The sequence below is a fragment of the Palaemon carinicauda genome, chromosome 9, assembly GCF_036898095.1.
Source record: "Palaemon carinicauda isolate YSFRI2023 chromosome 9, ASM3689809v2, whole genome shotgun sequence".
In the NCBI taxonomy this organism is placed as follows: domain Eukaryota; kingdom Metazoa; phylum Arthropoda; class Malacostraca; order Decapoda; family Palaemonidae; genus Palaemon; species Palaemon carinicauda.
Window position 1 is genome coordinate 135,714,434 of NC_090733.1, and position 66,154 is coordinate 135,780,587.

The 66,154-nt window shown below is 42.0% G+C and overlaps 2 protein-coding genes across 3 annotated transcripts in view; one reads left to right on the forward strand and one right to left on the reverse strand.

Annotated features, from left to right (window-relative positions):
* mRpS18C (mitochondrial ribosomal protein S18C) overlaps positions 1-26,235 on the forward strand; it is a 130,476-nt gene extending 104,241 nt beyond the window's left edge. For both annotated transcript variants that reach the window (XM_068380449.1, XM_068380448.1), the window contains exons 2-4: positions 15,954-16,102; positions 23,310-23,517; positions 26,044-26,235. In XM_068380449.1, coding sequence (XP_068236550.1) covers positions 15,954-16,102; positions 23,310-23,517; positions 26,044-26,135 — 449 coding nt within the window. In that variant the 3' untranslated portion in view covers positions 26,136-26,235. The remainder of the gene's footprint in view (positions 1-15,953; positions 16,103-23,309; positions 23,518-26,043) is intronic.
* A 3,579-nt stretch (positions 26,236-29,814) lies between these two features.
* On the reverse strand, positions 29,815-59,185 carry Pex1 (peroxin 1). The gene is made up of 6 exons (XM_068380446.1): positions 59,046-59,185; positions 45,731-48,448; positions 35,283-35,521; positions 34,729-34,793; positions 34,332-34,537; positions 29,815-34,180 (listed from the first exon to the last, which is right to left on the reverse strand). The coding sequence occupies exons 2-6, from the start codon at positions 48,306-48,308 to the stop codon at positions 33,525-33,527; spliced, it is 3,744 nt and encodes a 1,247-aa protein (XP_068236547.1). The 5' UTR covers positions 48,309-48,448; positions 59,046-59,185; the 3' UTR covers positions 29,815-33,524.
* Positions 59,186-66,154: the final 6,969 nt, after the last annotated feature.

A 66,154-nucleotide genomic window follows, 5' to 3' on the forward strand; every position in this document is an offset into this window, starting at 1 on the left:
TAGTATTGTGATAGCTGGCGTATCCCTCCATAGAATTCTGTCGGGCAACGGAGTTGACAGCTACATGATTATCGGGTAAGTATATTCAAAAATTTATTTTACTAATAAAAATAACATTTTTGACTTTTCTCGACTGAAATACATAGCTGGTTGCCAGACATAGAAACAATTTTTGCGTCACATTGAGTTGGTATAGAATTTGATCCCCATACATAGTATAATCAAAATCATGAATAATATTGTATCTAACCCATTTCAGAAATCTGCGATAGAGGGGTAAAAATGGGTAATTTTCACTTTTTTGACTTTTCTCGACTGAAATACATATCTGGTTGCCAGACATAGAAACAATTTTTGCGTCACATTGAGTTGGTATAGAATTTGAGCCCCATACATAGTATAATCAGAATCATTAATAATATTGTATCTAACCCATTTCAGAATTTTGCGATATTGGTGTAAAAATGGGTAAATTTCACATTTTTTTTACTTTTCTCGGCTGAAATACTTAGCTGGTTGCCAGACATAGAAACAATTTTTGCGTCACATTGAGTTGGTATAGAATTTGATCCCCATACATAGTATAATCAAAATCATGAATAATATTGTATCTAACCCATTTCAGAATTCTGTGATAGAGGGGTAAAAATGGGAAAATTTCACTTTTTCAATATTAAACTTAGCCGGTGATCATATAGCTGTCAGCTCTGCTGCCCGACAGAAAAACCTAAGGACAAAATACGCCAGCGATCGCTATACAGGTGGGGGTGTACATCAACAGCGCCATCTGTCGAGCAGGTACTCAAGTACTCCATGTCAACACAGAACCAATTTTCTCTCTGTCGTGCCACTGGCAAGACCTACTAAATACGCTGTTACTAACTGGATTAGTTTTCACATCTATTGGTGAAGTACACTATTCCAGTTTTGAGCTTTCGCTATGCAGGGGTTTTATCTTCATCTCAAAACTTGAACTCGTTTTGTTTCTATGTCTGGCAACCAGATATGTATTTCAGTCGAGAAAAGTAAAAAAAGTGAAAATTACCCATTTTTACCCCTCTATCGCAGAATTCTGAAATGGGTTAGATACAATATTATTAATGATTTTGATTATTCTATGTATGGGGATCAAATTGTATACCAACTCAATGTGACGCAAAAATTGTTTCTATGTCTGGCAACCAGATATGTATTTCAGTCGAGAAAAGTCAAAAAAGTGAAAATTACCCATTTTTACCCCTCTATCGCAGATTTCTGAAATGGGTTAGATACAATATTATTCATGATTTTGATTATACTATGTATGGGGATCAAATTCTATACCAACTCAATGTGATGCAAAAATTGTTTCTATGTCTGGCAACCAGATATGTATTTCAGTCGAGAAAAGTAAAAAAAGTGAAAATTACCCATTTTTACCCCTCTATCGTAGAATTTTGAAATGGGTTAGATACAATATTATTCATGATTTTGATTATACTATGTATGGGGCTCAAATTCTATACCAACTCAATGTGACGCAAAAATTGCTTCTATGTCTGGTAACCAGATATGTATTTCAGTCGAAAAAAGTAAAAAAAGTGAAAATTACCCATTTTTACCCCTCTATCGCAGAATTCTGAAATGGGTTAGATACAATATTATTCATGATTTTGATTATACTATGTATTTGGCTCAAATTCTATACCAACTCAATGTGACGCAAAAATTGTTTCTATGTCTGGCAACCAGATATGTATTTCAGTCGAGAATAGTCAAAAAAGTGAAAATTACCCGTTTTTACCCCTCTATCACAGAATTCTGAAATGGGTTAGATACAATATTATTCATGATTCTGATTATATTATGTATGGGGCTCAAATTCTATACCAACTGAATGTGACGCAAAAATTGTTTCTATGTCTGGCAACCAGATATGTATTTCAGTCGAGAAAAGTCAGAAAAGTGAAAATTACCCGTTTTTACCCCTCTATCACAGAATTTAGAAATGGGTTAGATACAATATTATTCATGATTTTGATTATACTATGTATGGGGATCAAATTGTATACCAACTCAATGTGACGCAAAAATTGTTTCTATGTCTGGCAACCAGATATGTATTTCAGTCGAGAAAAGTCAAAAAAGTGAAAATTACCCATTTTTACCCCTCTATCGCAGAATTCTGAAATGGGTTAGATACAATATTATTCATGATTCTGATTATACTATGTATGGGGATCAAATTGTATACCAACTCAATGTGACGCAAAAATTGTTTCTATGTCTGGCAACCAGATATGTATTTCAGTCGAGAAAAGTAAAAAAAGTGAAAATTACCCATTTTTACCCCTCTATCGCAGAATTCTGAAATGGGTTAGATACAATATTATTCATGATTTTGATTATACTATGTATGGGGATCAAATTGTATACCAACTCAATGTGACGCAAAAATTGTTTTTATGTCTGGCAACCAGATATGTATTTCAGTCGAGAAAAGTCAAAAATGTCAAAATTACCCATTTTTACCCCTCTATCGCAGAATTCTGAAATGGGTTAGATACAATATTATTCATGATTTTGATTATACTATATATAGGGCTCGAATTCTATACCAACTCAATGTGACGCAAAAATTGTTTCTATGTCTGGCAACCAGATATGTATTTCAGTCGAGAAAAGTCAAAAAAGTGAAAATTACCCATTTTTACCCCTCTATCGCAGAATTCTGAAATGGGTTAGGTACAATATTATTCATGATTTTGATTATACTATGTATGAGGATTAAATTCTATACCAACTCAAAGTGACGCAAAAATTGTTTCTATGTCTGGCAACCAGATATGTATTTCAGTCGAGAAAAGTCAAAAAAGTGAAATTTACCCATTTTTACCCCTCTATCGCAGAATTCTGAAATGGGTTAGATACAATATTATTCATGATTTTGATTATACTATGTATGGGGATCAAATTGTATACCAACTCAATGTGACGCAAAAATTGTTTCTATGTCTGGCAACCAGATATGTATTTCAGTCGAGAAAAGTAAAAAAAGTGAAAATTACCCATTTTTACCCCTCTATCTCAGAATTCTGAAATGGGTTAGATACAATATTATTCATGATTTTGATTATACTATGTATGGGGATCAAATTGTATACCAACTCAATGTGACGCAAAAATTGTTTCTATGTCTGGCAACCAGATGTGTATTTCAGTTGAGAAAAGTAAAAAATGTGAAAATTACCCATTTTTACCCCTCTATCGCAGAATTCTGAAATGGGTTAGATACAATATTATTCATGATTTTGATTATACTATGTATGGGGATCAAATTGTATACCAACTCAATGTGACGCAAAAATTTTTTCTATGTCTGGCAACCAGATATGTATTTCAGTCGAGAAAAGTCAAAAAAGTGAAAATTACCCATTTTTACCCCTCAATCTGCAGAATTCTGAAATGGGTTAGATACAATATTATTCATGATTCTGATTATAATATGTTAGGGGCTCAAATTCTATACCAACTCAATGTGTCGCAAAATTTTTTTCTATGTCTGGCAACCAGATATATATTCAAGTCAAGAAAAGTCAAAAAAGTGAAAATTACCCATTTATACCCCTCAATCTGCTCAAAACTACACATTGTTCTAGAAGTTTTATTTCACCTGTGACCAAGAAAATCAAACTATTGTTCTCTAGTCTTGGGTAGTGCCTTAACCTCTGTACCATGGTCTTCTACTGTCTTGGGTTAGAGTTCTCTTCATCTTGTTTTGTTAAAGTTTTTATAGTTTATATAGGAAATATTTATTTTAATGTTACTGTTCTTAAAATATTCTATTTATTCTTTTTTCCTATCCTCACTGGGTTGCTTTCCCTGTTGGAGCCCTTGGGCTTATAACTTATCCTGCTTTTCTAACTAGGGCTGTAGCTTAGCAAATAATAATAATAATAATAATAATAATAATGATGATAATAATTATTATTATTATTATTAAAAAAGGCAAAAACTTGAAAATTGACAAAATTTATCGCCCAACCACCAGGCCTGCTTCCGGATGCAACATGCTGCCAAAATTTCATTCTTATTGTTTTTAATTTGCTTTTATTCTTTTTTTATTCCACATAGTAAGCAAATCTAGGAATGAGATTTATATTTTTATTTTTCAATATCTGTGCAGTCATTTAAGCCCACAGTTCATTTATCAACATTTGTGACTGATACAGTGATAGGTGTATTAGTATTTTGATTCGATTTTAAGATGAGTAATCTTTGTGCAAACAATATTTCCCTTAACCATTAACAAGACTGAATGAAAAGGCATAGTGACAGTGTTGCAAGATGGGCGAGACTAAATATCCCTGTTTTGGTCTTTCAAAATTGGTTCATGGCTATCTCCTGAACTTGAGGTACATTCAACAATAGGAATACAGTGGGCCTATAGCATAATAGAAATCTAGATACAAATCAAATATTTGTGAAGAAAAGGTTACGAATTTACTAAAAGAAAAACTTCCTTTTTCAATATTAAACTTACCCGATAATCATGTAGCTGTCAACTCCGTTGCCCGACAGAATTCTATGGAGGGATACGCCAGCTATCACAATACTAGAAGGGGGTGTACTTACCAGCGCCACCTGTGGCCAGGTACTATAGTACTTCTTGTTGACACCTCCTCAATTTTTCCTCTGTCGTGCTTCCGGCAAGACGTTCTGGGATACGCTTATGATCTTCGAGTATTTTCACGGCTAATTGGTGAAGTATTCTCTCAGATTTCGGCTGTCGCTTTACTGGAAACCTTCTTATATTAGCTAGATAGCTTTTATATAGTCCTGATTAACGGTTAACGATCTTTTGCTTGATTTTGGAACCCCCCTTGGCTAACTCTTTGGATTCAAGATGTCTGACATTTCGCAAGCCCCCTCCCATAGACGATGTAGGTCTTGTAATAGGCGTATTCCGAAGGCCTCGGTAGATCCTCACACCGCTTGTTCTGACTGTAGGGACAGGCCCTGTCAGTTAGAAAATCGATGTGAGGAATGCGCCGGACTTTCGGAACTTGAATTTGTCCGTCTTTTGAAATATTCAACTAAGTTAGAGAGAGGTAGAGTTAGGAGGAGTTCTTCTCACTCTTCACTTTTTTCCTCACCTCATGATCCCCTACCTTTTCCTACCCCTGTAGTGGCTACCCCCGAACCTACTATTTGCCCTCAGCCTGATATGTCTGTTGTTTTGCGTGCTATTCAGGCCTTAGGCGATAAAGTAGAGTCAGTGGTAAGTGATCATAAGTCTCTTATGGCCGAAGTCAAGGAACTTAAGGTCAAGAGTGCAGTGGGTGGAATTAGTGCCAGTGCTGTGACGAGTGCTAGTGTCAGTGCAGTGCCAAGTGCTAGTGTCAGTGTCAGTGTGGTGCGTGAGGATACTTCTGTGCGAGCCAGTCGTCCTCCCAGTCCGGGACCTCTTGCAAGCTCCCAAGCCCAGGGGAGAAGCAATGTCGAAGGGCATAAGGGTTCGGCAGGCCTTGATCGGCGCACAGAAGTATCCTCGGTGGTTGCGGGCGTGTCTTCCAAAGACCGTCACTCCCACCTGCAGACGATTGAGCCCGTCTTTTTCTCGTCCGCTGATCAATTGTCAGGGAAGAAACGTTGGACTCAGGTCTCGAGACCACTTAAACGCAGAGTCCAGTCCGCGAGTGCTCAGCCGGGCTGCAGTCATTGGCTCAGCTCTGACTCGCCGCAGTCTTCAGTCGACTGCACTCCGCCCAAGAGGAGTAAGGTTCTGCCACAACAGAGCTCTACTGTTAAGGCTTTACCTCAGCCTACTGTAGTTTCTGCCGACCCCAAGTGGACTCTACTACAGTCCATGCAAGCACAGCTTTCGGACTTGATGCGTGAGTGTCGGGCTGAGAATGTTGCGCCTCCGCCTCCGCCTGCACTCTCTCCGCCTGCGCTCGCTCCGCCTGCGCTCGCTCCGCCTGATCGCAGTACCACCTGCCAGGCGTACGATGTTGAGCCACGTTCTGTGTTTGCTGTTCCCAGTGGTGTACAGCCTCCGCCTTCCTTAAGGCAACCTCTACAATGGGATCAGGAGGATTATACCTCTCTTCCTCCGCTTCCACTTGCTGCTCCACCAGTGTTGCAACACTCGGTTGAGGTACAACAACCTCTCCCATCCATGAGTCAGTCTCCTCAGCTCTCGCTGCAGCGAGCTCAACCCTCCACAAGGCAAGCACCAACACACCTTAGCCTTGCGCCTCAGGAGCCTCAGCTTGCGAGACATTTACCACGTTCTGCGCAGCCTCTACCTCATCACGCTCCGCTCACACCGCAGGAACAGGAACTTGCTACTCCGCTTCCGCCAACTGCTCAGCAAGCGCAATCCTTGGGTTCAGCCACTCATGCCAGGAGTCAGCCTCCTCCACCCATGCGCCTTCCTTCTGCTTCGTCTTTTGTTCAGCCTTTGCAGTCTGAGCCTCAGGTTTTCCCTCAACAGATTCTTGAAGAGGAAACCTCTAATATTGTTGTTCCTACTCGTTCTGACTCTGCTGTTCAGCATACTTGTCCGATCTCTTCGCTACACTCTGGTGATGAGGCGTCTGATGATGAGGCGGCACACCTGGATCCCTCGTCAGACGTGGATGAATCCAAGCCTTCTCCACAGTCTATTGACTTTCGTAAGGTCTTGGCTCTGCTTAGGGAGGTTTACCCAGACCACTTTGTCTCTGCTATTCCCCGCTCTCCACCATCTGAGTTTTCGCTGGGCATACAGCCAGCTAAGTCCACCTATACTAAGCTAGTCCTAGCAAGGTCCTCTAAGAGAGCGTTAAGGATCTTAGGGGAGTGGCTGCAGACTAAGCAACACCTTGGCAAAACTTCTTTCATGTTTCCTCCGACTAAGCTCACTTCGAAAGCGAGCGTTTGGTATGCCACAGGAGAGGCACCAGGCTTGGGAGTACCTGCCTCTGCCCAGGCTGACTTCTCAAGTCTGGTAGACTCGCCTCGGAGAACTGCAATGAGGCGCTCTAAGGTTTGCTGGACCTTCTCAGACCTTGATCACTTACTGAAGGGCGTATTTAGAGCATTTGAGATGTTCAACTTTCTAGACTGGTGCCTGGGAGCCCTCAGCAAGAAGACCTCCCCTGCGGACAAGGATTCTGCCATGCTATTAATGTCCTGCATGGATAAGGCCATTAGAGATGGATCTGGTGAGCTTGCGTCGATGTTTGTATCAGGGGTTCTGAAGAAAAGGGAACAGCTGTGTACCTTCCTTTCCTCCAGCATTACACCTTGTCAAAGGTCACAACTCCTTTTCGCTCCGCTCTCGAAGTTCCTCTTCCCCGAAGAGCTGGTTAAGGACTTGTCTGCTGCCCTGATACAAAAGGACACACATGATCTTGTAGCCTCATCGGCTCGTAAGTCTAAGGTTGCTACCTCAGTCCCCAGGACTTATCGCTCCCCAGTGGCTGATACCCCTGCTACGAGGTTCATACCGCCCTTTCGTGGTAGAGCCCCCAGCCGAGGAAGCTCCCGTCCAGACTCTTCCAGGAGCAAGTCTAGGAAAGGCTCCAAGGCCTCTAAAGGAAAAAACTGACTCTCCGCATCTCCAGACAGCAGTAGGAGCCAGACTCAAGAGCTTCTGGCAAGCCTGGGAAAAGAGAGGTGCAGACGCCCAGTCTGTCAGTTGGCTGAGGGAGGGTTACAGGATTCCATTCTGCCTCAAACCACCTCTGACCACATCTCCCATCAACCTCTCTCCCAACTACAAAGAAGAGGACAAGAGGCTAGCGTTGCACCAGGAGGTATCGCTACTTGTGCAGAAGAAGGCAGTGGTTATAGTCCGGGACCATCAATCCCCGGGCTTCTACAACCGTCTCTTTCTAGTGGCCAAGAAGACAGGAGGTTGGAGACCGGTGCTGGACGTCAGCGCGCTCAACGCGTATGTCACCAAGCAGACGTTCACGATGGAGACGACGAAGTCGGTCCTAGCAGCGGTCAGGCAGGAGGACTGGATGGTCTCGTTGGACTTGAAAGATGCCTACTTTCACGTTCCTATTCATCCAGACTCCCAACCTTTCCTGAGATTCGTTTTTGGAAAGGTTGTCTACCAATTCCAAGCCCTGTGTTTTGGCCTAAGCACAGCTCCTATGGTGTTCACTCATCTGATGAGGAATATAGCAAAATTCCTCCACTTATCGGACATCAGAGCCTCCCTCTACTTAGACGACTGGCTGTTGAGAGCCTCCACGAGTCGTCGCTGTCTGGAGAGTCTCAACTGGACTTTGGACTTAATCAGAGAACTGGGTCTGTTAGTCAACATAGAAAAGTCTCAGCTCATTCCCTCCCAATCCATTGTGTACCTGGGAATGGAGATTCGGAGTCAGGATTTTCGGGCTTTTCCATCGGCCCCCAGGATAAGCCAAGCCCTAGAGTGCATCATGAGCATGCTGAAGAGGAGCAGTTGCTCGGTGAGACAGTGGATGAGTCTCACAGGGACCCTTTCATCACTGGCCCTGTTCGTCGAGCTAGGGAGACTCCACCTCCGCCCTCTTCAATTCCATCTTGCAGCTCATTGGGACAAGGGTTCGACTCTCGAAGCAGTCTCTATCCCAATCACCCAAGAGATGAAGACCACTCTCTTGTGGTGGAAGAACAATCTCCTTCTCAGGGAGGGCCTATCGTTGGGTATTCAGACCCCCAATCTTCATCTCTTCTCAGATGCATCGGACTCGGGCTGGGGTGCGACCTTGAACGGACGGGAATGCTCGGGAACGTGGAACGAGGAACAGGGAATGCTCCACATCAACTGCAAGGAGCTACTAGCAGTTCATTTAGCCCTGCTGAACTTCAAGTCCCTCCTGCTAGGCAAAGTGGTGGAGGTGAACTCAGACAACACCACAGCCTTGGCTTACATCTCCAAGCAAGGAGGGACCCATTCGAGGAGCCTATACGAGATCGCAAGGGACCTCCTCATTTGGTCAAGAGGTCTAAACCTCACTTTGGTCACGAGGTTCATTCAGGGCAATATGAACGTCTCAGCAGATCGCCTAAGCAGAAGGAACCAGGTCATCCCCACGGAATGGACCCTCCACAAGAGTGTGTGCAACAGACTTTGGACCTTGTGGGGTCAACCTACCATAGATCTGTTTGCCACCTCCATAACCAAGAGACTTCCGCTGTACTGTTCCCCAGTTCCAGACCCTGCAGCAGTTCATGTGGATGCTTTTCTACTGAACTGGTCCCATCTCGACCTTTACGCATTCCCACCGTTCAAGATAATAAACAAAGTTCTGCAGAAATTCATCTCGCACGAAGGGACACGGCTGACGCTGGTTGCTCCCCTTTGGCCTGCAAGAGAATGGTTCACAGAGGTACTTCAATGGCTAGTCGACATCCCCAGGACTCTACCTCTAAGAGTGGACCTTCTACGTCAACCTCACGTAGACAGGTTGCACCCAAACCTCCACGCTCTTCGGCTGACTGCCTTCAGACTGTCGAAAGATTCGCTAGAGCTAGAGGCTTTTCGAAGGAGGCAGCCAGTGCGATTGCCAGAGCAAGAAGGGTTTCCACTCGTAGAGTCTACCAATCTAAGTGGGAAGTCTTCCGGAGCTGGTGTAGAGCCAATTCAATATCCTCTACCAATACCTCTGTGACCCAAATAGCTGACTTCCTTTTACATCTTAGGAATGAGAGATCCCTTTCAGCCCCTACGATTAAAGGGTATAGGAGTATGTTGGCTTCAGTTCTCCGCCACAGAGGTTTGGACCTTTCTTCCAACAAGGACCTTCAAGACATCCTTAAGTCTTTTGAGACGTCTAAAGAGCGTCGTCTATCCACTCCAGGCTGGAACCTAGACGTAGTCTTAAGGTTCCTTATGTCACCTAGGTTCGAACCTCTCCAGTCAGCTTCCTTCAAGGACCTTACCCTCAAGACTCTTTTTCTCGTCTGCCTTGCAACAGCTAAGAGAGTCAGTGAGGTTCATGCCTTCAGCAAGAACATTGGTTTCACGACCGAATCTGCAACATGTTCTTTTCAGCTCGGATTCCTAGCAAAGAACGAACTTCCTTCACGTCCTTGGCCTAGATCGTTTGAAATACCTAGCCTCTCCAACATGGTAGGTAACGAACTAGAGAGAGTTCTTTGCCCTGTCAGAGCTCTCAAGTATTATCTTAAGAGGTCTAAACCTATTCGAGGACAGTCAGAAGCCTTATGGTGTGCCATCAAGAAACCGTCGAGGCCCATGTCCAAGAACGGGGTTTCGTATTATATAAGGCTTCTGATTAGAGAAGCCCATTCTCACTTAAAGGAGGAAGACCTTGCATTGCTTAAGGTAAGGACCCACGAAGTAAGAGCCGTAGCTACTTCGATGGCCTTTAATAAAAACCGTTCTCTGCAGAGCATAATGGATGCAACCTATTGGAGGAGCAAGTCAGTGTTTGCATCATTTTATCTTAAAGATGTCCAGTCTCTTTACGAGAACTGCTACACCCTGGGACCATTCGTAGCAGCGAGTGCAGTAGTAGGTGAGGGCTCAGCCACTACATTCCCTTAATCCCATAACCTTTTTTAACCTTTCTCTTGAATGCTTTTATTGTTGTTTTTATGGTTGTTACGGTAGGCTAAGAAGCCTTCCGCATCCTTTTGATTTGGCGGGTGGTCGATTCATTCTTGAGAAGCGCCTGGGTTAGAGGTTGTGTAGAGGTCCTTTAGTAGGGGTTGCAACCCTATATACTTTAGCACCTTTGAGTTGATTCAGCCTCCAAGAGGAACGCTGCGCTCAGTAAGGAAGACGAACTTAAAAAAGAGGCAGAGTAACGGTTCAATTCGACTTCCTTACCAGGTACTTATTATTTCATTGTTATTTGAGATAACTGTTATATGAAATATGGGATACTTAGCTATCCTTTAATCTTGTACACTGGTTTTCACCCACCCCCCTGGGTGTGAATCAGCTACATGATTATCGGGTAAGTTTAATATTGAAAAATGTTATTTTTATTAGTAAAATAAATTTTTGAATATACTTACCCGATAATCATGATTTAATCGACCCTCCCTTCCTCCCCATAGAGAACCAGTGGACCGAGGAAAAATTGAGGAGGTGTCAACAAGAAGTACTATAGTACCTGGCCACAGGTGGCGCTGGTAAGTACACCCCCTTCTAGTATTGTGATAGCTGGCGTATCCCTCCATAGAATTCTGTCGGGCAACGGAGTTGACAGCTACATGATTATCGGGTAAGTATATTCAAAAATTTATTTTACTAATAAAAATAACATATTTCTTTGAAAACCAATTTTTTTTCGTTAGTGTGAAGGAAGAAAAATAATATATGATGATGAGCGAGGATGGATATTTTAGAAAATATATATAAAGTTATGAAAAACAGGCGTACATAATGTGTTGAATGCATGCCGATAACATAATTTTAATTATTTGTGGAGAAAATTCCAAATAAATAGTAAAATTATCCAACATGAAAACTGATTCTGTTGTTTTCAAGCTTATTTATTGTCTAATAGAAATTCTTTGGGTCGGATTAAAAGCTTCGTTAATCCTTTGTTTGCCGGGAGGGATAATAGTTAATCTGCAACAACATAACAGTTAAACTGTCATCTACTCCCACTACCATCTGTTCAGAATTCGTGCCCTCATTAACAGAAACCATCTTTTTGCTATTTGTTATAGATTTTGTGTCTTCCCAATTTAATTTTACATATATCCTGCTTTTCATAAATATGAAACCTTCGAATAAAATTTCCCAATTGATTTTAGTATTATTTTTCCCTTTTTACCCTCTTGGAATCAAAATTTCCCAAAAACGTTAATTTTCCTCCAACTGGCCACATTATGACTATCAGTGGTTAGGGCTTTATATACACCAGAGTATTAGTACCCTCATTAATAGAACCAACTTTTCTACTATTTGTTAGAGATTTTGTAGCTTCTCCCATTTAAGTATCATGTTTTACATAAATGCGAAACCGAGTAAACTTTCTCTGTTGATTTCGAAGTTTTCTTCTCATTTTCCTAAAACAGGGAAATTTTCCTCTATTCTGTTTTAATGTTAATATTTTATTTTAATTGTTCATTACTTAAGTCGTTTTTTTCCTTATTTCCCTACTAGGATCCTATCGAGACACTATACTAAAACATCGTCTGTTATTATTACCTGGCCTTACTAATCGAGAAAGTTATTTACTGCTAGCCGAACATAACGCTATCCTCGGGTAGCTATCTCCGGGTAGAAAGATTTCAGTGGACGTATAAGACGTAAGGCTCGCCTTCCTCTTCTTCGCCGAGGTCTACCTTCTCCTCACAAGGGTGTTAGGAGGCGCCTCTTCGGGTCTTCATCCTCGCAGTCCGCCGCAGAGGAACCTCGTCCTTCAGCGACCATTCCTGCTACTTCTTTGGACCTGGACCTCTCCACAGATCGTTCGCGATCTCCTTCTCCTGCCAGATCTGCTGACCTGCTGTCTTCCTTCCTGGCTGCAGATGCGCTGTGGGCGCCCACCCATCCCGTTATCCAACGGGCACCGGTCCCTTCAGGGCAAAAGGGGCTTTAACACATTGTGTGTAAGTCCCTTAAGCGCCAGGTATCCCCTGTGCACCGACGTTCTCCTGTGCGCCAGCGCCCTACTGCGTGCAAGCGCTCGCCAGTTGCAGACACGTCTTGCCATCGCGCGCCCACGCGCCCACTGCTAGAACTACGGTTCCAGATGAGCGCCCTCCTGCGCGCCCATCCGCTAGGGATATTTCCCCTGCGTACGCGCCCAACGGCTTCGCCCTTACGGGCCCTTCGGGATCCTGTGGCTACACACCGTCTGAGGTCTCTGAAACGCGCGCCAACGCGCCCCTTCACCTGCGCGCCCACGAGCTCCTTCTCCTGTGCGCCAACGCGCGCCCTCGCCATCGCGCACGTGCGCGCGAGCGATCGCCTGCACCTGATCCAAGTGATAACATATCGCGCGATTCACAGCGTGTTCCCACATGAGAGGCTGCAGGACAACACGCGTCGAGGTCGTCCTCATAGCGTGCGTGTGTGTGTCTCCCCCCCCCCTCCCCGTAAGCGCAAGACAGCGCGCTCAACGGAGGGAGGGAAATCTCCATACAGGTCCAGGAACGTTTCTTCCACAGCTTCTTCGTTTCAGGCAGACCCTGTTGTAGTTTCCACTCCTAGGGATCTTACGATCCCCTTACCTCTAGAGGGTGTCTCTGACAGTGCTGCTGTCAGTCGGCAGCCCTGGTTTGGGCCCTTGATCAGAGCTGTTGCACAGGCTTTCAAGCCCGCTTTCTCTGAACTAGGCCTCAAATCAGCGGCAATCTCGGCCCCCCTGAAGAGGAAGAGAGGAGTGGACGACATGGTAACTTCTAGGGCGAAACTGGCTCCTCGGAAGTCTTTGAGGAAGGCTCCCTCCCCCCCAGACTTTCTCCCCCTCCCCTGTGGACGAGGATTTCCCGTCCTCAGGGGATTCACGTGAGGTGAGGCGTTCTCCTATTGCACCAATGGGAGAAACCCCGCCTTGCGCTGAGAAGTCTTCCCGGGTGGAGGTGGAGAAGAGCCCCCACCATCTTTATTGGAATCCTGCATCCCTCCCAGGAGTGAGTCGAAAGACTCCAAGACAATTCCGAAATCATCTTCGAGGATCAGACCAGAGCCAGGTAAGCTCGCAGAGAACGTCCACGAGTCTCCCCAAGAGGAGCTTTTGGGGACTGGAGACCTTGCTGCTAGTCCATCTGGAGGAGAGCCGCAAGAGTCGGAACATGCCTTCTGGCAAATTCTGACTCTAATGAGGAACCTCAACGGATTCGCGGATCCAGAAATTCCTCCTCGAGAGGGCAAGGACACGGTTCTGGACCGAATCTTTGGTACCCAGAAGCCCCCTAAAGCCAGCGCGGCTTTGTCTTGGGCCCAGGGGGTTAAGAGTGCCAGAGATAAGGTCGAGAGCCAGCTTTCCGAGCTTGCCTCCTCCAGCCGTTCCAGTGCCAAAAACAAACTCCTCCCACCTCCTCTTAAGAGACTCTCCAACCGGCCAGTGTCGTTCTTGGCCTCGGAGATCCTCAGTCTCTCGTATGACATCGCCCATTCAAGGGGATGGGAGGAGGTAACGTTCAGCTTCGTCCCTGAGTTTATTGCTAAGACTCAGAATCCGGGAGTACCGGACCCTCGGTTCGACTCCTTCCGGATTTCGAGTCTTCGTTCCGTAACAGATGACCCAGACCATCTCCTACTGTGCCCAGTAAGGAGTCTGAGGCTATATCTGAAAAGAACAGCTGCAGTTCGTCCCCAAGTGCAGGCATTGTTTGTTAGCACTGGGAGGTCGAAGAGGAGGGTTACCAAGAACACCATCTGTCCTTGAATCCTGACCCTCCTCCATCATGTCGCCCTAGAGCTCATGATCTGAGGGGTGTAGCTACGTCCCTGGCCTTCAAAAAGAACTTCTCAGTGATGCAGGTTCTACAAGCAGGGGTATGGAAGCGTCAAACGACCTTCACAGCCCACTACCTGCAAGACGTGACCCACAGGAGGCTCGATACGTTCTCTATCGGCCCTGTGGTGGCTGCACAACAGCTGGTTTGAACCTCAGGCTCCTTAATGGACAAATAGCAGAGGGTTGAGGGCATTGTTACCCGGTTTTAGTCTGCATGAAAGAAAAGGTATGTCTGGCCCTTATTCTTTTCTTCATCCTCCCCTCTCTTGGGGATAGCAGCATCCTGGGTTCTCTGCACAGCTGACCTCAAACCACTGCAGGTAAACCATGTTCCCTTGTGTTCCTAGTATTAAGTTAATACTGTCACGTTCCCATACCCTGACGAGGTGGTATTGGGAGAGACCTAGCCTAAAGTTTCCATCTAAAGAACTTCAGGTCAACTTCCTAGGACGAGTCACACATAATCCTTCACACACAGCTTATGTAGGCCGCAGCTCTTGCATAGCAAGGTGCGAGCAAGGTGCAGGGACTCTTTATTGTTGAGTGCTGACACACTCAAATAATGAGTCCCCGGGCAAAAGCCAGTATGGCTGGGACTTTTCCACCCTTCCTAAGGGGTGAGTCACCCTTATTAAATAGCGTGGTTTGTATTTCAGTTACGGAACAAATGACAAATTCGGAGATAATTTGTATCTTTCCTAACTATACAAACCTTAGCTATTTAATCAAACTTGCCCGCCAGCCCTGTCCCCCGTGAAGTCCTACCACTAAGTAAAGGGAACTTAGCACACAGGTGTGTGTGGGGGGGAGGGTAGCAAGCTAACCCCCCCCCCCCCCCCCCCCGCTAACTAGCGGTGGGGTAGTAAACCCTTGTTAAAATTCTAATGGCTCGTCCTTTCAGCTACGCCGAAAGTAATCACCCATATTAAATAGCTAAGGTTTATATAGTTAGGAAAAATACAAATTATCTCCAAATTTGTCATATTTTCTAGAAATTTTGGAGAACCGAATTTTCAGGTGTCTTCTGTAAACATTTTAGGTCTTTGTGAGTTTTCTTTTGAAAGCTGTTGAGTCTCTTATAGCCCCATTCTCGCTGCTGTTGAAGTCTTTGAAGGCTACTTCTGTTATCTTCAATCATTTTCTTATCTTTTGAAAAGAATTAAGATTTTTTTGTAGCAGTTTTAAACAGGTTTTGTATGGTAATGTATTCTCAGTTGCCATGAGATTAGTCAGTCAAAAGTTTTCGATAAAGTTATGTAGAAGTACGAAGGTATCGTGCTCCATTCTGAAGTGTTGTTGGATAAAGGTTAAAATGTAATCTATTGTGATATTAGCGGCAATTTTGTATTGTCTGTCATCATAGGGTAATAAAACAAGTAAAGTAGTTTGTAAGTTTTGTCATGAGGCATATATTTTTCAGACTGCATATTTTGCCGTTCATAATTTCAACCATTGTTGTTGAAGGATGCCAGTTTTATTTTGTATTGAACCTATCCAAATTGTCTAAAAATTCCTTTCAAGATTACATTTTTTCCACAGGTGTGTTACAAGCTGCTTGCAGTACAAACAGTAATGTCAGTGCCTCTGAATCAAGTCAGGCCAGAGAAAACATCGAGAGTCATGAGGAAAGTACCTGGGATCCTCAAAAGCTTGAAGAACTTCTCCTGGCGCAGTCAGCAAAGGATATGGTAAGCTCTCAATTTCAACAGTATGCTAAACTTTTTACCATATTTTAAATTTATCTTCAAATGCCCTGAATCATGATTTTTTTTTAAAGCTTCTGTATTTGATGTGAGTTATTGGGATTTGTTCTTACATATATACAAACCATCATCATTTAAATAGGAGTAGGTCTGCATTCCCAGCTGGTAGTTAGCGGGAGGTAGGTGGGGAGTTACACGTCTGCTCGACTGTATCTCGTCACTTTTGCCTGTGGCCACAAATAGTACCGACATACTCATTGCTGCTCTTCTGATTGTTGGGTCTTCTCTCACCTTGCTTGTGATAAGTATTTGTTTTTTGTTTCTTCACGAATACAAGTCATTGTTTAACAGGGGTACAACTTTACCGAAGCTGGAATGGCCGTTACAATTTAACGAGGTAGTTATAACTACCAGCAGGGTGCTGGGAAGCTCCGCCCACCTGTCAGTTAGCGAGGCACCAACTTTTGCTTTAGCCGTGAACATTACTTGTGTACTCTTGCTGCCTCGCAAATTTGGCCATTTAATTTTTTGCCTCATCTTTCTAGAATAAATTCTTAAGTGTACAGGTATGCAACCGTGTCCTGGTAAACCTAGATAAATTAAAGGAAAAGTACAATGGTATGCAGTTGTTTCTGGGTAAATCTTCAAATGTTAGGCAGATTTATGTGCAAATCTGCCATTAATTTAATCATCCTTGTTCCTTTTGCAAGGGGCAAGACTATTTGCAGTCATCCCCTTACTATACATGGCTACAGTATATGAAAACACCATAAACATAAAAGAAATTGATGCTCCTTTGTCATCGCTGTTACTCTGTCAATGGGAGAAGAATTTTTTACCTCTACCAGGACTTCTGAGGCTTCTCCTGCGGTGTCTTCCCTACTCCTGTTTTACCTGTGGAGGCACTGAGGGGCATGGAACCTGCTAGTTTTCCAAGACCTTCGCCATGAAGAAAGCTAGCAGAAAAGGTGTGCCCACTCCTCTTCTGGTTCTTCCTCCTCCTCTGCCTTGTCTTTATTAGATTCTTCAGACACTGCAACTTTTAAGAAGAAGAAATTGAAGTCCAGGAAGACTGATCTACAGGAATCGCATGAGAGATATAGTTACGAGAACCAACCCAGACCAGAAAGGTGTCTCCATACCTGGTAGAGGAGTTTTAACCCATGCTTAACCAGTGCGCGGTCTCGTTGCGGATTGAGTACACACACTGTCTGCGTTTAGGGCTTTGAGCACTATTAAGAGTTCCAGGCAAGTTACATTATTATTATTACTAGCTAAGCTACATTCCTAGTTGGAAAAACAGGATGCTATAATCCCATGGGCTCCAACAGGGAAACAATATCCCTGTGAGGAAAGGAAATAAGAAAACTACTGGAGAAGTAATGAACAATAAATGTATTTTAAGAACAGTAATAGCATTAGAATATATCTTTCTATTTAAGCTATAAAAAGGAGAAGGAGAAAGAGAATTAATATAGAACAGTGTGCCTGAGCATACCCTAACGCAAGAGAGCTTTTACCCCAAGACAGTGGAAGACCATGGTACAGAGGCTATGGCACGACTCAATTTGGAGTGTCCTTCTCCTAGATGAGCGGCTTAACATAGCTAAAGAGTCTTTTCTAGCCTTACCAAGAGGAAAGTAACCAATGAACAATAATATTATTATTATTATTATTATTATTATTACTATCCAAGCTACAACCCTAATTGGAAAAGCAAGATGCTATAAGCCCAGGGGCTCCAATAGGGAAAAATAGCCCAGTGAGGAAAGGAAATAAGGAAATAAATAACTGAAGAGAACAAATTAACAATAAATCATTCTAAAAAAAGTAACAACGTCATAACAGATATGTCATATACAAACTACTAACAACGTCAAAAACAAATATGTCATATATAAACTATAAAAAGACTCATGTCCGCCTGGTCAACAAAAAAGCATTTGCTCCCACTTTGAACTTTTGAAGTTCTACTGATTCAACAACCCGATTAGGAAGATCATTCCACAACTTGGTAACAGCTGGAATAAAACTTCTAGAGTACTGTATAGTATTGAGCCTCGTGATGGAGAAGGCCTGGCTATTAGAATTAACTGCCTGCCTAGTATTACGAACAGGATAGAATTGTCCAGGGAGATCTGAATGTAAAGGATGGTCAGAGTTATGAAAAATCTTATGCAACATGCATAATGAACTAATTGAACGACGGTGCCAGAGATTAATATCTAGATCAGGAATAAGAAATTTAATAGACCGTAAGTTTCTGTCCAACAAATTAAGATGAGAATCAGCAGCTGAAGACCAGACAGGAGAACAATACTCAAAACAAGGTAGAATAAAAGAATTAAAACACTTCTTCAGAATAGATTGATCACCAAATATCTTAAAAGACTTTCTCAATAAGCCAATTTTTTGTGCAATTGAAGAAGACACAGACCTTATATGTTTCTCAAAAGTAAATTTGCTATCGAGAAACACACCTAAAATTTTGAAAGAGTCATACAAATTTAAAGAAACATTATCAATACTGAGATCCGGATGTTGAGGAGCCACTGTCCTTGACCTACTTACAATCATACTTTGAGTTTTGTTAGGATTCAACTTCATACCCCATAACTTGCACCATGCACTAATTTTAGCTAAATCTCTATTAAGGGATTCACCAACCCCAGATCTACATTCAGGGGATGGAATTGATGCAAAGAGAGTAGCATCATCTGCATATGCAACAAGCTTATTTTCTAGGCCAAACCACATGTCATGTGTATATAGAATGAAAAGTAATGGGCCAAGAACACTACCCTGTGGAACACCGGATATCACATTCCTACACTCACTATGGTGCCCATCAACAACTACTCTTTGAGATCTACTACTTAAAAAATCAATAATAATGCTAAGAAATGACCCACCCACTCCCAACTGTTTCAGTTTGAAAACAAGGGCCTCATGATTAACACGGTCAAAGGCAGAACTAAAATCAAGGCCAATCATACGAACTTCCCGACCACAATCAAGGGATTTCTGTACTGCATTGGAGATTGTAAGAAGGGCATCACATGCTCCAAGGCCTTTACGAAAACCAAATTGCAAACTAGGGAATAGATGATTACCTTCAGCAAACCTATTAAGACGTTTTGCCAGAAGACGTTCAAAAACTTTAGATAATATGGGAGTTATGGAAATTGGGCGGTAATCAGAGGGACTTGAGCTACCACAAACACATTTACATAGAGGAGTAACATTACCAATTCTCCAACAAGTGCTAAAAGCTCCTCTTCTTGCTAACTTGCGCAAAATAACAGATAACTTTGGAGCTAAGAAATCTGCTGTCTTTATAAAAAACAAAGGAAAAATACCATTTGGGTCTACACCTCCATAAGCATCAAGGTCCATCAACAGAGCTTTAATCTCACGAGATCGAAAAGCTAAACTAGTTAGTTTAGCCTCAGGAAAACAGGAATGAGGAAGTTCAAGTTTTTCATTACTCTGTTTACTGTCAAAAACATCAGCCAAAAGGGTTGCCTTTTCCTTTGGACAGTGAGTGACTGAGCCATCTGGTTTAAGTAAAGGAGGAACTGTTGCATCTACACCAAAGAGTGCAGATTTAAGGGTAGACCACCATTTATGTTCCTGAGTTGTACCAGAAAGTGTTTCTTTTATGATTAAATTGTACTCCTTTTCAGTTGAGGCATAAACTCTCTGAGCAAAAGCTCGAAGCTGAGTATAGTTGTTCCAGGTCAAATCTGATCTGTTACCCTTCCAAAGGTGATAGGCCTCCTGCTTCTCCAAATAAGCACGTCTACAATCATCATTGAACCACGGTTTGTCCTTCATTCGGTACCTTAGCACACGAGAAGGGATACGCCTATCAATTATGTTGACTAGATTCTCATTCAAAGAGACAACAGGATCTACACTATTATATAATTGTGACCAATTCAAGGACAAAAGATCATGCAAAATCCCATTCCAGTCTGCTTGGGATTTCATATAAATTTTACAGGAATATGATATATCAGGGACAGGCTGCTCAGTCTTCACTAATAATGAAATCAAGGCATGATCAGAAGTCCCGACTGGAGAACCAACCTTACTAGTTATAACGCCAGGGGAGTCAGTGTATACGAGGTCCAAGCAATTACCAGACCTGTGAGTAGCTTCATTTATGATTTGCTCACAGCCTGATTCAGAGGCAAAGTCTAAAGCTCTTAAGCCATGGCGATCGGTAGGAGAGATAGAACTTAACCACTCCCTATGGTGAGCATTAAAATCACCAACAAAGACAAAAGAAGCCTTTCTATCATCTTCTTGTATCTTAGCCATAATGGTAAGAAGACAATCGAAGATAGAATCATCCATGTCTGGATTCCGGTAGATCGAACACAAATAAAAGTTGTTATGCCTGCCACAAACTTTTATTACCTGAATCTCATGACATCCACATTGATAGCAGGACTTATGAGAAGCAGGGTACTCGGTCCTAATATACACCGCCATTCCCCTGGCCCTAGGAATGGCATCACGTTTCAGCATTATTGGCTTCTTAAAACCAGCTATAAGGAGCTCAGATGAGTGCCTCATATTAGAAACCAAAGTTTCTGAGCACAAAAGAATATCATACTGTCTGGACGCAACTGTAAGGTCTTGGATATTTGCATGAAGACCACGAATATTGCAATACAGAAGACGACATTGACGAAATCTAGGACGTACTGGTCCCGGATTTTGCTCAATGTCTCCAGACAGCATAAGAATTAATAGAAATAAAAAAGAGACATCATACTTAAAAACTAGATTAACAAGAATTATAACAAAAACAATATGTACAGAATAATTAAAAAAGTGATTGATGATACCCATAGACTATAGTAAAAAGTCGGAAAAACTGGTCAACATGGAGGAGCCGATACACCATGCAAGGCTAAATACCCTCCAGGATAGCCACTTCAACTGAAGGGAGGACAGTAAGGATGGTTTTGAGAAGAAAAAATCAGAAAAAGGAAAAGACAACCTCTTGATAAACCACCAGGCATCCATGACCCTTCTATTAAGCCTGCCCAACACACCATTTCAAAAAAACAAGAGGAAGAAAAAAAAAATAAGAAAAAATAGTGTGCCCGAGTGTACCCTCAAGCAAGAGAACTCTAACCCAAGACAGTGGAAGACCATGGTACAGAGGCTATGGCACTACCCAAGACTAGAGAACAATGGTTTAATTTTGGAGTGTCCTTCTCCTAGAAGAGCTGCTTACCATAGCTAAAGAGTCTCTTCTACCCTTACCAAGAGGAAAGTACACTGAACAAATTGCAGAACAGTAATTAACCCCTTGGGTGAAGAAGTGTTATGCAGTTGATAGTTTATTATTCAACAACTTTCCTTAGCGATGAAGATAATATATGGTTGCATCTCATCCTTCTTGTGAAGCATCCATGAAAAAAGATGTTTGGAACCCTTAAGTCTAATGATGGTTTTGGTTGAATGAGGAGCATTGTCCCACCATTTCACTGGTTGAAGGTAATGAAACTGAAAATCCTTCATCTTTAACTGACCCATCAAGCAAGCTTCTCTATAGAAGTAAAACAAAATTATTAGAGCTTATGAAGCTTCCTACTATCAGCCCCAAAAAGCTCATTAATAACTTGAGTGGTTTTATCATCTTCATTGTATTCCACCAGTCTAGTCTTTTTTGTATTTTCCCCTGAACTGAACATTAATTTCCTTTTACGTTTGCTACTAACTGAACATGCTAATATTCCTCACAACAGTTATTCAGGAGAGGAACTGTTAGCGACTAACATTCATCACAACAGTTATTCGAATCACAATCATGCCCCAGGGACTAGACAAAGAGAAGGAGGATCATGATTCCCTTGCAATAAATCCTTAGAACAATCTTCACATGCATTCAGAGAAATTCCTGAAAACATCCTCTTTTAATTTGTATCAAATAAGTCCCTAAATCACTGAAAAAAAACTATCTTGAGGCCAGGTAGAACAAAGGTTTGAAAAAGTAAATAGGACGAGAGAAATAAAAAGATAGAGGAACTACAGTATAGTAAACCCACACGCAAATAATTGCCATCAAACACCAGGTTAACTTGATACAGTACTTTACGTGGGAAGGAGGCCTATTACAAGGAAAGAAAATATTTCACTTAAGGAGTAGGTCTACTACAAGGAAAGAAAGCAGGGACAATTTTTATTCTTATGGTAGACAGCATCATTTAAGCAGCTTTTAGAGAGACTTGCTCTATATTTCAGAGTAGATTCATAGAAATAATTAGAATCTAGGTTTACATTTGTTTATAAAAGCAAGTCTGAGTTGTTGCGCTCTTACTGCCATGCATATTCGTAGAATAGTTTGTATACTGTATTACACTACAGTATACTGTAGTAATATTCCAATAATTCCATGTTTCATTTGCTAGTTCCTTATTGTATGATGTGTTGATAATAGAATCTTAACTGTTTATCTTATTGTTTGTATATACTCAGCTATCATAGATTTGATTTTAATAATGTAACACATCTAAAAAAAATTTGATAACTGCAAAAAATGTTTAAAATTGTTGGCAATTCATAGCTGACAATGCATGGAGCTTATTTTATGAATATTTGCAATAAGTTAATTGTTGATTCTGTAATTATATTTCAATGATGGTAATTTACTAACATTTTTGGTCACATGTAACAATCATAGTTTACAATTCATAACACTTAACCCATGTAGCCAAGCAAAGTTTGATGCAAATAAATTTTTGGGTAACTGTCCTACATTTTTACCAAATAAAAAAGAATAAATTAGTTTCCTAAATGCTTTGTATTGATTGGAAGAATTATGTATTATTATTATTATTATTATTATTATTATTATTATTATTATTATTATTACTAGCCAAGCTACAACCCTAGTTGGAAAAGCAAGATGCTATAAGCCCAAGGGCTCCAACAGGGAAAATTAGCCCAGTGAGGAAAGGAAATAAATAAATGATGAGTACCTCTGTATTGATGGAAAGAATTAGTATATATTAGCCTAAGTTTGTACTAGTAAAGTTTTTCAAATTTATAATTGTTGATAGGGCAATGCAGTAAAATAATAGGTGGGTGTTGGTGATTTCATATAAAAAATACCATTGTTGAAGTTATAATTAAATTGTTTTCCATTATACAACTAATTTTGATTTTCCAGCCTGTTGAAATGCCAAATCCATACGAAGAAGAGCGAGTTCAGTGCATATTATGTAAGCACAATATCCACTTAGACTACAAAAATCCCCGGTTGCTCTCCCAATTTATATCGCCATACACAGGAAGGGTCTATGGAAGACATATAACCCGATTATGTAGAAGACAACAAGAACTTTTGGAGAAAGAAATTGCTATTAGTAGAGAGGCAGGTGAGATATTCATTACTTGTTTTGTTGTACTCAAATACCCTTGAAGGATGCTGTACGTGAATCTGGATTACTTATCGTTTGAGTTGGATTGCGCTCGAGTACCCTTGAAGGATGCTGTACGTGAATCTGGATTACTTATCGTTTGAGTTGGATTGCGCTCGAGTACCCTTGAAGGATACTGTACGTGAATCTGGATTACTTATCGTTTGAGTTGGATTGCGCTCGAGTACCCTTGAAGGATACTGTACGTGATTCTGGATTACTTATCGTTTGAGTTGGATTGCGCTCGAGTACCCTTGAAGGATACTGTACGTGATTCTGGATTACTTATCGTTTGAGTTGGATTGCGCTCGAGTACCCTTGAAGGATACTGTACATGAATCTGGATTACTTATCGTTTGAGTTATATAAAAGAAAATAAAAGACTGGATGTAATGTAATTTGTGAAATTTTAAAGACAGAGTACAGTATTTAACTTGCATACACAGTACTGTATTTAACTTGCATACACAGTACTGTATTTAACTTGTATACACAGTACTGTATTTAACTTGTATACACAGTACTGTATGCCTGTTTGCTTTCTATTCTCATTAGGCCACAAATGGTGCAACCTATGCCTCTTAATACTATTTCAGATTTATTAGTATTGGTACCTTGTTTTTTCACATGTTCTGTTTAAGGTCTTCCTCTCTCAATTACTTGTTTCTCTTACTAAACTTTTGGGTTTAGTTATTAAAACATCATGCCAAATATGGTAGGGTTAGTGTTTTAGATTGATTTTGATATCCATATAGGGCCATTTTAAAAGCTCATATCTCTATTAGGTAAACTGTTGATTCAAACTTTAGTATGAAATCTGAGCAAAGAGTGGCTATTATCTTGCAGGGCAAAATTCTTTCCACATAAACATTTTTTTATATGACTTTAAGATGGTGTCCCTAGGTTGATAGTTCACAACTAATGATACTGTACTTATTTTATGCTTACTAGACAGTATATGATAGTGGCTATTGGCTACATAGAGTATGTATTTAATTCTTCAACTGGTAATGGCTCAGTCTTATTTATTTTCCAATAGAACAGGCATTTGCATAGCTGATAGATCATTATTTTGATTTTTTTAATTAATATAACATCATTATCATTTTGTGTTGTGATTTAGGACAGCCAATTCTCATTGACAGGTACAGAATTTAGCTATAACTATAGGGGCACTCAGTAGAGCGTAGAGCTCTACCGCGGCAGCTTATTTCTCGACCTTGACCTTGACCTTGACTTTTGACCGTAACATGTATTAATTGGTGTGGTTTTTCATACACTCAGACATGAACCAAGTTTGAAGTGTCTGTGACAACGATGTCCAAACTCATGGCTGATTACGTGTATTGAACATTTTGCTTGATCGTGACCTTGACCTTCCAAAATTTAATAATTTCCAGCTCCCTTCATTTTCATTGTACTACAGTACTACAGATCAGTGAAAGTGCAGTGTACAGAAAAGGTTAATTCAGCTTTTGTTTTTAAGGATATTTGATTGAATGAAAAGACTCGTTTAATTAAGAAACAAAGGAAAATATGTTAACAGCTAATAATGCAATGTTCTTTATGAACCAATTGGTATTAAATTTACAAAAGCTATTTCTTTTGGGATGTTATTAAGCAAAATATACTTGTGATAAGATTAAAACTTAATTGAGCTTCTACTGTTAGTACTGTATTCATGGATAGGTTTTGTTGTCACTAACATAAGTTTGTTCTATGACATTGTTGGAGGTATTTGCTATTCATATTATTATTATTACTAGTTAAGCTACAACCCTAGTTGGAAAAACAAGATGCTGTAAGCCCAAGGGCTCCATCAGGGAAAAATAGCCCAGCGAGGAAAGGAAATAAGGGGAAAAAACGATAAAGAAGTAACAAACAATTAGAATAAAATATTTTAAAAACATTAATAACATTAACGATATTGTTTGATCTCAACACTGGAAGTTTCATTGATCAGACATTCAAAAACTCCAGGGAAAAAAGTTATTGAGAAAGTTGTGGATCAGGGCCCAGGGTTTTACTGGATTTTTTTGTATTGAACAAAATAATGGTCCTGACCAAATTCTCTATGGCCTTCAGGAGTTCAAACTTAGAGTGAAGGTTTTTAATGTTGAACAGGTTTACATAAGTCTCTCTTCATAGTTTATATATGACAAATCTATTTTAATGTTATTAATCTTAAGATATATTCTTTATTCATTACTTCTCATATAGTTATTTATTTCCTTATTTCCTTTCATCACTGGGCTATTTTCACTGTTGTAGCCCTAGGGCTTGTAGCATTCGTCTTTTCCAATTAGGGTTGTAGCTTAACTAGTCATGATAATAATAATTATCCCTCCTGTGTCTTCTTTACCTCCTTCTAGCTGTCTATCTGTGCAACCTCCTAACCTTTACTTTATGTAGGTAGCCCATTCAGATTTGATATGTTCTTCATTTCTTAGATATCAATTTCATTTAGCTCATTTTTCTTTGCAGGTTACATGGCTATAATGATGAAGGATGTGAAATTCTTGAAAGACCCCAAGCTTTTTGAACCTAATAATCCAGATCGCCCTCACAATTTCTAGAACATAGACGTCATTTGTGTCGAGATGAAGTGGAGTCTAGGCATGTACATATTTATTATCTTGTTAGTGTTCACGATTGTTTAATGAAAATTTACGTAAAGTATTATTTTTTGTTTCCTTTCTTTAGTTATGAAGATACACCTTTTTATATATGGGGGTGATGCAATACTATAATGTTTACATTTTATGCCTTTGTTCCCTATTCATGTTTGTCTAAACCAGACATTTGTGAAATATGAGAAGTTTGCCATTTTAGTAATTATATTATTTTGTGAATTTCAGACATGAATATGACATTTTAATCTCCTTATAGGTGTTTGAACATTTTCCTCATTTTCCTCAACCATCCATGTAAAAGTAGGCCTATAGTTATGATTTTTTATGGAGATTTAAGTAATTTTCTCTCTATTTGATATGTAGAGTTAGCTCATACTTTCGTAAATTTAATCCTGAAGAAGAGGGAGCCTAATTTCCATTCTTGGTAATTCAGAAGCATGACCTCATGTTATTAATCATACAGGCCTAATCCTAGATTCTGATAGGCTTGGAGGGTGATGAATCAGGTTTCCTCAAGAAACAAAATTTCTCGTAAGGCAAGAGCAATCTATACGTAGACCATTGCTTGGAAATAATCCAGTTCTCTATACGACCCTGTTGAAAGGATAATCCCAGCAAGGAGAATGTAACCCTCCCAGGGGTCTCACAGACTTTTTTGTGCTAGATCAGGCAGGAAACAAAGCTATTTAGTAAGAAAAAGACCTGATGTCGTCAGCTACCCAGAGCCTGGGAGTTCAGCTACTGGTACAGGAAGATATTTACACTTGGATAACCGAGACTAATGCAACTACTGCGAGAAGGCTTTCTACTACTGTCTCTCTCTCTCTCCACTACCCATTTTTTTCTCATCACCCCATTGTCCTTCAGTTGTAAAAGGGCAGTGGAGACCTGTCATGCTCTAATGCAGGAGTTGGAGAAGGTTACAACAGAGAATTTATTAAGACTAGTTTCTAGTTGCCAATCCATTAGGAGGCTGGCAGCTGGGACTAGATGTGTCCAGACTAAAGTTCTTGTTAGTGACTTGGTTCTCCATTAATACACCAATGAGAGTCCTAGCAGTAATAAGAAAAGGCAATTGGATGTTCTCAGTAAACCTGTCTTATGCATATTTTCATGCCTACATTCAGTTATGAAGAGGTATCTTATGTTTGTTTGTGAAAGCAAGGGGTTTCAATTCAAGAGCTTGCTTCAGCTCAAAGCCAACCACACAGGTCTTTATGGAAGTCATAGCACCAGTATCATAGTTTTATCTCCAAGCGATAATGGTCCTTTAGTATCTGGATGATTGGCTACAGCTGGAGACAATGAGAGAAGTTCTTATAGAATTCCAGAAAAAGCTTGTGTCCCTTCTTATGAAATTGGAGTTTCTCATCAATCTAGAGAAATCTCCGCTGTCCAAGTTATTTTCCAAATATGCTCTAGGAAAGAGGTTCAGACCTTCCTGAATCTTTTGAAGTTCAAGAAGGCTAAAGAGATGTCGGCCAACTAATGGCTGTGCTTGCTGGGGAAGCTAATATCTTAGTACAGTACTATAGTTACATTTGAACTATTACTTAGACAGGAATCTGGATCCAAAACTAGTTGTACTTTAATCTTTAAGAAAAGCTTCATTAACCAAGCCATTTCATTTGTTTATTTTGATTATTTGTGGTGTAAGCACATTTTATTCCAATTGTTTTTCAAGGTATGAAAAGAAAGAGAAACTTATTAAGATTAATTTTTATTAAGAAAAGTTTGTTCCAGCTCACTTTTCTCCCTTAATCCATTTCAGTAGAGGACGTAAGCCTTTGCCTGCTAAAGCACTGACTTCAAAAGTAACTATATCTTGTGTCACATATTCTTTTAGGTCGCCAAGACGCATCACATTCAGCAATTCATTGGCTCCACGAGTCATTGCACTGTCATTTTTGTTCAGGACAATGGCCACCTGTAAATATACATAAATACAGTAGATAAGGTAAGTTCTGAGGAAATAAAGGGCAATACAATATTCATTTAAAAATCTGTAAAAGTTTCTAGTGTGTTATGTACTAGCTTAGCTAGTCGCAACAGTATTTTACAATGAAGTGCAGACTATGTATAGTTACAGTGCTCTATGCTTACTGTGTGCTCAATACATACTTGGTCTTCATTTGCCTGTGTTATCTGATTCCTCTATGTCAACCAAAAATAAAATCCAATGACCTTGTATTCCTTTCAAAATCACATATTTTAAAAATTATTTGATTTTTTTATAACTATACAAACCTAAGTCATAGAATTACGACTTCACAAAAGCTTGAACAGCTGTGAAAAATTTAACAAGTTATTTAAAACTACCGGCGGTTGGCCGTTAAACCTACCCACCCATCCATCAGTCTGGGAGTTGTCTGATAGTTGAGCTGAGAAGTCTATAATTTAAAGAGCTTAGCTTTGTATAGTTCGGTAAAATACACAAATATAAACCTTTGCCCTTTAACCCATTGAGAATCCGACTTTCATGTGGCTATTTATAAATTTTTTCAGCTTTTAATACAATTTTAAGTTTGTTTCTTTATTCCTTTGTTAGTTCCTTTCCGGAACGTCAACGTATGTCGGTTCACACATGACGACATTGCTCATCATAAAAAAATTAGCCATAATTCTGTCAAGGCTGGGAACACCAGTGTTAATAGGAGACTCATCCTTATGGGAGATGAAGTACCTACGAACCAAATTTTGTCTAGTTTAACTTTTCCTTAAAACGTCAGAGCATCTAGTCCTCTGAAGGAGCAGAGGTGATAATCCTACCAACCTCCTAATGGTCTGAACATGGAGATGTCCCAGGCATTAGATTTGACCCATATCAAGTATAAATGGTACTGTACTTAGTCAAAGGAGAACTTATATCCTTGTATAGGATACGTTGTTCAAATAAATATGCATTTAAGTGGGATTCAATGAGGGGTTCTGCCAGTGTTAATAAAAAGTCTAAGGTGCTCAGACCTGAAGTGCCGAGCCCTCACAGGCCAAAGAAGCCAGACATCCTGATGCCCTCTATATAAGCCTCATGAAAAGAAGTGATGGAGAAGGACTTACACCTGTTATCGTGAACTATTGGGAGACCTTCCATCCTTCTGAATTTATACTGTACAGTATAGTCAGCTCCCTGTCATTTTGGGTTTTGATATTCCATGGTACTAAGATCTGCATAATATAGTTTCACTTTTTCCCAGAACTTCGGAGTTAAGACTGTTTCGCATCCAACCTTTTCAAACCACCCACACTTCTTTCCACCCAGCCTTGGTGCCATTTTGTATCCTGCATAATGCCACTTCTCTGGCTAACTGCTTCATTCTCTCGGCATCCTTCATTGCAAAAGCATCTCCCACAAGTTTGTCAAGCATATAGTGTCAAGTTAAGTAAGGATTTGTTATGTGCAGTGTATGTAGGAATACTGTACATTATATGTACTGTTCATATTGCATTCTGTGGACAAGAATCACCAATTAGTAATGTTATTGTTTCTTTACATTTTTCACTTATTGGTTACATAATGAATGGAAGTGGAAAAAAATAATTAAAAAAGATGAAGCAAACCTTGGAAGTTCACTAGACACAAAATGCTTAAAATAAAGAAAGGATATAAAGGAAAGATTTGGAATTATATTGGTAGACTCTTCAATTCCTTCAACAAAACAAAGCATCACAAATGTAACAAAGTAAAAAACAACATATATAACAAATTCTTTAAGTAATTTGTATTTTTCCTAATCATACAAACCTGAGACCTATGATAGGAATATAACTTCAGCAAAGCTGAAAATGGCCATTAAGCTTTTAAACAAGGCAAACAAAGCTGGGTGGCGGGGGAAGCCCGCCCACCCGACAGAGGTAGCGCTACTTATGCTTTGACTTTTGGTTGAGGTGGGCAATGCAACTTAAAGTTCTCAAGTTTGTATAGTTAGGAAAAATACAAATCAACTAAAATATATTGTGATTTGTTCCTATACATGATAAAAACCTTCGACCTGGCTGGTTTTACTGACCCTGGAGTGTCGATATACAGTGCTTTGTTTCTGTATGGGAGCAAAAGTCATGACTCCTGTTTAAATTCCTAACTATTTGAGCATAGAGATGTCGGTGTTAGGCTAAGCCTTCACTAGGGTCTAGTGGTTGTACTTGGGAGAATCTAAATCCTACAGGATTCTGCACTCAAATGTAGTGGCATTATATGATTAATGGGAATTCATAGATTTTCTCTATCCTTCCCCTTGTAAAGAAGGATGGGATAAATACTGTACTTCAATACAAACCAATGTAAAACAAAGGTGCTGTATTGCTTGTCTGACCCAGCTCCATAATAGCATGAATGCTAGAACCCCAAGTAGGCAAAAGAAGAAACAAAATAGAGCAAAACATTATGTCATTCTTGGACTTGAGCTATGCAGTGACTGCTAAGACAAGATGCTTCTAGTCCCATGAAGGAACTATGCTCGCTACACAACTTGTTGAGCAGCTACCACAGGTCCTAAGGAGAATGTGTTCAAGGCCTTGTAGGTTTACTTCCTCAAGAAGAGGGTGGTGAAGGCTGTCTGGCAACTCTTAGACTCCTACCTTCCGGACCATTGGGGTACTTGTATCTATACTACTACCAGGAGAACCAGCAAGAATGAAAACCATTCTGCTTGGGTTCAATTGGGAGCAATCAGGGTTAGCCTGGCATTCAGTCATCAATAGATCAATAGTTTGCAGAGTATTTAATGTGTCGGGCAAAAGGGTGGACTTGTCTCAGGGATGTTGGAATGCATCTCCTAATGCAGCAATTGGGTCTGGAACTGTTGTAAAAAAAAAACACCGGCAGCTTCTTGGTCCGGCAGGTTGTGGACAAGTCTATCGTTGGGAAACCCAATGAGCAAGAAGCCTCTCCACAACATAGGGAAGCAGGGCTTACTTTGATCCTACTAACTGCTGCTGAGAGAGTATGCTAGGACATTCCTCTTGCCTGGAATGTACCTTGTTGACAGCTCTACTGCATAGCGACACACACCCAACTGTCTCCCTGCTTTGCCAATTTGCAAAGGGATTAACACACCGCCCCTCCCTGCTTGTTGATTTGAAAGCTACTACGGTAGCGATCACTCGTACAACTTTCGTTACCGAGTGCCCTATCAAATTCTGTTGGAAAGACAGCAGGGTTAGCTGAGCAGCTTGCATTTCCAGCAGGTTGATATACAAGCAACTTTCATCTTCGGACCACCGTCCCAAGGAAGTCTTGTTCCTCATGTGTGCTTCCAACCGCCCTTCCTTTGACACGACAGTGAACAACAGCATCTTCTGGAGGTGGAAAATCTAGTTTAAGCTCTCTGGTAAGGTTTTCATTCTTGTCACCACAGAAGATCGTCCATCACTTCTTGTTTTATTGGAACCTGAAGGTGAAAAGGACCGGAGGCTGCTGACCAGTGTTGCTTTAGACAACATTGAAGTGATCTCTGGTGGAGGCAATTGTGAGGTACAGTACTAGCTTCTCTAACGACAAAAGGTGTCCTAAAAGATGTTACCACTGCCTTGCTGGTTGTTGTTCAATTGGGAATGGTTGCATCACCTCTCAGTCTGTTGATGCCATTGTCTTATGGGAAAACTTGCTGCTGCTGTATCTATCAACATTCCTTGATACTCCATCCATTTCTTAGGCATAATACCCAATCTCAGCAGATTGATCACAATCCCCTTATCATGGTAAAAGATAAGATGATTGTCCCAATCTCAAAGTGACCATCTCTTCAAAGACACCAGAACCAATTGTCGAGTTATCGCAATCCCGTTAAAATGATAACAAGCTGGGATTAGAGTGACCACTCATGTGAACACTTGAGGAACGGTAGACAGTCCAAAGACTGGACTTTGAACTGTTACTCGACTCCCTGTAGGATAGTACTTTCTGCCAGTGAGATGGATTACTATTTGAAATTACACACATGTCCTCTAAGTCAACAGAACACATAGAACAACCAAAAATCTTTGCACGTATGCATGGGAAAGGAGTTTGTTGTTCGTCTCGGGTAAAGTCAGTGTTAGAGGTCTTTGCGGCAGCTTTCATTGTCCATCAGAATGTTCTCTTGTATGGAAATGGAGTCCCAGGAATGTCTCTAGCCAGGAGGGACTAGAGTGTAGATTAAATAGAACCTGTACAGTACTCCTTGTATGACTTGCCCCTTGAGTCAATGGCATTGGCCATTGAACCTCTTATCTCGACACTTGCCTTAGAGGAAGGTTTCGGTACAATGCCGCTACTCCCACGACACCTTCTTGGAAAGAGACTAATCCAGATCGGTTGTACTGTGCTTCTGAGAACTCTTCTTAGTGGGACACAGCTCTCAGCAGAGGGAAAAGGAAGTTGCAGGAACAGATGAAGCAGGTGAAGGAAAGCAACCAAGTTTTTCCTTCACCAAGCTCAAGTATTTGGCAGCAAACATGCACTCAGCAACCAGCAGTGACTCGTCGGCAACAACAATCAAGGACATCTCCAGGGGCATCACCTTAAATTTCTCCTCTGCGAGCAGGATGGGAGTAGTAACAGGGAGGGAAGACTCCCGAGATCTAGTGGGTGCTAGAACCTTCAGTTCCTTCGCAGAAAGGACACCATCGATTCCAAGGGTGGGGCATATGGCACACCTAGGTCCAGGTCCTTACACGGAACATCATCCAATGCAGCCACTGGAAAACTCAAAGAACTAACTGAGGGAAAGGTACGGCAGTCTTCGAACCCAATGGAGGATAAAGAAGCTAGAGAGTCTCTTGGTCATCAGCTTGAGTGTGCCAATGACTGAGTCCGAACAAACTTTCTTAAACTACTTTCTCTTCATTGCAAACACACACCACTGCACCGTAGCCCACTCCCTACACCCAGAACAGACTGGATTCCTGAATACAGTTATGGCCCCGCAGCAGATACAAAGTTGATAGGAGTTGACTTCAGGCTTGCTCATCTACCAGCCCCAGCCCTTACCAGGTTTGCTGGGATGACACACTTTCATATCTGACCAAGGATTAAATAATCTGAAAAAGAAAGACAGATTAGAAATTTTATCAGGACCGCCGTGAAGTACGTCTATTAATCTGGTGGCAGAAGTCAAAGTGAAGATAGCGCTTGCTTGCGAGCCTGCATTGTTTACCTCGTTAAAAAGCACAACTGCCGTTTTCAACTTCACTGAAATCATCCTCCTATTAATGGTCAAAGGTATGTATTATTTATAGGAATAAACAGGTATTACAAATAAAATTATATACAGGAGCTAGAGCATTATCATAAAGATATTTTAAATATTAATATTAGTCAGTTCCCTCTTAGTTCACAAAAACTTAGAAATAATTCTACGCCAATGTAGCTCTTTTTCCCGGACTCTGTTTTCCAAAATTTCCTTCCCGTGACTTATGAAAACTTGAATACAATTGCTCATATTTTTTTCTTTCTGCCACTGTGACAGAAGGCTTCACTTCTTTTAGGGCAATTTCAAGATGCCTTTTGTAAACTTTAAAGATCTGCGTTTCGGATTGTTCACTTTCTTCATCAACAAGACCTTCACAATTGTGAGAACTACATAACGAATTTTTTGATTCAGTCTCTTTCATATTTGCATAGTTATCTTGAACATTATCAGGTATATATTTGCACTTTTCTTTCTCTATCACAACTTGAAGCACATCCTTTTCAAGCGAGGGTCCTTGAGTCTTTTGATCCGAGTTTTCATCACAAAAATAGGTTAATCCATTTCTTTCATGATCTGGTTTCCTGTCAGGTTGGATTACTCCCTTGTATAGAGCTTCTCCTAATGCCTCTTGAGCCACTAAAATTTGTGCTGTAGCAAGAAGACTTTGCAAGTCTGCACCAGTGTAGTTTTCAGTATCCCTTGCAAAGTCTGCCCAATCAATTTCTTCCCCTAGTTCAACATCTTCACTGAGGATTCTTAAAATCTCTTCTCTGTCTGAGAGTGTAGGCATAGGGCAAAATACACACTTATCAAGCCGACCTGCGGAAAAAAGGTAAGATTTCAAAGAAATGTAAAGTACTTTATTGCACCTCCCCAATCCCTACAGAATAATACTGCGTATGTCATTAAAATGAAAACAATGAGTCAGAATATAAACACAAAATTACTGTTAAGTTTAAAATACAGGTACCTGGTCGAAGAAGAGCTGGATCTATCAAATCTGGTCTAGATGTAGCTGCTAGAATGTAAACCCCAGAGAGTCCTTCTACGCCATCCATCTGAGTTAACAACTGGTTCACTACTCTGTCAGTTACACCAGTGCTATCATGCCCACGACGTGGGGCTATGGACTCAAACTCGTCGAAAAACAGGACGCACGGCTTGGCACTGGAAGCTCTGTTGGTAATTTTATCAAAGGTTGACTTGTGGACTTTACAAAATTCCATAAGAGACTTCTGCAGTTTACATGAAATTAATCATAGTCTTTTTATATTTTAGAGTTGAAAGTCTGCGCTGATATGTCATAATGAGCATGTAACTCATAATTAAAAATACTGCAATTCAAATGATTTAACCAAAGTTATTACCTTTCAAAAGCATCTCTAACAGCTTGTTCACTGGCTCCAATATACTTGGAAAGTAGCTCAGGGCCCTGTAATAATACACAACAAAATTATAATACTGTACTGACAAGCTTGTTATACAGTATTTTTTTAAAAGTAATTTCATAACCATTCTACAAGATTACAGACTTATTCTAAACAAGAAACCAGCATTCTACAATATTACAGACTTATTCTCAACGTGTGACTAGCATACTACAAGATTACAGACTTATTCTCAACGGGTAACTACCATACTACAATATTACAGAGTTATTCTAAGCAGGAGAGCAGCATTATCACGAACAGACTAGGGTGTTACTGATTCATCATCCTAATCATCATGAATACATTTACACCAGCTTTTAATTTCATGGAGTTAGGTATTTCCTCTGTTGATATATTACAATCTAGCTATTACTATTCCCTAACAGAAGTTCCTTGAAAGAACTAGAAAAAATATTGTCTCTTAATATCATGAAACTGTTGCTTCTCGAATTGATCCTGAAATCTGTTGACTAAAACAGTGCAGTACTCACTTTCACAGAAATGAAGTTCAGCTGACAATTCTTGGCAATAGAGTTTGCAATGAGTGTTTTGCCACAACCAGGAGGGCCAAACAGCAGAACACCAGATCGAAGCCTCAACTTGATTTTGCTGAACAGGTTTGGGTAAGTGGACGGCCACATGAGCATTTCCTTTAGGGTTTTATATGCTTCTGCCAAACCGCCAACCTTCATGACAGAGGTGCCAGTTTCATTTGATGATAATTCAAGACCTGAAATATGTCTGTCATTAGAAAAAGTAAAATGGCATACTGTACAGAGAAATAAATCGGAATAACTTTATGATTAAAGGAACAATATACTGTATTGAGGAGTACTGCACCTCAATATAGTACACTGAGTATTAAACAATACATGTAGTAAATGCAAGACTTTGTTACATGTACTGTGTAAATATAAATACGAGGAAGATCTTATGATACTACCACCCTAGGTATAAATTTTTTAAAATCTGCTTCAGCTAAACAATCTTAGTCTTTGATTTTATTTTGTTACTGCACTTCCTTTAAAGCAGAAAAACTTCAACATTATGTAAACACTAAAGTAACTAGTTTTTCTGGTATGGATTGGCATAATACTCGATTTTTTTTATTGTAAAAAACAATGAGATACTTTACTTTCAACCCAAATATTTACTGTACTTTATTCCCAAAATTTTTTGCTAAAATAGAAAAGCTTTGGTTTTAGATTAATTTAGGTAAAACTGTGAATGTATGATTGTATGTTTGTAGATAGCAATTAATTAAAAAATTGTAGAAGTCTTTTGATTCTGGTTCATAGTCCCCAAAAGCCCATAACAGCATTATGAACAAATTAATTACCAAATTAAGATACTTGAAAATCGGAACTATTAAATACCTGCAGAAACAAAATAATATTTTAAAAGTAACTACTTCTTCCTACTTATACAAACCTGGGGACTTTAAAATGCGGAAATGTTAAAGTGGCAAATTTAATTTAATGGAAATGTCATCCTTCCTTGTCCTGCAAAGGTGTGAGGACGGTTATTCCAACAATCTCCAAACAGCTAACCACAGGGTTGTTAGCCCTCTGCCGGTACTGGTTTAAAAGGAAGCCAGTACTAGCACATGGACAACCTATCCCCCTAACACAGAGATGGAGTCGGCAGTGTCAAACTAGGAAATTCAACATAAATGTTTGGCAAGACACAAACTAACTCTGCTCTTTGCCAGGAACATGGAGGAGTTTCGTAGAAGGCAAGAAAGGTGCGTCGTCGTGTAACTCACCAGCATCAGATATCCGACAAGCATGTAATGGTTATGGCTGCTGCATTCCCTGGAGAGAGGAACTAGAAAGAGATAGAGGAGCCACTCATTCTATTTCTTCTCGAGACTTGAGCCGAACATATTACCTTACACAGAATTCATAACAAGTCCTATGAGGGAGCTGGGAGTGTTACCCAATTACTAATCAGTCACCTCAGGATCCAAAGGCCTCTGGGTAATGTCCGAAAGGTACAGAGGGGCAAAAGTATTTCAACAGGTAACCCAGAAAACTATTGAGAGGGCTGGGTTTTTGAGTTGTTACTTGATTATGGCAGAGGTAACTCAGAAAACTATTGACAGGGCTGGATTTTGAGTTACTTGATTATGGCAGAGGTAACCCAGAATGCTACTGACAGAGCTGGGCTTTTGAGCTCTTACCTGATATGGCAGAGATAAGCTTTAACCAAAGTCAAACCAATATGGGAGAAGTAAGCACTGACCAAAATCGAACCTATATGGGAGAGGCAAGCTCTGACCAAAGTCTAACCTATATGGCAGAAGTAAGCATTGACCAAAGTCAAACCATAAGAGAAGCCTTACCAAGCAAAAAGTACGTCTGGTCACTTCCTTCTTGTTATTGCAGGGGCTAACAAAAAAGCTGCAACGCTCGCATGTGAGATACTGAGTCCTACCTAGTAGTAAGTACTGAAGTGCAAGTGCCCTGACATAACACTAGGCATCTTTGTATCAACTCACAAGAAGAGTTAGGATCAAGAATGTCTAGAACTGATGTTCTACTGGTTTTTATGCAGTCAGAGAGACAACACAGACCATAGAACCCCCATCTCTCAAAAGTTTGACATGATAAAGAACCTTTAACTCTTACTCTCTAGCTAATTCAGTGAAGAGAAACAGTCTTATGGGAAAAATCCATATGATGCCCTCCCTAGCTTAACAATAAAAGCAAGCGCCAGTACCCTGAAACCTGGACCATCGCACCATAGGACCTAAGTCTTAGGATAAGCAAAGCTGATTGACGTTCCCTTCAATCATGGACCAATCCCGAGGCGGGATCCGCGCAATACCAAGAAACCTCTTGTTTTCCAAGTCTCTTGCCAAAGTACAAAAGAGAGCTCATTCTTTCCCTCCATTGCTTTCAAAGAGGGTAACTCTGGAATGTCAACAAAGTGCAAGTGAGTGGAGGACGAAGATCTATGAACGGCAGGCGGTATCCATCTTTAAGGACTTTCAGTACCCACATCTCAGATTTTTGCTGCTGCCGACTGCCCAGTGGCATAACAAGCATCCTACAACTAGTGGCAGCTAGAGGAGGGGACTGCCAACTTCAGGTTCATCTTACTTCTGCCAACCCTCCTTACCTAGACAGGCTGGGCACAAAAGGGTTGAGCACTGTCTGCACCTTTTTTAGAGGAAGAAGCAGCTGGAGGTTTACATCAGAATTTGGAGGCAGGCGGGTGAGTACTATCACTCCCGAAGGAGAAGAGCAATTGCTATAAGTCACATGGAACTTATAGCGAAAGGCCTTTCTATCCCGATGACATCTTGTCTTCTCAAGGAAGAAGTAAGACAAATGGAGGAACAAGAGACTAGTAGCAGAGGAATAGAGAGTGAACCCTCCTTCCCACTGACAACAATTCTTTCTTGCTTTCACAGAGGAATTATGGTCCGAGTAACTGCCTTCCATCCGAAGAGGAAGCTAAAAGAGCTTCCTCTTTTGCAACACAAACCACAACACTGAAATATTGTCACAAAGGGAGCACTCAGTGACACTAAGCAGGTACAGAAACACTCAAGACAGGTAATTCCCTCACCAAGGTAGAAAAACTACCCCAAAGAGAGAAGACTTATTTTTGGAATTGATAATCTTCCTAACCAGAAGAGCAAGAACAACAATCTAAATGGGGCTGCTCAGTCACTCCCCCTTTACAAAGGTACACAACACATGGGGTTTTGAAGGTTTGTACTATTCTCATTGGAACAAAATTCACTTTACCGTGTGCATACATTTCGGTGCATTTCCTCTTCCAAGCAAGAGCACTTACAAAAATAAAATAAAAACACCTATCACAAACGAAAAGTTAAGAAAACATCCAACAGTTGAGAAAGCAGCACAATGATATGGTTGTACCATTTGTGGCCAAATACAAAAGTGAGTATTCTCTGGCAGGCAGGTCAGGGTTTCCCTTCTCGCACCTCCTGTCATTTATAACAACCTCGTTAATGATTCAATGGCAGTTCTAGCTACGCTGAAGATATATCTCTATTTGGAAGGATGAAAGGTTTGTATATGTGTAGGAACAAAGATGTAATCAGCTGAAAATGATATTTTAATTATAAAATAAATTTTTGAATATACTTACCCGGTGAATATATAATAGCTGAGCCTCCGGCGGCTCGACAGAAAAAAACACAAAAACTCGCGAGCGATCGCTATGAAGGTTGCGGGTGTGCCCACTAGTGCCAACTATCGGCCAGATACCGCATATACATGTAAACAGACCCAATTCTTCTCATCCCGCTGGGTCTCTATCGGGGAGGAAGGGGGGGCCTTTAATTTATATATTCACCGGGTAAGTATATTCAAAAATTTATTTTATAATTAAAATATCATTTTTAAATATTTAACTTAGCCGGTGAATATATAATAGCTGATTCACACCCATGGTGGTGGGTAGAGACCAGAGTTAATAAAGTTTACAGCGTATATGCTTAGAGTTTTTGATAGTTATATCATAACAAAACCCAAATATATAAAGGTACCTGGTAAGGAAGTTGACTTAGACGATTACTCTGCCTTATTAGTCTGTCTTCCTCACGAAGCCCAGCGATCCTCTTAGGATGCTGAAAGACTCCCAGGAGCTGAAGTATCAAGGGCTGCAACCCATACAACAGGACCTCATCAAACCCCTAATCTGGGCGCTCTCAAGAAATGACATTTGACCACCCGCCAAATCAAAAAAGGATGCGAAAGGCTTCTTAGCCTTCCGTACAACCCAATTAAAAAAAAAAAAAACATTTCAAGAGCAGATTAAAAGGATATTGGAATTAAGGGAATGTAGTGGTAGAACCCTTACCCACTACTGCATTCGCTGTAACGAATGGACCCAGTGTGTAGCAGTCCTCGTAAAGAGTCTGGACATCTTTTAAGTAAAATGACGCGAATACCGACTTGCTTCTCCGAACGGTCGTGTCCATAATACTTTGCAGAGATTTATTTTGCTTAAAGGCCACGGAAGTTGCTATAGCTCTTATTTCGTGCGTCTAAACCTTAAGCAAGCATCGGTCTTTTTCATTCAAGTGAGAATGAGCCTCTCGTATTAAAAGTCTGATAAAATATGACAAAGCATTCTTTGACATAGGCAATGATGGTTTCTTAACTGAGCACCATAATGCCTCAGATCCACCTCGTAAGGACTTAGTACGAGCTAAGTAGAACTTAAGAGCTCTAACTGGACACAGCACTCTTTCAAGTTCGTTGCCTACGATCTCTGACAGGCAAGGTATATCAAAAGACTTAGGCCAAGGACGAGAAGGCAGTTCATTTTTGGCCAGGAAACCAAGTTGAAGTGAACATGTGGCTTTTTCTGTAGAAAAAGCCGATGTTCTTACTGAAGGCATGAATTTCACTGACCCTTTTAGCCGAAGCCAAGCACACTAGGAAAAGCGTCTTGAGGGTGAGATCCTTCAGGGAGGCTGAATGTAATGGCTCAAACCTGTCTGACATGAGGAACCTTAGGACCACGTCTAAGTTCCATCCAGGAGTTGCCAAACGACGTTCCTTAGAGGTCTCGAAAGACTTAAGGAGATCTTGGAGATCTTTATTGTTGGAAAGATCTAAGCCTCTATGACGAAAGACCGAAGCCAACATGCTCCTGTAGCCCTTAATCGTGGGAGCTGAGAGGGAGCGAACATTTCTCAGATGTAAAAGAAAATCTCCGATTGGGCTACAGAGGTACTGGAAGAGGACATAGATGCTGGCTTGCACCAATCTCGAAAGACTTCCCACTTCGACTGGTATACTCTGATGGTAGAAGCTCTCCTAGCTCTCGCAATCGCACTGGCTGCCTCCTTCGAAAAGCCTCGAGCTCTTGAGAGTCTCTCGATAGTCTGAAGGCAGTCAGACGAAGCGCGGGGAGGTTTTGATGAACAGGGCTGACGTAAGAGATCTACCCTTAGAGGAAGACTTCTTGGAATGTCTACCAGCCATTGAAGTACCTCGGTGAACCACTCTCTCGCGGGCCAGAGGGTAGCAACCAACGTCAACCTTGTCCCTTCGTGAGAGGCGAACTTCTGCAGTACCTTGTTGACTATCTTGAATGGTGGGAATGCATATAAGTCCAGATGAGACCAATCCAGTAGAAATGCGTCTATGTGGATTGCTTCTGTATCTAGGACTGGTGAGCAATAGATTGGTAACCTTTTGGTCAACGAGGTGGCAAAGAGGTCTATGGTGGGTTGACCCCAAGTAGCCCAAAGACTCTTGCCCACGTCCTTGTGGAGGGTCCATTCCGTGGGTATCACCTGACCCCTCCGACTGAGACAGTCTGCCAAGACGTTCAAGTCCCCCTGGATGAATCTCGTCAACAGGGAGATGCCTCGATTTCTTGACCATATGAGAAGGTCCCTTGCGATCTCGTACAGCGTGAGGGAGTGTGTGCCTCCTTGCTTGGAGATGTACGCCAAAGCTGTGGTGTTGTCTGAGTTGACCTCTACCACTTAGTTTCGAAGAAAGCTTTCGAATTTCATCAAGGCCAAGTGGACTGCTAATAGCTCCTTGCCGTTGATGTGCATGCTCTTCTGACTTGAGGTCCACAGACCCGAGCATTCCCGACCGTCCAGGGTCGCACCCCAACCCAAATCCGACGCGTCTGAGAACAACACGTGGTTTGGGTTCTTGACTGCTAGGGATAGTCCCTCTCTCAGACTGATATTGCTGTCCCACCATTTCAGGCATGCCTTAACTGGTTCGGAGACTGGGAATGATACCGTCTCTAACGTCTTGTCCTTGTTCCAGTGAGAGGCTAGATGGAACTGGAGAGGCCGAAGGTGTAGTCTCCCTAGCGAGACAAACTGCTCCAGGGATGAGAGAGTCCCTACGAGACTGTTCCAACTCCTGACTGAACAAACGTTCTCTTTTCAGCATTAGTTGGATTTCGAGCATGGCTTGTTCTATTCGGGTGGCAGACGGAAAAGCCCGAAAAAACTGGACTGCGAATCTCCATCCCCAAACATAGAATAATCTGGGATGGGATCAGTTGGGACTTTTCTAGGTTGACCAAAAGTCCCAACTCCCTGGCCAGACTCAACGTCCAATGTAGATCCTGCAGACAGCGAAGACTGGACGATGCTCTGAGAAGCCAGTCGTCCAAGTACAGGGAGGCTCGGATTCCCGATAGATGGAGGGATTTTGCCACATTCCTCATGAGCCTCGTAAACACGAGAGGAGCAGGACTGAGGCCAAAGCACAGGGCTCGAAACTGGTACCCCACATTCCTGTAAACAAACCTCAGAAACGGTTGGGAATCCGGGTGTATAGGAATGTGGGAGTATGCCTCCTGAAGGTCGAGAGAGACCATCCAGTCGCCTTCCATTAATGCTGTCAAGACAGCCTGGTAGACTTCATCGTGAAGTTTGTCTTGACAATGAACACATTGAGCGCACTTGCCTCTTACGTACTCCTGCAGTGAACATGGCTGCCAGATCATTGGAGCCATCCCTGAAAGACTTGTTCCTGCAGAGAACGTGGCTGTCAGACTATTGGAGCCATCCCTGATAGCCTTGTTTATGCATGACATAATTGTACAGCAAAACTTCAAACGCTCGAAAAAAAACTCCTAACAGGAGATGGTCTAGCTCTGAAGCCGACCATAAACTCTTGGAGCGTCTCATGGCCAGGCGCCAGGGAGAGTCTATGAGGTTTGAGAAGTCTATCTGGGCAGAGGCAGGAACTCCCAAGCCGAGAACTTCTCCCGTGTCATATCAGACTCTCGCTCTATAAGCCAGCTTAAAAGTAGGGAAAGCAAAGGCTGTCTCCCCCAAACTCCTCCTGGTGATTAACCAGTCGCCTAGCAAACGTAAAGCTCTCTTAGAAGAGCGAGAGAGCACTAGCTTAGAAAACAACGGCTTCGAAGTAGCTAGGCCTAGTGTAAACTCTGACGTTTAGGCGAACGAGGAGCAGCAGTTACAAAAAGATCCGGACAAAGATCCTTAAAAATCTGCATGATTTATTTAAAGTCCATAGAGGGCTGAGCAGCTTTAGGCTCCTCTCCGTCTGACAGAGTCCTCAAGGGAATATCAGTAGGAGGGGGATCAGCAACTTTCTCATCTGAAGGAACCTTGTCCGACAATTGCCGAGTCTCAAGCAAGGGAGAGACCTGCCGTGGTGGCAATGCTTGACAAGCAGAGTCCACACGCAAAGGAGCAACAGTAGCAGTCAAGGACGCTATGTCATGTAACTGCTTAAAGGACTGACCAGCAACAACAACAGGTGAGGGAGGACGCTCGACGTCAACTCGAGACTGCCTTGACTGCCTAGACTGAGCAGTCAAAACAAGTCAACTATGCTGGTTGGCGAACGTCCTGAACATCAACAAGAGCAAGCGGCAGCGGCTGAACGTCCACAAGCGGCTGAGAGTCAACACGGGACTGCATCGAGTGAGGCTCTACAACACATGATTGACGTGACTTTGTAACGTCAATGTCAACAGGACGAGCAAAGGCTCGTTTGGGCGGCTGACGGCCAGGATCTCGATCAGCTAAGCGGCGAGGATCATCGTGAACCTGCTTAGCAGAATAGTCCTCCATAAGAGAGGCAAGCTTATTCTGCATGTCTTTCCGTACAACCCATTTAGGATCAACGGGAATGGGTGCGGTAAGAGACGAGGGTAACGTCTGAGACTGCAAAACCTTGCCTACAATAAGACTCTCGGAGCCTGTGTTACGCTTTTGTTTAGGCGGCGAGCAGTCTTCCGATGACTGCATAGGGTCAGAGCTGTCCCAATGGCTACAACCAGGACGCTGGACCTGTCCTGAAGGGACTGACTTTCGCTTTAAGGGCCTCGAAACCTTGCTCCACGGTTTCTTACGCGAAAAGCCTTCGGATGACGAGGAGAAAATCGTCTCGCTCATCTTATGGTAGGGGCGGTCTTGATGAGACACGCCTGAAACCATAGAGGGAACGTCTGTTCGCTGATCAAGGCCTCTCGAACCCATAAGTCGTACGACATTACTTCTCCCCTGGGCTTGGGAGCTTGCAACAGGTCCCGGACTAGGCGAACGACAGGCACGAACAGACGAACCCTCAGTCGTAACACTGATAACACTTTGCGCAATTTCACTTTATCACTACGATTTTCTGTTTTGCACTTACTTCACTGAAATCGAATTTTTCAACAATTCACATTAGGCATGAATAAAACTGATTTCTACCTGAAGCACGCAATTCTACCCTACATCAAAAGGTTATAATTGCGAAATAAGTCGTATAATGTAAGCACATTAATACAAGCAAAAAACAGCAAACATATATTAAGATAAAAAGATCAGTGACTGTGGAGGAGACTAAACACTAGTTCATTCAAAACTATGTTTTCAATCTCTCACCGTACAGTGCCTTGGGACGAGAATAAAAACTAAAAACGTTTTATCCTTTCTCCCCGTACAGAGACTTGGGACGAAAGTAAACAACTGACTCGAGAACAACGTTACTCGCTTGGGACGAGAATAAAGATCGGAACGTTCTCTCTTCCTCTCTCTCTCTCTCCGTCTCTCTCTCTCTCTCTCTCTCTCTCTCTCTCTCTCTCTCTCTCTCTCTCTTGATTTCACACCGAAGAGAAAAGCCCACTTACCTTTCGTCAATAAACAGGTTATTTGACCAAAGGAAAAAACTGAAAGGACTAAGAAATTGAAAATTAACAAGTTCCTTTAAATTAGTATTTAAAACATTTAAGTTTGAAAGAAGAATGAACAAAACGTCAGAATCGATTTACTCTTTCTGCAAAGTGAAACCGTGATTCTCTCTCTCTCTATCGTAACGATAGAGCGCAAACTGCGTAGCATAAATAAACCAAACGTTAGTTCATCTTTGAAACAGTACGAAGACTATTCAAAGAAAATCTTTCATAAAATATCTACTAAAAAATATTCATTTAATAAGTTTTAAATCATTTGCTCTGTAAAAGTTATTTACGATTGAAAGGGCTCAACGTTGTTTAACTTCGGTTTCCATGTTAGGACCGCCTACTCTCGGATTAGGGGAGGAATAGGTAAGGTCGCATATAAACAAATCATTAAAATTTATCTTGATGTTTATTATAAATGGAAAGCTAATCGAAGAGGCCTAATAAAGGCGGTTGAGATATAAAATATATAGAGGAAAATCTATAATTAACAACAACAATTTATAACGTGATAAGATAATTGCTAAAAGCCTAAAACACACTTCCGTACTAAGGGAAGGGTCGGCCATTTTTAAAAGTCAAAGAAAGTCCAAAAAACAATCTAAAGTCATCAACAATTAAATCTATCCAAAAAAGAGTTCAAGATTTAAGTTGAAGATAAAACACCTGCACTGCGAAAGCTCAAACCAAAATGAAGTACTTCACCAAGTCTGTTGAAAAACTCCAGGTTATACAGCGAGTAATGGTACGTCTTGTCGTTCAGACCGACAGAGAAGAATTGGGTCTGTTTACATGTATATGCGGTATCTGGCCGATAGTTGGCGCTAGTGGGCACACCCGCAACCTTCATAGCGATCGCTCGCGAGTTTTTGTGTTTTTTTCTGTCGAGCCGCCGGAGGCTCAGCTATTATATATTCACCGGCTAAGTTAAATATTTAAAAATATATATTACTATTACAATGTCCTGATTATTGGAATTATTTTTCTTAATGTGGGCAACAATGATCAGTACTGTGTACTCCTAAACATACAATAACCTTCAAGTTAAACAATTTGATTTAAACAGTCCTGGTAAAGTACTCTAATACTTTCTCTCTATACCATTTACATAACTAATATTCACTATAATAGCTAAGAAAAGATTAAGAACCTTGTTCTACCAGATGCTAAATGATAAAATGCCATAAAAATTCTTAATATGAAAGGATAACAGCCTTTACTGTAAAGATTATAAAGATACAATTACAGAACAAGTACAAATATAGATGCAACTTACCTCTTAAAGCTAAAGGAACATATCCCTCCCTCGCTGCTTTCAAGTCCTCATCGGTGATCAGTAGGTCCTCTTTATGATCTGTGTTGTCAGCAAGGGCCAAATTCAATTTTGAGTTTATAGTACTTTGAACACTTTTTCCAATAATATTTCCACATCTAACACAACACTTCATCTGCTTGACACATTTCTTCCATCTGTGCTGCGCATGTAAATATATCCTGAGAGCGAGGTGACTGATGTCTGGTAGTACAAAATTCTCGGTAAGTTTCATGGCTTGGATGGCCCCAATGCTGTTAATCATTCCTAAGCTTTCATCACTAATCTCTTCCACTTGAGCATTACTTGCAACGCAATCATGAGGTACTATTAATCTCTGTGATCTACATTTCTGGTGATAATCCTGCAACATGATATTCAATGCTTTCATCCGTTCCTCTGGTTCCAATGGGGGAATACCAAATGAGCATGGGAAATAATGACAACCTTGAGGATTAACAAGAAGAGGATGCACACTGTTCCTCCACAACGATGTCGCCACTACCATTACACTTCCCTTTTTAAGGTTGTCGCCTGGAAAAAGGCCTCTATCCTCATGGCAAAACTGTAGCAAATCATCTAGTAGACTTTTAAGCATATTAAGCATCTGCATGGTGTGATCATATAATGGCCCAAAATTTTGGTCTTCTAATCCTTTTGAAGGTACTAATGAATCCAAATCATCCAACACTATGACCGAAGGTCTTCGGAAAACTGCTTCTCGAAAAACTAACTGTAGCTTCTTTTCTACAGTCTCCATCTTTTTCCCTTTGAGTTGCTTCAGACTAACAAATTGAAAATGAAAGAAATATGGAAAACTAGAAAGATTTTGAGCAATAGTTTCTAAAAGACTTGTCTTACCAGAACCTTTACTCCCATGCAACAAAGCAAATTGAGGGATGCCCTTGTACTGCCGCAAAAGATATCCTACGCCAACTAGGATGTGTTGCTGTAAATCTGAATGGACTTTTTCACTTCCGAGGTATTGGAATTTAGGTGTGAATTTGATGTCAACATCAGCTATACTGCTGGGAATGTGAGGTATATTTGATGGGTCTGCCACACGTGTCATTTGTAAGAGCACGACAGATTCCTTGCTGAGTTTCAAAGGTGACCCATCTCTAATGGTAATGAAGACATCAAACATTTTATTTTCTACTTTCACACTGACCAATGTAACTGCATTAACAACTACACAGGAAACGTCAACGAGGTCCTTGAATAGCTCTTTTAAAGAATTTTGAATAACACTAATGCTGACTTCAATGTCTGAACTTACTGGTGAAAAATCAAGAGCCACAGGAACCGTTTTGAAAGTTACGTCAATGCTACTCAACTCTATTGTACTTAAACTCTCCAATTTCAGCATCCTCCTTAGGCAATCTGATACTATGCACGAGTTCCCTTTTGCTAAAGTATTCATATCTAAATTTGAACTTTCATCTTTTATATCAATAAAATTTTCCCAGACTATGACAGTACATAATACATCTGATGACATACATGCTTCAATGTGTGCAACACTAATACCTTTCTGCTTATTTTCTGCTCTTTCCTCATCCCGAATATTCGCAACTTTCTCTGCCTTTTCCACAGGAGAGTCAATTTTCCTTACTTTAGCAATGAAACTGATCTTATTTTGATGCTCAACATAAGCAAGACTTTGACTGCTTATTACAACAAGGGATGGATGGTTAGTGACCAATTCTTTCATCTGTGAATCACTGGAAAATGATGCAGACAGGACTCTATATCCATAAGTAAAATCTTTCTTGAGGCTAAATTCAGACGTAACCTTTGCCTGTTGTAATCGAAATGACATATATTTCAACAGCGATTCAAATGGATGATCAAAATGCTTCTGCTCATTTCCATCTGGCTTGCCATTACTGCTTTGGAGCCAGTTTGCTCGACTTGAATTTAGAAGTTCCTCTTCAGACTTTCCTTCTTCAGTACACTCTGCTTCTGATGGAATATAACTGATTGGATAAAACTCATCTGACTCCTCATGCTCTATGGGCGGAAGGACCTCCACCTGGGTTAAAGTGTGAAGGACACCAAACTTGTTTGGGGGATCAATATGACTCACTGTCAGTGTGATATGTACCCCTCCTTCTAGCCACAAAGGAAGAGACTGTCCTAAACTTAGGACACGCACTTGACTCAAAAATGCAGACTGAGCAACTTCAGCATTAAGGGCTAAGTCCTGCCAGTCTGCGAGAGACCCAGCATGGACGGTGATAGAGGTGCAAGGTGGGGGCACTGCAACTTGAGTTATGATACCAAGCTCCCCATCAACGATTCCGCTTCTGCGTAAAACTTCCCTGCTAATTAATATCGCATTTTCATCACCTGGGTTTGGATTGTGCATATCTCCTGCCCAAGAGAGCAGCAAACTTCGTTCTTCTGATAAGTCGAGAGTGAAAGTAGGAGTTGGAGCTGGAAGTGTAAGGGAAGCCCATGGTCGAGGGATAGAGATAAAGCAGTGGCGAGACGACCATTCTCTCACTATCACAGAACGGGAAAAATTTCCAGACAGCATATTTACAATCAAGCACACAGCCTAAAAACTCAAATTTTATTTTGCATGTCACTGTAATCACACCATGTTGAGCTGCATTATATAGGTAAGAGAACACTGATCACCAGCAGTTCAATTATAAACATCACTGTAACCACTCACTGGAAAAAGGAAGAAAAGCAGTTCAGTACAACAAATTACATTACTCAAATTAGTTACTAAACTTCACAAGTGTAACAATATCCAAATAAAACTTCACATATAAAAAAGTTTCAAAAGTAATTGAGGAACTTTGGAAATTTTTATAATACATACACGATATAATGCTGTACATAAAAATTATTTTTTAAAATTAAATTCTTTATGTAATTTGTATTTCCTAACGATACAAACCTTAGCCCTTTATTTGGAGTATGCTTTCAGCAAAGCTGGATATGGCTGTTAAACCTTGCAACGACGTAGCGATAGTCAGCTGAAGGATGGCGGGTAAGGTAAGCCCCACCAATTCGACAGGCCACTGAGCTTCCAATATGACTCTTAACCCTTGGACTTGGAAGATGGGTGATGCAGGAAGTGTATTTCAGAGGAGTCAGGTTTGTATAATTAAAAAAATTACAAATTACTTTTTCTACGTCACAATCAGGGATTGGTAGATTGTCAAGGAAGAACCTATATCCAAAGGAAGGGTATATGGTCCCATATTCCTGTTGTACTGAAAACTGAAGGTAAGGGGAACACTAGTTGCCGACTAGCGACGCTTCAGGAACCATTGGAGCAAACACTGAGGGATCTATCTGTGAGGAATTAGTCTCTCCATCAACGATAGAAGTCGGGAGGACTGTCACTGTCGATCTGGAAGGTTCTTTGCGCAGGAACAGTTGCACTGCTACTATTGCCACAATCGTCTGAAGGGAAAGCTCTTACTGATGTCCAGCCATCAGTATTCCAAGATGTTCCATCCTCTGCTTAGGAGTCCAATGACACCTTCCCCAATTTACCATCATCCATAGCTTGTGGCAAAAGGAAGGAAGTCTAACTTAATAATGAAGCAACCCTCCTACAGGAGGACCCTCCTCTGCTTGGAAGTCCGATAGAAATTTCTACGAGATACCATGATACGTAGATCCTGAAAAAAGGTCTGACTCAATGTAGAAGCAATTCTCCTGTAGGTGGGAGAATATGGAAAGTGTCAAGATCCCTCTGTAGAAAAATGCCAATCGAGAGTGCTCGAGAAGAGTATAGCGAGAAGACTTTGGTTACAGTAGCAAGTCGCATCAACAGCTACTCTTGTAATCTATTACTTAAAATCAAAAATTTTAAGTAATTTTTATTTTTCCTAACATACTTACCGAGAACTACTTTCTTAGGAGTTACCTGTAATCTCCTCTCTACCGACCAGAGTTTTGTGTAGGATACCCTAAAACCCGTTTTCTATGGAGGGCTATCTCGGGCGTTAGAGAACGTGCCCCGAGGGTAGCTTTGCGCTAGGTCGAGGTCCGCTTGGGTCGTTAGCGTTAGTAAGTTCTTCGGATGTTGCACAATACTCGCAAGGGCAGAGAGGCACTCGGGGAAGGAAGGGAGGGCCATTACCCGAAAGTAGTTCTAGGTAAGTATGTTAGGAAAAATAAAAATTACTTAAAATTTTTTATTTGTTCCAACACGAATACTTACCTCGAACTACTTTCTTAGGAGACTTACACTTTAGGAGGCGGGAGTGCCTTTCTAACCTTCAGACCCAGTAAGCGGAAGCCAAGAGGCCTAGGCATAAACGAAACATACTAGGAAAACGGACGATAGGGTAACTACACAAAGAGCTCACGTTAGTGTCTAAGTACTCACCCTTTGAAAAACTTCTTCTGATGTTGCATCCAGTAACGTAGTTGCGGAGAACGTGTTATCCAATGGTTACAAGAGGGTTATCTCCGATAAGGATAGGGAAAAACGGGGAATAGGATGAAAAGGAACGAACCTGTGTCTCCCGGTTTGCTATCCACGATTGAGCCTGGGGCTTTTACCGTTAAATCACTTGGAGAGCGGAGATGACTGTTCCAATGGAGAACCCGTCTAAGGACTTCCTCGAGTAGTCCTTGAGGTAATGGGCAGTAAAGGTCGACTGGTTAGACCAGGTACCTGCCCGAAGGATCTGACCCACTGCCATGTTTTTCTCAAAGGCTAAGGACGTGCTCAGACCCCTGATGTCATGGGGTTTGGGGACGCCTGGCAAGACCAGAGCTTCTTCCCTGTAGGCCCTGGCAATAACTTGTCTCAACCAGAAGGAAATGGTGTTCTTGGATACCTGTTTCTTAGTAACACCCGTGGAGACGAAGAGGCTCTTGATGCCTGGCCGTAGATGAGCCGTCCTTTCAAGGTATTTTCTAATGGCACGGACCGGGCATAATTTCAAATCCTCTGCATTACCTGTCCTAGGGATGGCTGGCAGAGAGAAACCTTCGAATTTAGGATCCCAGACAGCTGGGTTCTGGGTCTTCGCCACAAAAGAAGGAACGAACTTGAAAGATATTTCTTTCCACCCCCTCGAATGAGAGACGTCATAAGACAGCCCATGGATCTCACCTACTCTTTTAGCGGAAGCCAAGGCTAGCAAAAAGACTGTCTTGAGAGTGAGATCCCTGTCTACGATATCTTTCAATGGTTCGAAGGGGGGGGCCACTTAACATCTTCAGGACCCTAGCTAAGTCCCACTGAGGTACCCTAACTGCTTGTGGGGGGCAGGACTGCTCGAAGCTCCTGACAAGCATCGAGATGTGCCTAGAGGAACCCAGGTCGATGCCCTTCAGGAGGAAGACTTGGCCCAAGGCGGCCCGTACTCCTTTTATGGCTGGGATTGACATTCCCATTTTGTCCCTGAGATATACCAGAAAATCCGCTATGTCTGGGACCGAGGCTTTGAGGGGTTTAATGTGCCTCGAAGCGCACCACTTCGTGAAGGAGGCACACTTAGCTTGGTAGACCGCAGCAGAAGACCTTCTCAGGTATAGCGACATCCTCTTAGCAGTAGCTGATGAATACCCCTCCTTCTTCAGGAGTCGCTCGATAGTCTCCAGGCGTGAAGACGCAGAGACTGTGGGTTGTCGTGAAATCTGAGAAAATGCGGTTGTTGTAGAAGATCTGACCTGTCGGGGAGTGGCCACGGAGGTTGACTCGCCAGGTCTTTTAGGTCTGCGAACCACTCTCTCTCCGGCCACCAGGGCGCTACCAAAGTCATCCTTAAGTTCCGGGCAGTCCTTACTCTGTTGAGTACTTGCCTTATCAACGTGAAGGGGGGAAAAGCGTACACGTCTAGGTTGTCCCACCTGTGCTGAAAGGCATCCTCCAAGGCTGCCTTCGGGTCTGGGACAGGAGAACAATACACGGGAAGTTGAACGTTTAGTTTGGTTGCAAAGAGGTCCATCACCGGGGAACCCCAACGTTGGATGATGAGCTTGGCTACTTCTGGAAGGAGGGACTATTCTGTCCCTACTATTTGGCCCATCCTGCTGAGACCGTCGGCCAGCACGTTCTTTTTCCCGGGGATGAACCTTGCTAATAACACAACCTGGTTCGTTTCTGCCCAATCTAGAATCTCTAGGGCGAGATCGCACAATTCCCTTGACTTCAAACCTCCTTGTTTCTTTATGTACGCTACCACTGTGGCGTTGTCGCACATCAGCGCCACAGTGTTTCCCCTTAGTAGATCTACGAAATGTAGGCAAGCTTTCTGGATTGCCTTCAACTCTAGGACATTGATGTGTAGGTCCTTTTCCCCGTCCATCCAGGTTCCTCTCGCTGTCTCGTCGAGGAGATGGGCTCCCCATCCCTGGTTGGAGGCGTCTGTGAACAGAAGTAACTCGGGAGGGTCGTTCGCGAAGGGCATCCCCTTGAGCGAGTTCGATCGGCAATGCCACCATTCCAGGGAGGGCATTGTGTTTGGTAGGACTGGGATTAGTACTTGTTGCGAGTCCAGTTGGCACCAGAGGTTCTTCAGGTTCCATTGGACGGCTCTGAGCCTGATTCTCCCTTGGGGAACCAGTTTTTCCAACGACACCAGATGCCCTATTAGTCTTTGCCAGTCCTTCGCTCTCCTGGGTCGCCCCGATAGGAACGGACGAAGGATCTCCATCAGATTGCTTATTCTGTCTTCCGAAGGAAAAGCTTTTCCCAGAAGGGTATCTAGTGTCATCCCCAAGTAGGCCATTCTGGTGGAGGGGATAGGTTTGATTTTTCCGGGTTGATCACGATACCCAGATCCTTGCAAAACTGGAGAAGTTTCATCCCTTGCTCCTTCAAGAGGTCCTTCGAGGAGGAAAGAAGCAACCAGTCGTCCAGGTACCGGATGAGGCGAATGCCTCGTTCGTGAGCCCACACTGAGACTGTCGTGAAGACTCTCGTGAATACCTGGGGCGCTGTTGACAATCCGAAGCAAAGGGTCTTGAATTGCAGGATCTGGGTGCCCCATTTCACCCGGAGAAACTTCCGACTCGAGGGGTGGACCGGAATTTGGAAGTAGGCGTCCTTGAGGTCTATAGTCATCATGTAATCTTTCTCTCTCAAGGACAGCAGGACTGACTTCGGAGTGTCCATTTTGAAGTCTGTCTTCTTTATGAATTTGTTGAGAGCCGACAGATCTATAACCGGCCTCCACCCCCCGGGCGCTTTTTCCACCAGGAACAGACGACTGTAGAAACCTGGACCTGGGTGTAGGATCTCCTCCATGGCGCCCTTCTCCAACATGGAGGACACCTCCTCTTGAAGGGCGGCCCTCTTCAACGGATCCTTGGGGACCAGCCATTCCGACCGGATGGCCGGAATTAGAGGGGGTGGTTCTGCTAAGAACGGTAACCTGTAGCCCTCCTTCAGTACGGACACTGTCCAGGGCTCTGCTCCGTGAGCTTTCCATGCTTGCCAATATAGTCTGAGGCATCCCCCAACCTGAGGCTTGGGCAGGGATAGGGGGCCTCCCACTCTATCTCCTCCTGGAGGAGCGGCCTGAACGGCCTCTCCTGGAGGCAGAATAACCTGTCCTAAAGGAGGCTGAAGCTGCTGGGGCTCCTCTACGGGGGGGCTGAGGCGCTGAGGCCCAGGAGGAAGAAGGAGCTTCTCGCTTCGTCATGCTAGGAGAGGCCTGAGACGTCGCGGCACTGTCTGAGACTGACCTCTTGTAGGGCGGTCTCCTTGCCGGCGTAGGCCTGGGCGTGTTTAATTCTTTTCTTTTAGACACTTTCTCCATAATCGTTTCCAAGTCCTTTAAGGGGAACAAGGAGTCACCCCACAAGGGAAGGCTCCTCATGGCCCGCGCCTCTCTGTCTGGGACCTTTTGGGACACCTTTGCCAGGATGGTGTCTCTCTTGCGAAGTACCCAATTCGCTGTCAGGGCGAGGGACTGGTACGTCAGGAACTTGAGAGTCTTGCCCCCGGAGGTGATAAGTTCCCTCAGGAGGCTTTGCTGTTCCGGGTCTGTAGGATCAAAAGTAGCTTGCACTCCTACTAAGGTGGAAGCCCACCAGTCTAGCCAAGAGGAGACGTGTACCAGGTCCCTGGACATTTACTCCATCATCGCAGCCTCCGATGGAGAAAAACAGACTGGGGCTGAAGAGGCTCTGTCCTCCGAGACGCCCTGGCCCAGGATGTCGAGAGAAGGTTCTACTTTGCAGGCTCCCGGCCGGCGCCCTTCTGGTACATAGACCTTGCTCTGCGTTTTGAGCCCCTGGAGCAACTTAGAAGAGCTCTAAGTCTTGGGGGCTTCGGCATTACTTGCCACCACTCTATCCACGTGCTCCTGTCCCAGGACGAGATCCCGGGCTACAGGAAGAGCCAGGAAGGTTTTTGGCTGGGCTGGGGGCTGCATCAACCGGATAAGGCTGGACCTCCAATAGTCCCCGTCGGTAGCTGCCGGTTCTTCTATCTTGTGATGCCTCCTGATTAGGCCAATCACTCTTCTATAGGCCGAGTCCTCCGTCGGGGAACCCTCTCTACCGTCGGCCGAAGCCTGGGCTTGAGCCCGGGGAGCAGGGTCACCGGGCACTCCCACCGGGTGCCTTGGTCTTGGCACAACAGGCACTCCCCTGCAGAGGTACTGGTCCTCCCCGGCGGAGGTCTCCGCACCAGGGCGGGGGTTAGGACAGGCATCGCCGACCCGGCGAGGACTAGTGTCCGATCATGTTCCCTGGGGGACGAGGACGCGGATCCCGTGGGCTGACCCGACAGCGGGAGCCGTTCCTTTCGGTCCGAGGGCCGCACCAGCTGGGCTGGTTCGGCCAGGCTGCCCGTAAGGAAGCGCGGTTCCCCCCGCTGGGCAGGGTGAACCGGAGGCTTCGCGGTCTTATGCCTGCCTGCAGAGGCCTTCTCGCGTATCTCCCTGCGAGGGTCATAACCATGCTTGGAGGACGGTCTCCTTGGCGAGAAATCCCTGGACCGCCGGTCCGGGGAACACTGTATCTCCGCCTCACGGGGTACGAAAACCCAATCGCCATCGGGTGACCTACTCCTCCTGTGTTTTCTTCGTGGAGAACGGGAGCGCCTCCTGCTGTACCTGGAACGCGATCTTGAGCGGGAACGCCTGCTCCTGGACCGCTCCCTCCGACGCCGATGTTCCCTCCTGGCTTCTTCACCCTACGAGAAAGACTCCTCTGAAGAGCCCGACGTCACTGTACTTACCGTACGGCGGGCGGGAGAGGGGACCGCGGGGGTCTTCGCGACTCGTTGTGTACCCGAGATAGAGGGTTGCAGGAATTCTTCAGGAACTTCCGTGAGAGGGGTTGGAAACGAGGGTTGGCGCCCAACACTAGGGAACCAGGAATCCAGGCCCTCTTCCATCCGCATAGGGGACCTACCTGGTGTCTTAGGAAGCTTCCATCCGAAGGCATCACTCCCTGCGGAACCTAACTTGCCCTGGTTGTCGCCGCCTGCCGAAGAACCTGAAACACAGGCCCACGAAGGGGGCGAAGACACAGAAACAACGTTGCTACACCACAAGGTGTCATCGGAGGAAACGTGCCCCCCAAGCACAAGGGCCGAGTCTCCAGAGCTCCCTGACACAGCACTACCGGGATCCTCACTAGCCCGAGAAGGCCCCGCAACCCCCACTTCACATTCACCACACTCCTGGGGAAGAACGCTCGGTTCTTTCCCCACGATGGACTTACCTCGTCCCCTACTCTGGGTAGGGGAAGGCGAGACAGAAGCCCCGTCGGACCGTTCACTGGGCGACGGTAGCGGCGAAGAAACACTAGCTTTCCTGGGTGAACGCTTCGACGATTTCCTCTTCTTCGTGCCGTAACGCACCCACTGAATATCACTCCAACCAACACACTCGGGGCACGTATCCGAAGACGAACAAACTTTGCCCCTACAGGAAGAGCAAAGGGATTGAGGATCCACCTCAGGTTTGGAGAGGAACGCTCCACACAATTTACCGGCTCTAGGCCCAGGACAACGGCGGATCTGCTCCATAACGCACAAACACAAGACACAGGAACGCAGGGAATCAAGGAATACACTGGGGAAGCACAAGGAAGGGAAGTGAACACACAGGAACACAAGGGATAAGTACAAGTTACCACGCGGTAAACACGTAGGACGCGGCGCACACAAAGGGTCGAGAGAGAACGAGAGCGACGTGGTGACACGTCGCGACCAGAGAACTTACTAACGCTAACGACCCAAGCGGACCTCGACCTAGCGCAAAGCTACCCTCGGGGCACGTTCTCTAACGCCCGAGATAGCCCTCCATAGAAAACGGGTTTTAGGGTATCCTACACAAAACTCTGGTCGGTAGAGAGGAGATTACAGGTAACTCCTAAGAAAGTAGTTCGAGGTAAGTATTCGTGTTGGAACAAATTTCAATAATGATGCTAAGAAAAGACCCACCTACTCTAAACTGTTTGAGTTTGAAGACAAGGGTCTCATGATTAGCGCGGTCAAAGGCAGCACTAAAATCAAGGCCAATCATATGAACTAACTGACCACAATCAAGGTATTTCTGTACAGTACTGGAGATTGTAAGAAGGGCATTACATTCTCAAAAGCCTTTACAAAAGCCAAACTGCAAACTAGGGAACAAATTATTACCTTCAGCAAACCTATTTAGATGTTTTCCCAAAAGATGTTCAAAGACTTTAGGTAATGAAGAAGATGGAAATCGTGTGGCAATCAGCAGGAAAAGAGCTACCACAAACAGATTTACCTAATGGAGTAACATTACCAAATCTCCAAAAGATACAAAAAGAACCTTCTTACAACTTGCATGAAAATAACAGACAACTTAATAGCTAAGAAATCAGCAGTTTTTAAACAAAAACAAAGGAGAAATAGCAATTGAGTCTACACCTCATTAGCATCAAGGTCAATCAAGTGTGTTTTCATTTCACAAGACCAAAAAGCCAAACTACTTTGTTTAGCTTCAGGAAAACAGGAATGAGGAAGATCAAGCTTCTCATTACTCTGCTTAATATTGAACACATCAGTCAGAGGAGTTACCTTTTCCTTCACTCAGAGCTGTCTGGTTTAAGTAAAGTAACAGTAAGTCCACACCAAAGAGTGCAGATTTAAGGGTAGCCCATCACTTAAGTTCCTGGGTTGTACCAGAAAGGACTTCTTTTATGGTTAAATTGTATTCCTTTTCGGTTGAAGCATAAACTCCCTGAGCAACAGCTCTTAGCTGAGTATAGCTATTCCAAGTCAAATCTACCGTTTTACCTTTCCAAAGATGACAGGTCTCCTGCTTCCTCAAATAAGCACGTCTACAATCATCATTGAAACAGTTTGTCTTTCACTCTGTAGTTTAGCACACAAGAAGGGATATGCCTATCAATCATGTTGACCATATTCTCATTCAAGAAAACAACAGGTTCAATAAAATAATGACCAATTCAAATGCAAAAGATCACTCCAAATATAATTGAGGTCTGCTTGAGATTTTATATATATCTTACATGAATATGACACATCAGGGACAGGCTGTTCAGTCTTAATTACCAACAAAATCAAGGTATGATCAGATATCCCACTTGGCAGATGCAAATAAAGTTGGCTCACTCTGGGCTTGCCCAGGGTTAGATCAATATCGTTGTCCTGCATCGCCTTACCCTTGGAGGAGTGCAACAATGAAGGATCAGAAGCAAGAGTACCAGGGGGACAAGGGGATGTCCAAGAGATTTCTCATGACTTCGAGGAAGACCTAGAAGGCTAAAAATCTCACTTGGACTTCTTTCTCCTCATACTATACTTTTCCCACTGAAAGGACAACCATTCCTCATAGGGGCATGACTGTACTTAGTCATAACCCCTGCAGGAAGGGCACAAAGATAGGGATCTACGACCAGCTTGCTCATGAAGATTCAACACCAAATAACAGAATGTCCTGGGCAAGAACACATGCCTACAAGTGTTTTCTTTATATAACAAGTGTACAGCAATCAAAGAATATTAAAAATAGAATAAGAAAATCAAAGAACCCAAGTTTGGAACACCGAGCATACGTCTGTATGAATCAGTGGTTGAAGTCAAAATGGCTACCCAGTGATCTGGAAGAGTGGCGGGGCTTCTCCAACTACCAGCCAATAACTACCGACACCTCGTTATTGATTTAACAGCTGAGATTTTAGCTTTGCTGAAATCATACTACTAAAGGATGAGGGCTTGTATTCGTGTAGGTAGAAATCAGTAGAACGATATCTACATTAACAAAATACAAGCGACTATGAAAATTTAACGAAATGAGAGAAGAGCATATCTATTATATCTGCTATTGATAGAGGTTAGTTAGTGATGGGCAGGATTTTTATTTTTCATGTTTTACCTTTCTGTGAATACAATTCCAAATGTTCTACTTTATGATAAAAATGTCCCAGTTACTTTTATGGTCATTTCCATGCACTACTGTAGAGTTTAATTGTTTTTCCTTTGGAGAATTGTCTATCTCTAACATAGGATAATTCTTACAAACCTTCAAATCTTTCAACATACATAGACCAAGAGAAAATGCTTCATCTGTATTATAATATAAATGCTCATTTAATTCCCACTAAAACTATTATCATAAACAATAATGTAAAAATGTGTAGAACATTCAGAGGATCCTTAATATCCAGTAACATACAAGAAAGGGTTTTAATAGATTCTACATTCTAGATTGCAAATTAAGCAACCAAACTAAAGATACAAAATGTTGAAACAACTGAGTAACCTCCAGTACGAAATAAAAGCAGCACATTATTTAAAAAAAAATTGCAACCAAATGAGAACACTCCATCTTTACAAATACGACTTTTGTTTTTAACAAAATGAACATAACATACTGACAATTTTTCTTAATTGACAGATATACTCAGGGGCTGCTTAATTTTATTAGTTGAATTCATTTACCTACAAATTATCAATTATTATTATCATTACTAGCTAAGATACAACCATAATTCGAAAAGCAGGATGCTACAAGCCCAAGTGTGAGTAAAAAAAAAACTATCTCATGATCAGTAACGTTAAAAAATAATTCATTGTGTATGATTATCATAAAAACACTTCAATAAATAATAATTTATAGAACAAGATTCTGTTTGCTTGTAGGCATAAGGCAATCATATGCATACTCATTCATAATTACAGTATGGACCACCTTCAGCGTTACAAGGCATTGCAGTACAGTACATATGAAACGAAGAGGAAAACAGATACCAACAGGACCAATAAAGACATTATCATGCTCTAATACAAAGTCATATAAAAAAGATTTCAGCTAAAAAAGAACTAATAAGTCCTTACCTGTGCACCTCGAAGTTTCGGGTTCTCCAGAAGTTCCATAAGTAGTAAAGTAGCCTCTCCTAGCTGGGTAAGGTTGACTCCATCAATAACGTATATAACTTTCCTTACTCCACCATAGTAATTGTGCCATATTGGAGCCATACTACCACCTGTAGAACAATTTCATTTAATAAAAAAAGTTTTCAATAATATAGTGATAAAATATCATAACCCAGAGTCCTTCAATAGAAGTGACTTCAGCGAAGGTAAACATACAGTAGTTTCCTGTCAGGTGGAGGGTAAGCCATTCCCAACCAACAGGTGGAGGAACTTTGACTTTTTACTCAAGACCTGTGAGGTGATTGGGACACGCAGTGTAACTTACTAGATTCTGGTTTGTATAATTAGAAAAATACAAATTATTTTTTAAAATTGGTCATTTGTTCCTAGATAAATACAAATTACCATGTCCTTTAAGAGAAGAATCATCCTTAGTAGGGCAGAAAATCCTATTACCAAAACTGACTGGTTAATTAATCCTGGAGATGTTAATGAACATTGGTCCTGTGGAAGAGACTGCTTGAGAGAGCTGAGAACTCTTGTGACGTCCCATTCCATAGGTCTGAGTTCTCTGAGTGGGCAAAAATGCCAAAAAGTCCTCATGAGCATAGATGATTCCCATGACGAGGAAAGGCCTAAGCCCTTCAGTCTGAAAACTTGGATTAAGGTGAGTGATAGCCCTTCACTCTGAGGACTGAGTTCTCTGGTTGGGCAAAACTGCCCAAAAGTCCTCATGAGCATAGATAATTCCCATGACGAGGAAAGACCTAAGCCCTTCAGTCTGAAAACTCGGATTAAGATGAGTGATAGTCCTTCACTGTGAGGACCGAGATGAGCTCCTGACGAAGGACAGGTAGATAAGTAAATTAGCTATCAATAGCAGTGAAGCTCTGACCGGAGAAGTAACTTGTCTACTACAACATTCGCAGCTGCCTCAAGAAAAGCCTTTCGCTCAAAGGAGATGCTTGATAGTTGCTATCCATGAAGTGACATGGATGCCACCAAGTTGTGGTACCTCTATGGGCTAATACAATAGGTTGGGCCATTGGGCTAGTTCTCTCAGTATCTTGACGTGAAGCACCTGCAGATGTATACCACTACGGTAGTGTTGTCGCTCATCAACGCTATAAAGTACCCAATCAAACTCAGTTGAAAAGTTTGCAGCAATGCTGGCATTTCCAATAGATGGTGCAGAAGCTCTTCTTCAGACCAAGATCCTGAGGTGGCCTGGTCCCTCAAGTGCGCGCCTCACCCCTCCTTGAATGTATCTGTGAACAAGAAGGTGAGGTGAGATCGGAGGCTGCTGACTAGCCCCGCTTCAGACCCCACTGTGGCGATCTGAAGCGGAGGAGCCTATAAGGCATAAGCTTCACTTAACAACTAAAAGTGTCCCAGAAGACATTACTACTGATGAGCTAGAAGTTGCAGAACGGAATAAAACTGTTGCGTTACGTCCATGAGTCTATTGATACAATCGTCTGTTGGAAAGACTTGCTACTGCCATGTTTATCAACATTCCCAGGTACATTTCCACATCATGTCGCTGCTACATTGGCCAACGGCGTGACAAGCATCCTTCCTTTCTTGCTCGGCTGGGTTGGAGGAGAAAGGGAGGGACATTGTCCCTTCAATTCTTTGAGGTAGAAAGAGCTCAAATAGCAGATTGAGATCTGGTTGTCATTGTCAGTTTCTTCAATACCAACTTAACAGGTTGAACTAAAGAAACCTTCATAGTAGTTGACTGAGAAAGACCTCCTGAGCTCTTGAAAGTCACCGTTCAGTAGATAAGGAAGTCATGACTAGCCTTTCTAACTTCTAGATGGTGGCATAAAAGTCTTCCTGCAAGAAGAGCGCCGCAAACTCTAGTACAGTATTGTGTTACATTCCTAAAAATGAATGGAGTGAGAAACCACTCTATCCCTCCTCTAGAGGACCCAATTTACCCACTGGTTTACCAAATGATGTGCAGAGAAAGTCACCGCCTTCGTGCCTGAAAGAATGAGGAGGACGTATTTCTTCTTCATCTCTGAATTAGACAAATCCTGAGATGAAACAAAATATGCGACAGCTCCTGACCAGTGGTCTATCCAAAACATTGCTTGGAGGCTCAGCATAAAAGCAACTATACATAGCAGCGGACTCAGAGACAGACAGAGAACAAGGTACTGTACCGTCATATTCAAATCTCTCTGCTGTGGTCCCTGTTGTCAGCACTGATGCTGTTTGCCTCTTCCAACGAAGGATGTACGTGCTATACAACCTTCGTTGTCGAGAGAAGGATGGAGGCAGGATCTTACTTGAGCAGCCCAAGTGCAGGAAATTCTTTGGTTCAACAATCTGAAAATCCACCCTCTCCAGAGCACACCAATCAAGAATAGATTTTGTTACAGCACTGCTCCTCTCACAACGAAACTGTGTAGAGGAATCAGGCGAATTCTCAAAACAATAGTTCTGATCAAATGTCCTCTGCTTTGGTGAGTTCTTCTTTCTCTTAGAGCCAGCAGGCAACACATCCAAAGGCTCTACAACAGGCAAGGAAGGAGATGCAGTCAGGTGAGGTGATACGGGAAGGCAACTGCATATGTTCCGGTTCCCTCGTATCACAATTCACCAAAGTTGAGGGTTTTGTGGCAGGCGGTGACCTCTCCGTGGAGGGGCACCACATTATGTCTCTCTTCTACAGGTGGTACAGCCAAAGAAGAAGGTGTAACAAAGCAAGACTTCTGGATCCTAGCAAGAGCTAACACCTCTAGATGCTTCTCAGCCGATGGGGCATCATCGATACCTAGTGAAGGCCATAGCACACCGGGATCCAGGTCCTTGCGAAAGTCATCGTCTGTTAGTATAGCTTTGGGGTACTTTGAGAGCAATGCAAGGGGTTATTACCTATGCTGGGTGGGAAGGTAATACACCTGTCACCTTCATAGCACTCCCTGAGAACAAAGCAGTGTCTCCCTTCCCCTTATGAATTCCTCCAGAGTACCAAGCCCCAGAGGAACACAAAGGAGACACAGCAGGCTACAAACCCAAAGATGGGTAGAAGGAACTAAACAGTTTCTTAGTCATTACCTTAGGCGTTACCAAGTCAGATGCCGATGTATAGCTCTTAGACTTCTTCCTCTTCTTCAAGAACTCTACCCACTGAGGTGGAGGCTACTCCTTACACTCGCCACAGAAAAAAGCCAGCGAGCAGTCATGCCCCTTCCAGAAACCATAGAGTTGATGGGGATACACTTCAGGCTTACTCATGCACCAGACACAATTTCGCTGGGCTTAACAAAGCCTCACATTTACTCATGAAGTCCCCCATCAAAAACAAACCGCACAAATACTCAAGAAAGAAAAAGAAAAAAGCAATAATCAGCCAAAACAAAGACACAGTGAAGTACATCAGTACAACACTGCGGCCACAGTCAAAGTGAGAGTTGCTCCACCTATCGGTGGCAGGGTCTACCTACCTCCCGACCAACAACAGTGTTTGCCCCGTTAAAAGTTAAAACTGTCGTTCCAGCTTCGCTGAAGTCATACTCCTATCAAAGGACGATGGTTTGTATTTATAGTATGTAGAAACAAAAAATGTGTCTCATTTAAGTGTTGTTCCATGGCCACAAATTGCTGTATGACTCACCTAGTTCACGTATGTCAATTGGTAGTTTTTCAGGTTCAATAAGCGTCACTATGTTCACTCCAACGGTAGGGACGGTTGTCAAGGAAAGGTCAGGTTTAGTCAAATTTAATAGTCGACGTAGAAGAAGGGTCTTCCCCGTGGCTTCAGGACCCACACACAGAATCATTGAAAGGGTTGAGAGTTGAATTCACCTGAAAAAAAAGTTTAATTATAGTAGTAACTGTAATTGCTATTAACTATAATACTGTGTAGATGAAAAATATATACAGTATTCTATTTAGAAGTCCCTGATGGTCAAATTATTAAGATGCTCATCCTTATCACTAAATGCCAAATTTGGTAGCTTTAATTTTCTTTATCTCTTTAGTGTGTGGTTGTTATTTGTGCTGAAATGAGAAATAATGTGCTGGCACGTGGTCCTGCCGTGGAGTTACTGGACTGTGCCATTCCTTGTGCTTTTTTAATTAAGGGAGGGTGGCTTGTAAGATGACAATACTGTACTCCAATGGGTATGAATATGGCATTCCAAGGGATTTTCTATAGTATAGTACAATATTAGTTATAAAATTAGAACCAACACAATCAAATACTGGTATATCCCTTCAAACACACTATGTTGACCACTGTGTCCTACAAATGGAGACTAATATTAACCCAGATACTTAATTTAATCAATAAAATTTGATTCATTGTCTTGGGATATTAATTTCCCATTTCTGTACCATTGGAACTGAAAGCCATTTCGATTTTCCTCTGAAGTGGCAAATCAAATACCTTTTCACTCACACATGACTTTTTCACCTCCCTTCACTTCTAAAGTGATGCTATCTCCTAAATTTTGAAACCGTTCTTACTTGATTTTAAGTTAGTGGGGATGCCATTGTTGGTATCATGACAAACATAAGGCCATTTCCCTTTTGGACAAAATAAAGAGATGTTACTGGTGTGTTTATTGGTATCTTATTATTATTATTATTAAAAGGAGAAGATTTACCATCCCAATTATAGATGATTTTAACAATTTAGATGTGGTATTTGTCAAAAAGACATACTTTCCAAGTTACTGTACTGCACTATAAAACAAGTGAAACTAGGAGGTACAGTATGTCTGAAATTTTTTTTTTCAAACAATATCATATAAGCATTAACCTCAACGCTAATCTTTACCATCATCCAGCTCGGGTTAGGTGCCACTAAACTGAAGGAATGATTTTGTCTTTACGGTCGAGACTTGCTCAAACAATTATTTCGTATACTGCCACCATTTTTATGGCATGGTTTCATTACACTGAAATTTTACTACTTACTGTCCCATGGGCCATGTGGGATCTATTCATCTTATTGGCTTTCTTCACAGTACTGTGAGAAAGCCAACAAGGAGGCAGTAAAGACACAGAATTTTAAGAAGTTGTAAGGGGGCTATAGTCCTCTGGTAGGTAAGACTGGGATTTTTAGGTTTGGTTAGGTGGGAACCTTAGGTTATATGTTGTGTCTGTTTATTTTCCTTTTAAAAAATAGTTTTCCAGCTGTAACATCTTATGATTCAATCGTCTTTATAGCTTGAAAAAATATAGGTTTCTGGCAAATACAACTTGAGAATTGCACAATCAACCAATAAATACACCCGTCACTTTCAGTAAAATTATCTACCTACCACGTCACTAACCCCAAATTGGGGGGGGGTAGCAGACATAAAAAAAGAACAAGCTACAAATAATCCCTACAAAGATATGCCTGAAATACAAGAACATAGTCCTGAAAAATCATATATCAGGAGGAAAATAACCACGGTGATACGACTCAGCCAAAGGTAACCCACCTAACCTACGATGCCTTGTCCTTACCTAAGGAAAGGAGCCAACCGTAGCGAGGAGCTACCAGTGGCACGGTTCAGATCTAAACGAACTTAGGAAATTTTATGGCGGTAAGTAAACAATTTCTTTTAAATCACGGGTAATAAGAACCGAGCAATCCATATTTAAGGGTTTAAACTAGTGTACTACTAACGATTATTTGAAATATAACGTTTAAAATCATTTTGGGGCAAATAAGGTAATCAGCGGCCAGTTTCTCCCGAGTGCATAAAAAATTGACGCCAACTAAACTAAACTTTCTCCCCTAGCCTAACTAACAAGCCGTGCCCTTACCTACTTACCTAACGGGGTGGTGGGGGGGGTCTGACGTTGCCATATCCTTAATCAGCTGTCATCACACATACAAGGTGGCCGCTATTCCACATACACCCCAAACCCACTTCAGTCTAAGGGGGTCGCAAGAGGGCGTTAACCCCCACCCCCATTAGGTAAGTAGGTAAGGACACGGGTTGTAGGTTAGCCCTGTAATACAGTAAAATAATACCAAGGGCACAACTGCAGCAAATAAGCCTCATTAAAAAAAATTGACTATAGTTTAAATGTTCTATGAATGTGTTCCTGTCCGTCGTTACACAAAGGCCACAAGAAATATTAGTAAGGTTTCAATGCTTAAACAAATACGCCTCATTAAGAAAAAGTTGACTTTAGTTTAAATGTTCTGTGTTCCTGTCCGTCGTTATACAAAGGCCCCAAGAAATATTAGTAAGGTTTCAATGCTTAAAATTGTCATTAACGGAGGAAATATTTACAAAATAATTTACCATTGCACAAATATACCGTAGAATCGTAGAATGACTCTGGTAACCCCAGACTAGACTCGACTTCATTCTTTAATCCACTGCTGTAGAATCCTAAGACTTTGCCATCACGGAGACACTATCTGTTTCTTATTTTTTCACTATTCATTCATTGGTGACGTCTAAGATTAGACGGGACGATAACGTTATCTCTGCATTATCGTAAAACAGGGCCAACTTTCTAGATCACACTAGCGGTTCAATTATGGGGTCTAGGACTAGAGTTGACGTAGTCTTTGCAACGGCGCCTCTAGTAGTCTTGCGATCTATTCTAGATTTAAGTTTATCTTTCTTTTATCTTTTGTTTTTTCTACATCTAGTATTAAATTTATTTCTTATTTTATATATTTTTTCACTAAGAAATTATCGAAATTCAGTAATTCAGTTCAATTTTTTTGGGTTGACGACCTCCATGTATAATCTTTACAACGGCGCCTCTAGTAGTCTTGCGATGTATTCTAGATTTGAGTTTATTTTTCTTATTTATATTTTGTCTTTTATACCACATCTGGTATTAGATTTATTTCTTATTTTATATATTTCTTTCATTAAATAAAAAAAATTATCGAAACTTAGTCATTATTTTTAGTTGTTTTTGTTAGTTCAGGTTCCAGTTGTCTTGCGATGTATTCTAGATTTAAGTTTATCTTTTTTTTTATATTTTGTCTTTGTTCCACATCTGGTATTAAATTTATTTATATATTTATATATTTACTTCACTAAATAATATAATCGAAATTCAGTCATTAAGTTTGAGTTGTTTTGTTAGTT

Excerpts from the sequence above, each read along its gene's own strand:
- Pex1 (XM_068380446.1), bottom strand. The coding sequence starts at position 48,308 with ATGCTGTCTGGAAATTTTTCCCGTTCTGTGATAGTGAGAGAATGGTCG. Across the intron at positions 34,794-35,282 it reads TGAACTTCATTTCTGTGAAA|GGCCCTGAGCTACTTTCCAA; the intron begins GTGAGTACTGCA and ends GTATTATTACAG. Across the intron at positions 34,538-34,728 it reads GTTAGAGATGCTTTTGAAAG|AGCTTCCAGTGCCAAGCCGT; the intron begins GTAATAACTTTG and ends AATTACCAACAG.